At 40.6% G+C, this 72,089-nt stretch overlaps 1 protein-coding gene and 2 pseudogenes across 1 annotated transcript; 2 read left to right on the forward strand and 1 right to left on the reverse strand.

Moving 5' to 3' along the window:
- Positions 1–24,124: 24,124 nt before the first annotated feature.
- LOC123831326 (ubiquitin-conjugating enzyme E2 C-like) lies at positions 24,125–24,448 on the forward strand. The gene has a single exon (XM_045858178.1). It carries the CDS (start codon positions 24,125–24,127, stop codon positions 24,446–24,448), a length of 324 nt encoding a protein of 107 aa, XP_045714134.1.
- A 2,315-nt stretch (positions 24,449–26,763) lies between these two features.
- LOC123831334 lies at positions 26,764–27,882 on the reverse strand (annotated as a pseudogene).
- A 27,464-nt stretch (positions 27,883–55,346) lies between these two features.
- Positions 55,347–56,057, forward strand: LOC123831072 (annotated as a pseudogene).
- The last annotated feature ends 16,032 nt before the right edge of the window (positions 56,058–72,089 follow it).

Below are 72,089 nucleotides of genomic sequence, written 5' to 3' on the forward strand. Positions count from 1 at the left end.
TAGCACATGGTAAAGGCAAGTCAATAGACTCAATTTCCCAGGGTCTCAGAGAAGCCATGCTTCATTTTTGAATTTCACCTCAAAAGCCATAACTGGCGAATACAGGATACATTGTGTCCTGCACATTAAGGTTCAGTGGGAAAGAGAAATTGAAAAAGGAGGGTTTCAGGGCCAAAAAGCCACAGAAAATAACTCAATAATGAAGAATCCAGAATAGTCTCAAAAGAAAATGCTTCACACACACTTTTGGTTTAATATTAATTAAAGAAACATTTCATCTGAGCCCACACTTGCACCCTGACACATTGCTGTGTGCTTTGGGGAGGGCCTTTCCCTGCTCGAGAGTGGTGGAGAGAATCGTGGCTTGGAGAATAAATGCTGCTTATTAGGAAAAGTCATAATATTAACAGTTTCCATTTGTGGTCATTTTGGGGTCAAATGGGTCTTTCAGTGCAGTTATAATATTGTCAATAATGAACAGAAAATGTTCACATACGTATGACACCAGGTACAAATCAAAACACAAAGCTACTGGAGGCAAATATATATATGTGTGTGTGTGTATATATACTAAGTGTTCAATTAATGTTTGCTATTATTATTGCTATTACTATCATTCCTAATATTAGACTTAACTCAGTATGATAAAGGGAGTGCACCAACAGTGATTAAATGGTCTTTACTGGAAGAGGTAATGAGAAGTAAGTTCCCATTTCTGATGTAACAATCTTGAGATGGATGACTCTGGGAGAACAGCTCTCCTCTGAATCAGAACTAAAAGATGTGAGTGGGAGGGAGGAGGCCTGGAAACATGAAGAAAATGGCATCCCAGACAAGGAGTCAAGCCACTCTCATGAGTATCTTGAATGCTCAAATGAAGTTCTGAAACCCAACTGGACCCCCAGAATTTTTCTTGTAAGACCAACCAAAGGATCCCAAAGCATGAACACCCAGAACAGACGTGCCATGACCCCAGGGCATGGCCTTTCCACGCCCTCAGCCTGGTCCATCCTGGGGAAGAATGCCCAGGTCACAGGGGCAGGAAGGGGTGGGACATGGGGTGAGCCAGGATCTGTCCTCTTGTTATCGTGTAAATAGGCTTCATTTCTTTTTGAAAAATCTGAAGTTCAGCATGCTTAATTAGATTGAAAAAATAACCTTCAATGATTCAGACTAGTTCAGGAGCTATTATGTAACAAAAATCACTTATTTTGGTATATGGTACACACACACCCAGGACCGCATCTTTTCAGCCATCAATTACAGCCAATGAAACCTAAAAATTCAGAATGAGTCCTTGACACAAGCTGAGTAATTTCAAAGCAGTTTAGAGATGTAATGTACAGTTTGATTATTTATTAATCAAACTTCTACTTATTCTTTTAAAAAAGAAAAAAAAAAGCTCCTATATGGCAGCACTCTCCTTAGAAGCTCCTACACTTTAGATTTTTTCGAAGTCTCCAGATACATCCTTGAGACTACCAGGGGCCGAGGGCCTACTTAAATCAAGTGGTAAGTGCTAGAAGAGGTTTATACTAACTACTTATTAACTAAATTGTTAATGGTATAAGATCTCATTTAGAGAGGTAGTACTTTTACTATTTGAGTACAAACAAGGAAATACTGTCATACCTTCATCATATTCTCAATCTGGGAAAACAAGTGAATATGAGTTTACTGATAGATTTAAGTTCTCTGAGCAATGGCAGAGTTTTATTTTTAAAACGTATTCAACTTGTTCAGTCTCAGAGAGAACTTCTAATAACACAGGTTTTGCCGTTTGCTTTGTATTTGGTATGTAAATACTGTAATGGGTTTTCTTTGACTAAACTTTTTCAGAAGAGTTCAGTGTACATACACTGTTCATTAACAAGAGCAGAATACCCTTGAGGTAAAATCTGAATCTCTGAAATGTGATTTTTATTACATTTGGAGCCAAAGCACAGTAGGAATACATATCAGATTATGGTAGAGAGATATGATTTGAAATTCAATTATGTCAAGTACTTGAATTTCAACAGTTCATGGGTAATACACTCTTCAAGAGTATATCAAATGAATAAAATGATGGCAACTCGGAATCATGTTACTATCAGAATAAGATATCTGAGGAACATGTCACTCTAATTAAAAGATTATAGGGAAGATTATTTGGATATACATAATTCTACAGATAATTTTTAAAGAAAGCATGAACCTATAATGAAGGATAGCTTGTAGTTTTCGTCCACTGTTGATATTTATCAAAGATCCCTTTACACAACAATGTACCAGGCACTGAAGAAATGTGGCTGGGAAGTTTTCTCCAGGAGCCTGTGTTTCGTGATGGAAAAAAGACAGACAGACATGATAGATGTATAATGACTCAGAGATGAATGATCGCCACTGGTCACACATAGAGCCCGCCACTGCCTTGAGCACAGTGAGGGTTGCCAGAATCACAACGATGCTCCAGAAACTTATACTATTGCTCAAAAAACAAAACCAGCACATGAGATAACCACCTTTATTATAGCTAAATAACAATGTATCAGTATCTCAGCACCTTGCAGGCAGAGAGGAAATTAGAAATGAAGACTAATATCAAAAGATATTTACTTAAACAGCATTGAAAAGGGGAAGGTCAGAGACAGAAAATTGAGAAGCACAAAGAGAAGGAAGGTACAATTTTACTGGTAACAGGATGCAGAAAAGATGCAAATACACACAAATGAGAAGGCAAACTGTCTTGAAAGGCTGAAAAGCAGACGTACTATAACAAAATTAAATATAATGATCAGATATGTAAGGCCTTTTATTTGAAAACAAAACAAGGAAAGGAGCCCTGACCAGTGTGTCCAAGTTGGTTGAGCCTCACCCCCACAGAGTGAAAGGTCACTAGTTTGATTCCAGGTCAGGGCACATGCTGAGGATGCGGGTTCAACCCTCATCAGGGTGTGTGAATGAGAGGCAACCAACCCATCACTGTTTCTCTCCTGCCTTGCTGTTTCTCTCCCTCTCTTTCTCCCTCCCTTCCTCTCTCTCTCTCTCTCTCTGAAAAGAAGGGGAAGGGGGAGGGAAAGAGGTAGGGATGAAAGTTGACAAGCACAGTCAGAGCACCATTGGGTGCTGTACTCAGTTGAAAAGTATGGGCACTTATAGAAGTGCCAAGGCCAGGGACCAAGCAGGGGCCCGAATCCAGCCCTGCTTTGCTTGCCAAGCTGGGACTACTGCCTGCAACAACCCAGGGAGCTGCCTTATTCCCAAGAGCCCACTCAGAGAGGGTGACTTTTTCTAATTCACATGCCAACAGCATACAAGCTAGCTTTGGCCTAGCACAGACATCAAATGAAAATAAGTAAATAAAAATAGACATATTTGCCTTTATTGACAGTAAACTCTCCGATTTCCAGGGTGATGTCACTGACCTAAAAAGTAAAACAATCTTGGGCTATGATGAGAGATATTTAAAATCTAGAATAATGGAGGTGGGCACCCCACTCTGTCACTATAGTACCTGCAGTACTTGGTTCCTTTCAAAAGCATGTGCACCAAATGGAAATAGCTTACCTGAAAGCACTCAACAAAGATTCAAACGTGACATCTGAGAAGGGTTGAAGCTTCTGAGAAGCGATGTGAGCCCTGGAAAAGAGAAGTTGTGTGCGTGTGTGCAAGACCATGACAACTATCTTTGAATTAATCTCCAGTAAAAGGAACTTGTTTTTTGTGGCCTGTGAAGGCTTTAGAAAAATAGATTTGCACTCAAAGGAAGGAATTATTTAACACAGAGACAGAGGTGGAATGGGGTTCTTGGGAGAGGACTAAGATCTCCTAATTGGAGGAATTCAAACCAAAACAGTATCATGATCAAAATATTTTTTATGCTTTGTTTTGTTTTATTGCCTTGCCCTTATTATTTCCAAGGTCAACTCCAACAGGCATACTTCCTCCATGCTAGTTTGCCTACCCAACTTTATTCATTCTTCAGCCCAAATGTCTTTTTTATCATTATATCTTCATTCTCCAGGGGAAGAGATGGGCATTCCCCACTTTGTGCATCCTATTTGTTTATCAGTTTTATACCATCCTCCCCCTTGATATGTTTCCCCAACTGTCCATTTTTCTTTTTATGCAGTACTTGTATATGCAGATGTATACATACAAATATTACTATATGCAAATGTACTTATCTGAAGTTTCACCTCAACAATTAGGTAATATATCCTGTATATGTGACTAGCAGGTTCTCCTATGGAGATAGTTAGGAATGGAGGGAACTGGTGGTTAGGAATAGAACAGACAAAGCAAATGAAATCTTACTAGGGATCAGAAGGCAGAGATAAGCACACTCTAACCTCAGAAGCACTTTGATGACTCTAGGAGACTGGAGGAAGTGAAAACGCACAGAGAGAGCAGACGGTTTGTGTCTGGTATGGTGGCTATTTGTGAAAGGATTCATTTTTTTTTCAAATATTTTGATATATTTTCTATTTCTATTCTTGGAAAACAAGAATTTTAAAATATCAGTTACAAAAGTTATTGAACACTTGATGGCAGACCAAACCCAAGAAGACATTCCCTTCAGTATCTCCATCTTCAAAGCAAAATAAATTATAAGCTGACCATTTTCTAGTATATGAGGAAAGAAGAAAGGAAAATAATAGAACAGTGCAGATTATAATTTTTTTAAATTTTTTCTGTTTACTTTTTATCTTAAATTAAAAATGTTTAGCCCTGGCTTATGTGGCTCAGTGGATTGAGTGCCAGCCTACAAACCAATGGGTCATGGGTTCAATTCCCAGTCAGGTCACATGCCTGGGTTTTGGGCCAGGTCCCCAGTAGGGAGCACACGAGAGGCAACCACACACTGATGTTTCTCTCACTCTCTTTCTCCCTCCCTACCCCTCTCTCTAAAATAAATAAAATCTTTAAAAAGAATTTTGATAAATTTGGTTTCATGATATTTTATTTCAGATCATTGCATTCATGGTCATAATTGACAATGCCTTATAGTTTTTCTTTGTTTTACCTTACTGCTTCAACTTTATTATCAAGGTTACACATAAAAAATCATCTGGGGAGTTTCCTTTTTCTATTTTTAAAAAAAGCTTATACAAGGAGTGCTTATCTGTTCTTTGAAGAGTTTGTAGTCTTGGCCGTCTCTGGCTCATTTTCTGGAAAGAGGAGGAGACCAGGGAAAAGCTGTCGATTATTAACTGGATTCACTTCTTATATGGTTGTAGGTATAGTCAGTCTTTGTGTCTCCCTATATTTTTTTTTTTGCAATTGACATTTTTCTAGGAAACTGTGCAAATTCTTCAAGTTTCCAAACATTGTCAGGAACTTATCTATAACATACCAACAGGTTTTTCAATCTCCATCTGCAGTTACAACCTTTCTTCTTCCATGCCTTCCCCCCTGCAGTCCTGGGTCCGTCTTTCCACACACTGCTTTATCACTGTTTTTCAAGGAACTGGCTTTCAGTTTGGTTGATTTTCTGTATTCTTACTTTGTTTCTTAGCTCATTAATTGCTGTCCTTATCTTTATGATTTCCTTCCTTCTGCTTTTTTTCTGCTTGCTCTGTGGTTGTTTTTATTGTATTGTGTTGAGGGCTTAGCTCATGAGTTTTTCTCATTTCCTACATACACAGTTACAAATATAAATGTTCTTTTTATGTGTCATCTCAGCAACAGGGTTTTTTTCCTGTTTCATTTTAATTATTTCAAAATATATATCATTCTTTCTCGTTCTTATAGTTTTTCATTGTTTTATGGAGAATTTTGAACATATGCAAAAGCAAACAATACTTGGCATTTAATCCTTCTGGGATGTTCCTAGTGCAACATGCAAATGGTCTTTCCAATATATGCTTTTGGGTGATAATGCTTCCTGGTTATTCTTATTCCAGAAATCCTTGTGTATTTCTTATCTTTGAAGGCAAAACGTATACCTTAAATAACCTTGTTTCATACACAGTGAGTGCTCAACAAAACCTGGCTGGATGAATTTTTTTTAATTCCGTATGACCATATTAAAAGCAGCTTATTTTGCTAAAATGCAACTTGTAGCTCCATAGGCAGTTAAAAACAACTTTAAAATGCAATTAACATTTTTATCACTACAGTTCCCATATTTGAACTTGCACAACAGTTCAGGATAGTTGAACAAACACCATTTGGGGAGCTATAAATAAAGCGTTTCCTATGGGAAGCCAGTCCTGCTTTGCCCTCCTTGCCTGCGACTGCCTCCTGTCTCCTGCTTCTTTCCAAAGGGTCCAGTGCGTGAGCTCCCCGGGGAGCATAAGCCACCCAAGAAAAGCACCTCTAAGCTTCCACAGGAAAAATAAGTTGTTGCCACACGAAGGAAAAGACTCTATCGCTTTCTGACTCCACTACCACTGGCCCAACTGTTTCTAAGAATAGCTGAACTGTGGGGAAAAAAAAATACTGGCACCAGACACTGGTCTTTAATTGTCTCCAGGCTCTAAAATAGAAACAAGCTGTAGCGGAAGTGCCCCTGGAAACCCTCACCAGGCCTTACTGGCTGTGGCCCTGGAGACGCAGGCTCTGAAGGCAAACCTTGCACGATGGCGTCACCACGCAGCCTGTGTTTCCAGAGCAAGATGAACACCCTCAAAGCCCAGGCCCAGAGCCCTGCGGCAGGTCTCCAGGGCCTAGGCTGCGCCCTCAGGATTTTCAGAGACTCGCTGGACCTTTTAGAGGGAGAGCTCTGGGTATGTGAGGGATTTCCCTTCCCCAAGGTTAAAGTGGTTGGCCAAATGTTTTTCTTTCCATTCATTTTCATAATCTTAAATTTAGCTTATTGGTTCCTAAATCAGATTTTGCACGTAGTTCCCACTCCTCAAAAAACCACGTCAGCTGTCTAGCAGGGAGGCATCTCAGCCTAGAGGTGCGGGTGCAGTGGGAGCCTCCCATTCACCGGTGGAGAAGCCCTCCATACTCGTACAGGATGAAGAAAATCACTCCTGGTCCCAGCAGGCACACGCCCTTGGGGTTTTTATAATGAGACTGCAATGTTAGTGCGCATGCTATGTTTCCTACCCGCAACAAATTCCCAGACTTTGAAGATTACTTCTGAATAATAGGTCAAGTGTAAAGTGCGCATGACAAAGACAACGGAGGGTGGAGGGGGGGAGGAAGAATGAATGTGAGAGGTAGGGGGTGAGTAAGGCAGGGGAGAGTAATGGGGGGAGGGGAATGGGGACAACTGTAACTGAACAACAATAAAAATTTTAAAATAAAAAAATAAATTTAAGATTCCAAAAAAGTTTGCATAAAATTTCAAAGAATCCAATTCTAGCTAGTCCCCACCATCCAAATATCTCTTGCTTATGAGCTAACCATTTCGTGAAAATGAGTTTTTTCCCCTGCAAAATCTCCAGTATTTATGAAATTACTCTTAATTGAAAGCATAAAATATACCAACAGTCAAGCTTCTCTCAATTCAGTTCCTAGTTAAACACACTATATATAAAAGGTTATTGAACCTGGAGCTCTCAGAAACCCAATGTCAATTCTTGATGGGATTATTTCAGTGCTACTCCTTCTAAAGCAGTTCATTGTTGACTCAGTGTTTTAAAAAAAAGAAAGGAAACTGTCTTCTTTTCTTCCATATATATAATATTCTGTGCAGTCTGGTGGGAGGTGAGGGGATATCCAATCAAAATAATGGAACTTAATGATATGATTGCCAAGGCCCATGTGGCCCCAAACTATAACAGCACATTTCTTCCAACCCCAACTCTAGTTTAATACCTCTGTTGAGTATAGGCAAATTGAGATAATTCTGTTTTATAAACACATAGAACCAAAGAAACCTAGCACCAGAGGGAGATGAACATGAAGGGTGATAGCCCACCCAGATGAAGTGTTTAAATTGTGTGTCTCCCAGAGACCCTGTCTTTGGTTACAATCAGCAGCACATGCAGAAATTTACCACCACCTACCCCACCCCCAACACAGTTCTCACTGTGAGCCTTATCTGCCCAAACCAGGTTACTAAAGCCAGAGCAGAGATTGATTGTTCTTACCCAAGGTCAGCAGTCAAACATAAATCACACTGGCTGCATGCTCAGTTGTTCCAAACTCAAAAATCTTAGAACATTTAGTTGCATGTAGTGGTGGACTCTGTAAATGTTTGTTGAATTGAATGGAATCACTATTCTCAGCTTATCTCCACAGCTCACTTGTTTCCTAATATCCAATTGACTCCTAATATCAACCACCACCCATCACTTGAAACTTCTCTTGCCCATGTTTGCCATCAAGGCTTAAATCTCAGGACACCAGCTCAACTCACCTTACAGATCCTAAACTTGCCTATGTTCTCCACTCCAACACCTCTGAAAGGTGAGCTTTGACCCAAGACTCACCTATCTCCACCAAATGGCCTGTCTTGATCTCACCGCAGCTACAAATACCCAGCTGTGACACTTAGAAATGAGATCAAGGAGGGAAAGGATGATGAAGCAAGAGGAAGGAACTAAGACTTGCTTTTCTCCCTGCTGTGTGCCTAGCTCTGTGCCTAGGCCTTACACATGTTGCCTCTTTTAATTATGTTTCTAAAGAATACCAAAGAAGAAAGAGATGATACTTCCACTCCCTAAGACTTTGAGTTAGGAAGTAACTCACACCACAAGATCCCAAGTGTTTTCACAAATGGAAACACTGAACTATTTTCTTAAATTACTGTTTTTTAATTGCAGGTCTGAGAATTGATAAATATCCATAATGAAATTTTTACCTATCCACAATAAAATGAGAAAAATAAAGACAGTGAAATCTATTTTCATTAGGCTGAAATATTCTATTTAAAGGACTATCTTTTGTCTGAGACCATAGTAGAACCATATCTTATGATGATATAGACTCATTCCTTATAGCAAAAATTCCACATAGTCAAAATTGCCCTTCACAATCCCCTAAAAAATACTAAAATGAAGTCCAATACATTAATTCTTAACAAGGCCAATCACAGCCTATTTAATAGATTGAGAGTTCTGTGACTGAGTATATCTGATGAAATATTTGACTTTCCCTTCAGTACCACATCCTTTTTAAAAAACAAAATCTCTTAAAGACTAGAATGACACTCAGTTGAGAAATACAGGACTGGAGACAGGGCAGCAGAAGACTCACTGCACACTAAGCCGCACTAAGAGCAGGGAAGTTTCACACCTCCCAGCCCCTTTTTACTGCAGGAGACACACTCTGTAAAAGGAACCGTGCAGCCCTGACAGATTGCTTCACAGTATTAAAGTGTTTACTGTTGAATGTATAGGGTTGAAGTGAAGTCGCAAAAGTTGAATGAATGTATGACACTTTGTTCCTTTTTATTCTTCCTCCTTTTGTTTTTGGTGGAAAAAAAAAAATAAATCCTTCCTGGACTTCTAGTCATGATGGAGATGTAGGCAAATACCCTTCGTCTCCTTGCGCAACCACAGAAAGAATTACAACTAGACCTCAAAATAAATAACAGCCAGAACTGTCAGAAAATCAAGTTGTAAGGAAGTCCAACAACCAAGGATTTAAAGAAGCCACATTCATCCAGATGGGTAGGAGACGCAGAGGTGCACAGATGGGCAGAGAGGCACGAAGATGTGGTGTGGCACAGAGAGGCAGTGGCGGTAGAACAAGTGGTCCCACATTCATGAGTGGTGGATAAAAATCAGGAGGGATACTTTGGGAGTGAGTGATACCATCCCCATGCCAGACCACACAGCACAGGGTTTCAGCACCGGAAAAATAAATCCCCATAACTTTTGGCTGTAAATAGCAGTGGGGGTTGGGGTATCAGAAGAAACTGCAGGATTCTCAGGAGACTTCACTTAAAGGCGTACACAAACTTAAAACATACACAGACCCACTCCCTCTGGGATATAGCACCAGGGCAACAGCTAGAAGAGCACCAGTCACATGCGGGGAGTAAATAAAGTGACTGGAAACAGGGCGAGTGCCAGGCAAACCTCCTGAAGCCAGGCAGCAACACTGTCCCCTCTCAGAGCCCTCCTTCCAACACAGAGCCATAAAGCAGTGAAGCAAGTCGCCCCAGCCTGGCAATTACCTAAGGCTCCACCCTGCACAATTTACAGGTCCCTTTTCTACCATAGGCCACACTGCTAAGACAGGGAGTTAAAGCAAGTCTACTTAACACAGAAACAAACATAGGGAGGTTGCCAAATTGAAACAAAGAAATATGGCTAATGGCCCAAACAAAAGAACAGAACAAAACCCTAGAAAAAAGAACTAAATGAGCCCTGGCTGGTGTGGCTTAGTGGATTGAGTACCAGCCTGCGAACCAAAGGATCGTTAGTTTGATTCCTTGTCAGCGCACATGCCTGGGTTGCAGGCCAGTCTCCCTGGTGCAAGGTGTGCGAGAGGCAACCACACATTGAAGTTTCTCTCCCTCCCTTCCTCTCTGTCTAAAAATTAATAAATAAAATATTTTTAAAAAAGAACCAAATGAAGCAGAGATAACCAACCTATTGGATGCAGAGTTCAAAACAAAACAGAGATAACCAACCTATTGGATACAGAGTTCAAAACACTAGTAATATGGATTCTCAAAGAACTCACTGAGTATGGCAACAACATAAAAAAGACCCAGGAAGAAATAAAGGCTACAGTAAGTGAAATAAAGAAAAATTTACAGGGAACCAAGAGTGGAGGAGATAAAGCTGAGATTCAAATCAACAATTTGAAATATAAGGAAAAAATAAGCATTCAACAAGAACAGCAATTAGAAAAAAGAATTCAAAAAAGACAAGGATAATATAAGGAGCTTCTAGAACATCTCCAAATGTACCAACATCTGAATCAGAGGGATGCCAGAAGGAGAAAAGGAAGAGCAAGAAATTGAAAACTTATTTGAAAAAAATAATGAAAGAAAACTTCCCTCATTTAGTGAAGGAAATAAACATAAAAGTCAAGGAAACACAGAGAGTCCCAAACAAGGTGGACCCAAAGAAGACCACACCAAGACACATCATAATTAAAATGCCAAAGGTTAAAGATACAGAAAGAATCTTAAAAGCAGAAAGAGAAAAGCAGAGAGTTATCTACAAAGGAGTTCCCACAAGACTGTCAGCTGATTTCTCAAAATCAGCCAAGAAGAGACTGGCAAGAAGTATTCAAAATGATGAAAAGCAAGGACCTACAACCTAGATTACTCTATACAGCAAAGCTATCATTTACAATTGAAGGGCAGATAAAGTGCTTCCCAGGCAAGTTAAAGCTAAAGAAGTTCACCATCACCAAGCCCTTATTATATGAAATGTTAAAGGGACTTATTTAAGAAAAAGAAGAAGATCAAAACTATGAATATTAAAATGGCAACAAATTCACAACTATAAACAAGTGAATCTAAAAAAACAAACTAAGCAAACAATCAGAACAGGAACAGAGTCATAGATATGAAGATCATTTGGAGGGTTATCAGCAGGGAGCAGGGAGGTGGGAAAGGTGCAGGAATTAAGAAGCATAATTGGTAGGTAGAAAATAGACAGGAGGATGTTAAGAATAGTATAAGCAATGGAGAAGCCAAAGAACTTACATGCATGACCCATGGACATGAACTAAGGAGGGGAATTGCTGGAGGGAATGGGGGTACTGGGTAGAGGAGGGAAAAGGGGGAAAATCGGGACAGTGTAATAGCATAATCAATAAAATGTATTTAAAAATATAAAATAGATTCTTCCTTTCATAAAATGATGGTAAGGGCACATAAAATTTTTAGTGACAATAGTTGAGAAAATGAAAAGTTGACAATCTTACGTCAATCTCCAAACTCTTAAAGGATACTTGCTTATGAAAATCTGAAATGACAATTATAAATTTCATATTAGAAGAGTAAGCAGGTACCATGTGAAACAGGAAAAAAGTTTCAGCCAGTGACCCCAAGGTCAAATCCAGATTTCAAAAGAAACCATCTAAAAACTGGCTTACATCCCTGGCTGGGTATCTCATTTGGTTGGAGCTCTGTCCAATATGCCAGTGTTGCCAGGTTGATCTCTGGCCAGGGCACACGCAGGGGTCAACTAGTGACTGCATGGAGGGGTGGGGCAGCAAGTCAATCTCTCTCTCTCTCTCTCTCTCTCTCTCTCTCTCTCTCTCTCTCTCTCAAATCAGTAAATTTTTAAAAAATAAAATTAAAGTAAATAGAAAATAAAAACTGATTTACAAATGTGTTAAATTTAAATACCATCACTTTAACCTTTTTAACCCCAACTTTCCTGGTTCTTTTTTGCAGCATAGTTGAAAATTTAGCAAAAGGATACATTTATTATATCAAAATCTAGTTCCCACCCAACTCTGATAAACCCACCCCTCTTCTCCACCTAAGTCTGTGGAAATTCCACTTTTAGTCACTCAGGCCAAAGCTTCTGAGGTATTCTTGTTTCTTTTTGTCTTTCACCCATTTCTAATCTAATAGCAAATACTGTCAGTTCTCTCTTTAAACCACATCCAGATTCCAACTATTGCTCACCTCCTGCAAGTTACTGTTGACGTTGCAGATTATTACAACAACTTCCTAATTGGTCTTCCTACTTCAACCCTTGTCCTCCTTATATTCTATTTTCATCACAACAGCCTGAGTACTCTTATTCAGGCTTCAGTTAAATTGTCATGTACCTGCTCAAAATCTATACCTGAGAAGTGATTCCACATCTCACTAGAATCAAAAATTCTTATTCTGGCCAACAAGCACACCTGGTGACTTGACCTACTCACGATCTTACCTTAACTGACTTCTCTGACTTTATCTGTTGCTGTCACTGTTTAATGAATTTGGAACAGTGTCTGGCAAAAAAACAACTGTTAGGTATTGGTATTTATGGTCATGGCTGTTATTATTATTCCTATGGCTGCTACTGCTACTACTACCCCTGTTATTCAGTCCTTTCCTCGCTCCCCTCCAGTCATACGTTCTCTCCTGCTGTCCCCAAGCACGTGAAGTAGAGTTCTACCTTCGAGCTTTGTGTTTACTCTAAGCTTGACTACAGCACCCTTTTCGCAGACATCTACCACGTTTTTTCCAGATATTTGCCAGACTTCTTTATTCATCAACTTCATTTCTTTGCTCAAATATCATCCACTCAGTAAGTCCTTCTCTAACCATTCTATTTAAAATTGCAACCTCTTCCTCTAGCCATTGAACTCCACCCTTTCCTTTGCTTTGTTTTCATTATAGCACTTGCTACCTTCTAGTATAATGCATTGTGTTTATAGTTTGTCTCTATACACTATAACATAAGCTCCAAGAGGGAAGTAATTTTTATATCCTTTGCTTACTGCCATATACTCAATAAATATTAGTTGAATAAATAACATTCATTCAAATTATCATATTCAGGTCATCAAAAACACTAAAATTTACTGAATTTAATATCCATTTATATTTTTAAAAACTCTTAGCAAACTGGGAATATTAGGGAACTCTCTCAATCAGACAAAAGGTGTCTACAAAAAGAAATTCTAGAGTTGACACAACACTTTATAGTGAAATGTTGAACTCTTTCCTCCTTGGGTTGGGAATATGATGAGGATGTCCACCTTACCATTTCTGTTGAACATTGCAGTGGAGGTCCTAACCAGTGAAAAAAAGGCAAATAAAGAAAGAAGGCATAAATATTAGCAAAGACAAAATTAAGCTGTTTTCATTTAAAAATGACGATTGTGTATGTAGAAAGTCCAATGAATCTTCAAACTACTATGCATGATGAGTGATTTTAGCAAGGTCACAGGATATACAGTGGCATCCAAAAATTCATTTTACTTTAAATTACTAACAATAAGCAATTTAAAAATGAAATTTCATCTCTAAATATTAACAATAAATACATTTAAAGTAAAAATTTAAATATAACTTATTTCCAGAAAAGTTAAACACAGAATTATCATATAATCAATTGCACCTCTGGTTATATAAAAACAGTACTGAAAAAACTACTCAAAGTAGTAGTTTTTCAGATATTTGCATACCAATGTTATCAAAAACACTACTCACAGTAGACAAGGAAATAACCATCAATAGATGAGTGGATAAACAAAACGTGGTATACACATACCATGAAATATTATTCAGCCTTAAAAGGCAATGAAATTATAATACATGCTACAAAATGGTTGAACATTGAACATATTGTGCTAAGTGAAATAAGCCAGACACTAAAGAACAAATATTGCATGATTCCACTTACATGAGGTTCCTAGAGCAGTGAAATTCATAGAAACAGAGAGCAAAATTGTGTTTTCCAGAGGCCGGAGGATAAGAATTAGAAGTTATTGTTTAATGGGTACAGACTTTCTATTTAGGTTCATGAAAGTTTTGGAGATAGAGAGTGATAGTTGTAGTATATAATGATATAAATGTACTTAATGCCACTGAACTGTACATTTAAAAATGGCTCAAATGGTAAATTTTGTTATGTATATATTATCAAAATAAAAATGTCATTTACAATATCCCCAAATATCTAGGAATAAAATTAATGAAAGATGTGCAAATCCTCTACAACACATTGCTCAGAGAATTTAAAAAAAAAAAACACCACAAAACATTGTGAAGAGAATTTCAAAAACACCTAAATAAATGGCGAGAATTAGCACATTTGTGAACAGAAAGACCCAATATTATTAAGGTATCAAGTCTGCCAAGCTGATCTGTAGATTCAATGCAATCTGTTATAACCCTGCAGAATTTTTTAAAATAAACAAGCTGATTATAAAACTTACATGAAATGTAAAAAATCTATGGAATCAAAATAGTCTTAAAGAAGAAGGAAAAGGAGGAAGAAGAAGAAGATGAATATGAGAAAGAGAAAAAGCAAGGGGATTTACATTACTATGTTTCCACACATACTATAAAGCTGTAGTAATTTAAAATGCATGCCACTGGACTAAGAATAGACAAGTAGATTAATCAGGCAGAATCAAAAGTCCAAAAATAGACCCATGCACATATGATCACTTGATTTTTCAATAAAGGCACCAGTAAAATTCAGTAAAGGGAAGAAAATTATTTTCTATACAGTGTAGAGCAACCAGGTTTTTTTTTACCCCACTCTACGCACACACACACACGCAAAAATAATTTTGATGGACATGGATCAAATACTGAAGTATGAGTGCTAACACTGTAAAGGTTTGGGAGGAAATCATAGAATAATGCCTTTGGTAGCTGTGGGAGAGATATCTTGGCTAAGATACAAAAAATTCTGATTATGTAAAAAATGTGATAAAATAAGACATCAAAATTTAAAACTTCTGTTCATTAAAAACATCATTTGGAAACTGAACACATCATATACAGACTGGGAGAAAATATTCACAGTACATATATTTAACAAAAAGGATTTGTATGAAAAATATATAAGTAATTCTTAGAATCAACAATAAATACATGATCATCAAAATACATAAGAATGGTCAATAAATACATTAAAAAGTATGAGACATGATGAGTCATCAGGAAATTTAAAGTAAACCGCAATGGATATCGAGAGACCCCCACCAGAATGGCAGAATTAAAAAGACTAGCGACACCAAGGGTTGGTAAGAATGTAGAGGGGCTGGAACTTCTGTGTACCACTGGTGAGAGTGTAAAATAGTACAATCAGTTTGGAAAACTGGTTGGCAGTTGCTAATAAAGTGAAACTTACATTATGATTTAGCAATTTCATTCTTAGGTACAGCCTGAAGAGAAATCAGTCAATATGCCCACAAAAACCTTGTTCAGAAATGTGTGTAACAGCTGTTATTCATAAAGACAAAGCCTGGTAAGCATGTAAAAGAGTGTAGACAGCAGAATAAACAACTGGGATATGGTCACATGTAGGAATACTGCTGAGCGATAAGAGAAACAAACTACTGCTGCACGCGGAAAAAAAAATCTCAGATGCATTGTGCTAAGTGAAAAAAACCAGCATCGAAGGTAACGTGTGTGTGATTCATGTGACACTTTGGGAAAAGGCAAGGCCACAGGGGTAAAGAAGAGAGCAGTGGTTGATCTGGGGGATTGGGTTACAGGAGGAACATTTGACTCCAAAGTGAAATTTGGGGACCAACAGAACTCTTCTGCATCCTGATTGTGGAGGTGGTTAGAGGAATCTATGTAAGTGTTCAAATTCACAGGATGTATACAAAGAAAACATGAATTCGACTCTATGTAACTTTAAATCCACTTACATGGAATAAAAGCCAGACGCACAGCAGAAAGCAAAACTGAAAAACAGACCAAGCTAATCTATGGTGAAAGAAATCGAAATAGTGGTTGAATTAGAGTGGTGAAAAAGGGCACTTTCCAGGGTGACAGACAAGTTCTTAATCTTGATGTGTGTGGCAGTCACATGGCTGTTTATACAGAGTATGACGTCATTGAGCTTTATATTTTATTTTATTTTTTATAATTTTTATTAAATTTATTGGGGTGAAATTGGTTAATAGGATCATATAAGTTTCAAGTGTGTATTTTTATGATAAAAATCTATATATCACATTGTGTGCCCACCACCCAAAGTCAAACTCTCTTCTGTCATATATTAGGCACCCTCCACCCCCTACCACCCCCAACGCATGAGCTCTATGTTTTAGATTGATTCACTTTGTTATATTTAATTTTACCTTAGTCACATGTTGTAAAAAATGTTTTATACTGATGATCACATGATTGTGAAGAGAATTCTCAAACCTTCTTTCTTGTTCTCCCACAACTGCATTATAATCAAAGCATTTAAATCCCCAAATTTTTTAGTTTTAAGCTTCCCCCTGGTAGGAAATTAGGTACCTAAGAAGCTTTTTAATTCTGTCAAATATTAAGGACAAAAGCCAACGCCACTGACTGGTGCTAACTAACCTGTTCACTTATTACTAAAAACAGCCTTGGGCTGGGCTCTCACTGACCTCCTCACAGAGCTGTTGTTCATTGTAGTTAAATAATAACTCAGCAGCGGTATGTGACTCAGCCAAAGCATTGGTAATCCAGTAAGTGTATGTTTGCTTCTTGGGTTAGAAGCACAAGAAAAATGCTGCATTCATTTAAAAAAAAACAACCCTCAAATCTTCTTTAAAAGATACATTACTTTTCTAGTTCTAGAAAACAAAAAATTGTTTTAAATATCCTTGATTAAAAAGAAATCAAAGAAATACTGCATTATTAGCATGAAAATCTCAAAAATGATACAGTAAGAAAGCATATTAGCTATCAAATTAGCTATTAAATAGGTAACTTCCTTTCACCCTGTGAATTCATAACCCTCACGGGAGAGAGTTTATTAACTTACAATGCTAAATTCACATTAATTAAGCTTACCTGCCCTTGACCAGTTAAACAGCTAACTTGTAAAGATGTAGCTGCTTCAATAGATAAGTATACCTATCTATTGAAAATCTATTTACTCTAGGTATATATATAAAATATCATCAGTTTTTTTTTCTTTATTTTAATATTACCATTGCTCCCACCAGACTGCATTACAAACATATGTCATTAGTGGGTAAACAGCTGATGGTACAGCCTTTCCAGTCACATGTTGCAGTCGGTCCCACATTGAAGAAAATGGAAATAAAACTGCAGCATCAGCCTTGTACGTTTGAACACTCCTCTTGAGCAGTGGACATTTTTCACACATGAAGCTGAGTCTCTGGGATGCCTAACCTCAAACTGTTAAGTAAGGTCAAGTTGAGTATCCATGTCCACACCAACAAAGCAAGAGCCTGACACAAAGAAATATCAACTGTTTAATCATTGTTTCGTGTCCAGTTGGACCTCCCATTTGCTTCATTGTTCCTCCTCTAGCCACCTCGAGCCCACACTGCGATCACATCACTCTGGCAACTTGTGAATAGCCTCTACCCAAATGAGACACCGTTTCTTCCCTGTGCTTTCTTTTCTTGGCTGTTTTATAAACAGCAGGGTGGCTGGGAATGAGCTTGGGAGGAGCTGGGCTGGCCTGCAGTGCATTTGCACACCTCAGAGGGGTCTCTGGATCCCTACAGAGCTCCTGAATAGGTTGCTAGGAACTTGACACTGTTCTGTGCAGCCACTGTTCTGCGGCAGCCAGTCTGCATCCCAGAGGAAATGAAGTGCTAGCAGTCTGAGTCACAGTGAAGCCAAGACGGCTTCACTTACTAATTTCAGACCACTCAGTCTGGGCTTAAACTCCCACTGTCCTGCGACAATGTCCCAAAATTTCAAAGGTAAGTCGCAAGTGCCGTCAGAACACATTTCCTTGTATGTGGGGATGTGAAGCTATTCTCCCTCTTGTATAGTAACTCTTAACCAGCTTTCTCATTCATGACTTCTGGCCTTTCAGGTTCTTAAACGAGAGAATGAAAGATTTTTTTTTAAGTTAAAAGGGAGGGAAAGAGAGGAGAAAGCACTCCATATCAGCGTACGTGGCCTAGAACAGCAAGTGCAAAGTTGAGGGAAGTCTGCAGTCCCAGAGCCCTGGGAAGAGGGGCCGTCGGCAGTACCCCTAGTGCCCCAGGTGGGAGAAGAGGGGATTGTGAGTTTCCAGGGATCCACACCCACTCACTTCGCTACCTGCAGAGAGTGGTTGGGAGACATTGCTTTTCTACGGTTCCTAACTGGACACAAGCACTATGATAGATGCCCTGATGACAAAGTCCTGGACAGGGTACCACTGGGGTCCAGACTGAGTACCCATTTCACTTCCATTTTCTACAGAAAACTGACCTTTAAAGAAACAAAGGAGCTTCGGTTGTATTTACCTCCACTGATCATGCTTCTTTCCCTCCAAGATGGCTGACCCACAGCATCAACACATCCTCGTTTTGTGCCTCCCACAGACTGTGCCACTGCCTGGCAGAGAAAACAGGATTTGGACAACATCCGGTCGTTGTCTCTGCCCGGCCTATACAAGCAAGTCAATGCATTTTCCTAGAGTCAGTGATGTGGATACTGAATCTGGAAGCTAAAGGGGACACTCTGCTCAGGGCCTGTCTGGCCTCAACAGGAGTCAGCTTGCTTACATGACAAGGACAGAAATCATAAGTGCACCCTCCTCAAGGGACCGGGTGGGCTCTCCTTAGTGTCCACCCAGCCCCTGTAAGGACAGGCTTTATTTACTGTGGTGGCGTTTGTGTAAGCCATAACTTGTCTTCCCTAAGCCTCCAGGCTTTGGACCTGGCTCCCATGTGAAACTCACCAGTTACCTTCCTAGGAAAGCAGAAAAAAAAGCATTTGGGTGCAAATTCTCAGAGGAACACACACCACAGTCACAAATAATTTACCCAAAATGTGAAAGGGCACATCTGTTCTCAATTAAAAATATATCTGGAAGCCAGAGATCTTGATTTCAAACACATACAGAAGTACAAAAGGAGCTTTTAGCAAATAAGATCTGGTACATAATAAGGGATATAAGGCTTTGTTAGAATGCATATACACATATGTAATATATACAGTTTGTATATTATATATACTATGTAATGCACTAGAAACTCTTTTACTTGATAAAAGTACATCATGCATCATGCAAATACACAGAAGCATGTAATAAGTACTTACTGTCATTCTGTGTGAATAATAAAATTCTAGGCTTACCTGAAAGTGAAAAAAAGGTCGTAACTACATATAAGTCAAACTTTACATTTATCCAGTTTAACCACAAAAGCATACACATTTGTATTACACATTCATTTCCTTGAAAGATCTTCAAAACTATCATTATAAAAATGACAGTAAATCAACATCACTGTTTGGCTCTACAGGGAACAGTATGGCAAATTGTTACAACAAATACAGAGGGTTTGCGGTAGTATCATCTACCAAAACCAAAGGAAATATTGATGGGAGAGCAATACAGAAAGTTCCTACAATATTATCTATTCTTTCTACAGGTTTCTTCCAAATTCTCTTCTGGCTTGTTCATCTGGACTATCTTATGTTAAGATAGTAAATATGCATTCTTTCATAACACAAAATAGGGACAATTTTTATGTTTTTCCTTGCCTACATTATGTGGATTAGTTTCCATGACAATACCAGCTGCTTAGTCACATCATGCCTCCCCCCCAGTGTTGTGACCCACAGTGAAGCCTCATTCAGTTTCTAAATAGATGACCATTTATAAATAAATCTTTGTGGGGACTATTCTGCTGTTTAGTTGTGTCTAGTATTTAAATATCTGGAGAAGTGGGTTTCTTCTGTATTTAGTAGTGCAGTGGAAGACGGTGATGGGGTTTGGGCCTCGGAAGTCATTCCTAGCATCTTGGCATCATTGATTCAGTAGGCTCCCTGGAGGCCATTCCAACCACAGTGTGACTCTCCCAGCCCCCAGCATCCTCAGGTCCACACAGACTTAGACACATTCATCACAGGGAGAACATTCTTGAGGCTGTGTGGCAGCTAAAGCTTTATTTGTTAAAGGTTAATCCAAGGCTGCAGCAAAAATACTCAATAAGGGGTTATTAAATTTTCTTATTAAGTGTAATCAGGGACCTTTGTTGTCTGGTTGTCAGGTTAAATCCATGACTGGGAAAATTCCTCTGAAGACAAAAAAGCACAGTGTTATGACTATAACCATATATCAACATACTCTGTCACTTGCACTTGAGAGTTCTTTAATCTTAATGAAAAGTATCAAGTGTTGAGTGTGCACTTTATAACTTATTCAGAGCCATAAGCCCAGGGAGCTTGTTCACTATTTCAGAAATGCCCTTCATTGATGTCATTGACTGGAAGCTAGGGTTTGACAGGAGGGTGACAGGCCATTATCTGCACATCAGGCAAGGCTCCTACTAGGGTCCCTTCCCCACCAGTTCTGAGTTCTTTAGCTAGAGGATGTGCCACATACTCAGAAATATTTAGAATAAATTCACAGTAATCACAGACAATCAACGGCCTCACAGATCATATGTCCAGACCATTTATTTGTATAAGTAAGGGACCTGACACCCAGAAAAGTGAGAAATTCTGAAAATAAGGCTGAGCCCAAATCAGAAACTAGGTTCCAAAACGTTGGCCTACTGCAGGAAATAGGAAGGCACATGGGCACCAAAGCAGGTTAGAATTTCATTATATGATTTTGAGGGAGTTACAAACATTCAGTCCATAACAAACCTGAAGTCACTCAGACAAATTTTGATTAAAAATCTTATTCATATCTATGCTCGTTACCAAATGGCATTCAGATTTATTGTAATGTGATATTTTTAAGGGGCAGGTATATGTAATATACAGCTCTCCTGGAGGGCAATCTTTCAGTGCTTATTGGCACCAGCAGGATGTTTTGAGCTGTAAGTAACAGGAAACTCAACTAAAAGTAGCTTTAACAATAAGAAAATGTATAATCTCTCATGACAAGAAGCCCAAAGATGGGGCATGCTCTAGGGGAGGTATGTCAGGGCTCAGGGTCCACTTCTCTGCGTTCTCTCTGTTTGGACCTCCTCTGTGTATCGGCATTGACCTCCCAGTGGGTAGAAGATTACTGAGTCTGTGTCAGGCCTCATGACCCAAAGCATGAGAAAGAAGACAAATAATCTACTTCTGAAATGGTTTTCAAGGAATTCGGAATGTTTCCATGAAGTGTCCCTGAAGCCAGCTCCCAACCTGTGTATTTGACTTCCTCTCCTATTTGTTGGCTAAGGTTAGGTCACTTGCCTATTCCTAAACCAGTCACTGGAAGCACTTGTGCCATTGCTATTGTTGGCAAAGACTAATCATTTGGACTACAATGGATATTAGGGCATTTACCACATTAGCCATCACAATATCAAAAATGTTGACCTAAAAATTTTCCCCTCTGCAAATGTATCTGAAGGAAAGAATTTAAAATTTTCCCAAAATGTCCATAGAGCTCTAAAGTAATATTAAACTTGTCCTCGTCATAATACTACCCTTGGCAAAGGCCCCAAAGAGTTCTCTGTCTTCTTGGAAACTCTCTCTTCCCCAACAAGCACTGTTTCATTACCACAATCTAAGGTACCAGTCCCAGAAATGTACTCCAGTTGGAACTGAATATCAAGCTTATCCTTAAGAAACATCAAAACTAATCCCATCATGCCTTACAACACTGTTTTTATTGGTGACCACAGCACTCAAGATCACTCCTCATGCCCCAGACTCTTGTCCCCATGCACATCTTGTCCCCGTGCACATCTCCTACTTTGACGCAATATCACACCCACCCCAGACCCCACAAATAGTTCCCCTTTGCCTGCTGAAACTTCTGGTCAAGTGATAGTAATGTCCTGTATCACCTACCTCTTCTCTAAATGTTGCCCTCATCATGCTCAAACCCAAGCCAGCCTGGTCATTTTTTCTCTCACACCCTTGCCCCACTGGGCTGAGAGCTGGGCAAAGTCTCTTTCTTCCTTCTCGGTGCTGCTTCCAGAGCACTGTGACCCCTTCTCCATGAAAGCGCTCTGCTCCTGTGAAGAACTCGGCATCAGGCCAGCACTGCGGAGTGCATCAGATGTGCTGTCCTCCCTGCTGCAGTCCTCTGCAGCCCTTCATTCATTCCCTCTCACTCCTTGGAGATTTAAGCTCCTGAATCAGTCTGTCTCTTCATCATTTCTCCTGTCATAATTCATGGGGACCCCCACATCTAGGGAATCATTTCCACCAATATTTTGTCTTCTCACCTCCTTAACTGTCTCACTGCTGATGGCACTTGTCTTCCAACCCACCTCAGCTATCCACTCCCAGGATCATACACCACTGAATGACAGTATAAGTAACTGTATTCCTTCCATAAATCTTAATTTCAAGCATCTCACTTTCTAAATAGCATTTCCTATGTTTCCAAATCACCTCCCCTCATACTCCATTCCAATAACTCTTCTGCCTTACTGAAGTCATCATTTCATCATCTGTAGCTCCCTTCATATCCTCACATCTCTCCTACAGCTTAGACTCTATGGTCCACTATATTACATATCCTTTAGCACGTACTCTCATCTTCTTATTCCCTTTTTCTCCTCATCACACTTACCTAGAAAAAACTCAACCCTGGTTAAATTCAACCCTCTGCCTCCTCTATACTTATGCCCAAAGAAGTGAAACATATGGAGAGGAACCAGGCAACCATGCTCACTAGTCTCACCTAAATCCATGAGCACACACCTCAAATGAGTCCTTCAAGCTGCCCACCCATCCTGCCATATTTCTTATCTCTACGGAGTGACTGTTTCAAATATTCCCTCTTTCCAGACCCCCAGTTTCTCCTGCCCTCTGCTCACTTGCAACTAATGGCCTTGCTGTAGAGAACTTTGGGCTCTCCCATCACCACTTTAACTGCTTTGAGTAGTCACCAGTCCTGGCTGCCTTCCTTCCTTTTCAGCAGGGGAGCTGCCCTTTCTCCTCTCAGAGGCCCCTCCTCTTGTGCTCAGGATCTCTACAACTGTCTCCTAGTTCTCCTTCATTCATCATTTCCCATCTTGACTGGATCATGACCATCAACATACAAATGTGCTGCAGTTTTTGCCATCTTAAAAAAAGCTCCCTTAATCTCAAACCCTTTACAAGTGTCTCCTCATATTTCTTCAAACAAAACTTTTCTAAAGAATCATCTATATTCTTTTTTCTCATGAATCTACTCTAATTAGACTTTCATCCCCACCACTCCATGGCAACTGCCCTTGTCAAGGTCAACAGTGACCTCTACACTGACAAAATGAATGTTCACTATTTTCATCTCATTTGCTGTATCAGCAGTGCTTGGCACAGTTACACAATCCACCTTTCCTGAACACTTTCTGCATTGACTTCTGAGACACCACTCTCCTTTATTTCTACTCATAGCTCTCAGTCTCCATTGAGGGCTCCCCTTCCTCTTCCTGAATCCTGGTAGAGTGGTTTTCCACCTCACCTGCACACTACAGCCATATGGCAAAATGTCTACAAAATTGTGATGCTTAGGATCTATAGCAGAGATCTGAGCCAGGAGCCCTGAGGAATAGGCCCAGATGCCACTGTGTGTTTTTAAATCTTGAAAGTGATTCTACCACACAGCCAGGGAGAAGACCACTGCTCTACACATGGGCATGTACTCTCCTAAGAATGTCAGACTCCTCTTATCTTCTGCTCTTACAGACCCTCCCAAGAAGGTGTAGGGATGCAGCCAGGATTCTCCCCCAGTTACAGCAGAAGCTGGTGACTCTTATGATGTCTGGTGACAAAGGAATTTCTGTCTTCCCTGGATCAGACAACCTTTTCAAATGTGTGGAGGCCATCCACACAGAAGCTGGCACAGTACTCACAGACCTGAAGTTCCCCAGTGGCCACCCTTACAATGCACCCACAGTGAAGTTCCTCACGCCCTGCTACCATCCCAATGTGAACACCCAAGGTGACATCTGCCTGGACATCCTGAAGGACAAGTGGTCTGCCCTGTATGACGTCAGGACCATCCTGCTCTCCATCCAGAGCCTGCTAGGAGAACCCAACATCAATAGCCCATTGAACACACACACTGCTGAGCTCTGAAGAAAACCCACAGCCTTTAAAAAGTAACTCTAAGACACCCACGCAGAGCAGGTTTCCTGCCAAGAGCCTTGACCCAGGCTTTCCAGCCTCTTTCTTTGGGCTGTCTTTTATTTTTTCCTTAGTCTGCCCTTGTCTTGATTTCTTTACAGGACTCTGTATCTTCAGCTATGGTGCCATATTTGTTATGCTTCTGTTTTTTAAATTAAGTCTCTGATTGAGCCACTGTGATGAATATATTAAATACATTTTATTATTTATTTTTAAAAGCTTGCATTCCTTAAATCTTCTGTAAAAGGGTAATATGTCTGCACTGCCAACTTTCTAGGGTTTTGTATGGGTAAAAAAACTAAGTATTTTGGGTAATAGTTTTCTGAAGATCATTAAAAATGACATAGTTACAATTACTGTAGAACTCAGGGCTGGCTATATTTAATAATCAATTATGAAAATAGTGTTATGTTAACAACTTATCAGAAAACATATAAAAAGAAACCTTAAAATTTATATTGTCCAATATTTTCGAGTTCCAATTTTTCCCATAATATCACAAGAATGACTTTGTAATAAGCCTATGTCCAAGATCATAAGACTACCAAGAAATTCCTTAAAGTTGGTCATTTCAAATTCATTTTAAGGTTTTGGAAAGTTTTAAAGTTTACTTTACATTTTGTGCCAACATGTTACATCAGCATTATTGTTGTTCTTGTTGTTGTTGTTGTTTTAATTCTATAGATTCTTTGAAAGAAAAGTCCATTTGGGCTAAGTTTTTCCTGCCTTACTCTCACCAAATTATTACAAAATTGCTCACCAACTTTTTAGCAAATTAAGGCTTTTATTAATTTTTTAAATAATCTTTAAGAAGCACTTTTACTTCAAGGTATAGCAAAATACCCCAACAGCACTCACCTTTGGACTACTTCTAAGTCAAGCATGACCTGAATCCAGTCAGATTCCATGGAAACTCCCACTTTCAGGTTACATATCCTGTGACTGACTTTATGCTCTATTTCTGGGCCACATCCTTCCTCTGAAAACTAACTGTCCAACATTGCTCTGTAATCAGCAGTGGCATCGATGGGAAACGTGTGTTTAAGAAACACCTGGATTTTTTAATGGAGAAACGAAGACATGTCTCTAAAAGTTTCTTGGAAACTCAAAATCTGTTCATTCATACCTCCAAATATCCCTCCCTTTTAACGTTGTTTCACAGTTCAAGTCAGTATTAGCCAGAATAATGAACCTATGACTTCAACTATGTCCCAAGTCTCCTCATAAACTCAAGTTAGAATTCCGCCATGGAGCCACTGAATGCTTCTGTCTGATCTCTCTCCATCACAATTCCACAGGGAGCCCCCCATATTTCAAATAAGTCCGGCTTAATGAGTTCTGTTCTTACTATGATGCAGTCTGTTTTGATGTCAGACTCACTCCCGCTAGGAAAGCTTTGTTGTTCTCTTTTCAGGCCTCAGAGGCTTTCAGTTTCTGGAGTGTTCACTGAAGATACAAAATAATGGGTCTGAGCAGATGCACACCACCATGATGGTATTAACCAGATTAAACATTAAAAACCACTCCTTTCTCCTTCTGATCATTGAAGCAATGGCAGCATAATAATTTGAAAAATATTTTTATTCTCCTCAGGTCAATTTAAAACAAATAGGCACCATCTCGAGAACAGGCCTCCCCAGAACTTTCCAGGTCAAGGGCAGCCAAGGCCTCATCATTTGGATTTAGTGTTGAGGTCATTGCTTGGTGCCATGTTTCTGCAATTCATCAAGAAATTAATCAGCTGGGAAATAGTTTCCCCAGGGGAGTTCTCAATGGTCTTCTCAGAATCTGAAAATCTTAAGAATTCTTCAAGGGCAATATCAGTTATGTCATTTTATCACAAGAAAAGGGTAAGCTGACTTCTAGGTAAGATGCTGTCATGCACACATACACAGCAATTTTTCTCCTTTTTTTTTTAAAGTAAAACATGTGAGCACTTTTTTATTTGTTAGAATTCATAAATGCACACAATAGCTTCATTAGAGATTTCAATTTCCCTCCTGAGTTTGAATGTGGAGTATTAGGGGAGCCCTTTGCATATCAAGGTAGAGGAAGCAGAGATCACCCTTGCTCTGCTACCTATATTGTCCTGCTAACAATTACTTTCATGGAAATGATTATCATGTATATTTTCTTCTCCTTTTGAATGTATGCAATGTAAGGAGAGTGACAGGCCTGAAATTACAATCACCAAACACAAGATAGCTGTTGTCCACTTTCGTTGACAAATACAGCACAGAGGACGTTGTCTGAGAATTGGGGTGTCATCAAAGAGGAGGTGGTGGAGGCTCAATTCCTTTACTGCTCCCTTTTAAATTTAGGTTTTCTAAAGCAACAGCTAAAGGCAGAATATCTACACAGCCTATAGGACCAAAATCTGCTATCCCCTCTCCCTCCCCACTCATTCCCATCTCAGGAGGAGCTCTGTCCAAGCACTGAAGAGGACAGAAGGAGCTCTTGCACAAACAGGCAGTGGTCTGTGCGCTCATTTTCCATGGACTGGTGCTCTGTTTCAGACATTCTAGGATCATTCAATCTTGTTAAAAGAAATTGGGAACTCTGGACAGTTGGCTCAATGCTCTCTGTGTTGGCTGTGTTGGTTGCTGTTGCAACTTGTGTGACTGTAGTGGTGGTGCTCTGTTCACGCGTGGCTTGTGTTGAGGGTGCTCTCCAGTTGCTGCGGGTTCGAGCTGCAGCTCACCTACAGTTGTTGTAACTGAGAAGTGCAAGGACCAGAAGAATTAAGTTGTCCTCCTGCAGAACGTCTCACTCCTGATAACTGAGATAAAAGCTCAGCTGTTGGACCCATGGCTTCCCTCTTGTTTGGAGAATATGAACTCTGAGGAGAAGAAAGTCCACCAGTAGAACTGCTGGTAAAGTGCATGTTTGATACATGAGCAGCAGGACATCCTAATCCTCGGCCAGGGTGAAACATCATAGGTACACGTCCAATACCACCCAATTCATCTGATCTCTAGGGACTCTGTGTCCAAGTGTGAGATGAGCTGCAAAGTCATCTGCAGCATGATTAGGTACACCTCCAGGTAATGCTGCACAAACAGGATGAATCACTTCTATCGACGTTTCTGTATGCTCAGAAGTAACCTCTTCTTGAAGAGATGTCTCTGTGTAGCCCATTTTCCCACAATAGGGACAAGTAAAAGACTGTGGTTGCTCTGCAGAGAAAGCTTCCCCACCACAGCACAAATCAAAATCTACTCTCGTCAATATGCACTGCGCTGAGTGGTTCTATATGCCCTGTTATTGCACTGCTTCCATAGCAAGATGCACAAAGACCATAATCATAGCAAATTAAACATATATCTGAGACCTGGAAAATTTTCTTTGAAACATGCGTCACAGCTGATACCTTCATGTTGGGACATCCTAATTTAGCAGGTGGCCATGGCACTGCAGGCGGCAGTGTCCCCTGTGGATCCCAATACTGCCCACGTGGTACAGCCCACAGGGACTCCCACTCTTCCACTTCACTCCCTGACTCAGCTACAGGGTCGAGGTGGGCGGGGGGCACTCCTGTGGCAGCAGCCTTAATTTCCATTTCTTGATTCATATTTCTAAAATCTACATCCAGCATTTTGGAAACTAGGAAAGAATTGCATTGCCACAAAACACTCCCTCCCATAGTGGGGCATGCAATTTGTATGGATAGGCTGGCTCTGCTGGAATCTGATGCTTGAAGGGAGTGACATTCTAGGGGCTTTTGGCAGGGGAGGACCTTAGAAATAAAATGGAACCCCTGTGATTCCCCTGAGACAGGAATGAGAAGGGGCACCTTTGTTGTCTCGTAGACTCACTTTTTTGTTTCTCTACTTTGCATAGTCTATCAATGCCTACGAGGTTGACTCCAACATGCCCCCGTTCTGTGAAGGCAGGAGGACAGCGATGTGAGGAGACAACCATGTGGAGACATAATCTGAAAATGAAATGTTATATTGTGAGCCAGATTACTCAATTTTGTGTTCATCTTTAGATCTGTAGTTGTTCTATTGCCGCTGGCACTTGTTGAATTTCCTGGCAAGTATTTAAGGCTCAGTGGTGCCAAATTCAAAAAGCAAGCCTACAAGTTCAGTCATTTTGCCCTCAGAAGGAACCTCCCTGTTCAGAAAGTCTGGAACATATCAGCTTCATATTACTAACAGTTTAGTGGGCAGTGCTCTCACTCTTGATAGGGGCAACAGGGGAGATATACAGGTAAAGAGCACACTACTTGGATTCAGTTTTCAGTTTAACCCCTGCTGCTGAGTAATAGTTGTGAACAGTATTACAGGAAACCTCAAGTTCTGCAGGGAAGCTCCTCCAGAGAGAAAGCCAGGTAGAGGTGGGGAAGGCTTATACCTCAAAGGAGCTTGGCAACAGGCAGAGGGAAAGGAAGAAGCCCTGGGATGGCAGACATGCCAAGCTGAAAAGCAGGTACAAGAAAGGCGACCGAAGTCTGACAGAGTCACAGACACAAAGATGTGTCACAAAAGGCACAGCCTCATTGCTGAGGCTGGAAACGACCTGGGCCCTCTAGAGAGCAGGCAGAGGTAACAGTGCACTTTCCCATCAAGTGCTACAGGATAAAAGGCCATTGTTCTGATGAAAGAGACTCTTCAGCATTCTGAAAGTTTGAGCCTTTTGTATACAAACATACATTACAGTTGACCCTTGAGCAACACAGGTTTGAACTACACAGGTCCAGCTATATGTGGATTTTTTCCCAATAAATATATACTGTACTATAAATGTATTTTCTTTTCCTTATGATTTTCTTAATAAGCTTTTCTCTTCTCTAGGTTATCTTATGTAAGAATATGGTATGCAATAAATATAACATACAAATTATGTATCAAGCAACTTTATGTTATCGGTAAGGCTTCCTGTCAACAGTAGTTAAATTTTGGGGAAATCAAAAGTTATACATGGATTTTTAACTGCACAGGGGGTCAGCACCTTTAACCCCCTGCTTTGTTCAAAGGTCAACTGTAACTTTGAAATTAAAACTTTGTTCAAAGGTCAACTATAACTTTGAAATTAAAACATATGCACACACATAATCAGGAGTAAGGAAGGAAAGAGGGAGGGAAGAAAGGCAAGAGGGAGGGAGGGGAGGAGGAATTGTACGTGCTCACTTCAGTTTCCTAACAAGGCATGAAAGCTCCCCGTATACCCCTCCTCCTTTGCCCTTCCTGGTGTCCCAAGGGCATATCAGGGATAAGGTTCTCTTGGGGCAGCTGCAAAGCTATGGTGGCCAGGTGGACAGTCATCAGAAGCACTTGGGAAAGACAGAACAACATCCTTTCACTCTCTTACGGACGCAAGACCGCCGGCCCATGAGGACAGTGAAGGCTGATGGCTTTGCCTGGTGGAGGCAGGCTTGTCTAATCTCTTCCCAGAAGCAGGACAGATGTTTGGGTTTTGATGTAAGAAGGTGGCTTCATCATTATCACCCAACCTTACCTCCCCACCCCTTATCGGAGGAAAATACTTTTTCTAACTCTGCAAAGATAAATTTTATTTCCATTCAATGTAGCTAAGGAAAAAAAGTAAAATAAAACCCACCAAATTGTTTGTAACTCACCCCACAATGGTTTTGAAAGCAACTGTGAGAATTTTTCATTTCCTTTTAACAATCCCCTTCCCCCCAGGTGTGCATTTAGTAAATCATTTTTCAATTTACTAAGTACCCACTAGACACAGAGTCTGGTGCTAGAAACACCAAAATGAAGAGTTACATCTCTTCTAACCAGGAGTTTATAAGCACATACATGAACTGAAATTTTTATACTTGCTTACATGGAGTACGGTACAAAATGTGTACCATATGAATATGCAACGTGGCACACAAGGAAAATGGTACCTAAGTCTGCCTGAGAATTCAGGAAGTCTCTCTACACTGAGACTCATTCTCCATCCCATTATTTATGAGCAGAAATTGCTTTTTTAGCTTAGGTCCAACCTCTGTTGCTATCACACGTCCTGCTCATTATCTAAATATGGCCACTGTGAAAAATAAACTGCCTTGAAAGTACAGACTCGTTGAAACAAAAAAAAACATTCCATCCAAACTCCCTTTCTCTCACTCTTCTTGCCTTCTCCCACCCCCCAACGCCCTTCGATAAAATGATTGTGAGCAGGGTCCATCCCACACAAAAAAGAAAACTAAAACCAGAGAACAAGTGTGTTGTCTCAGTTGTCTTGTTTTGATTTATTCAAAGTTTAATTCCAAGTAGGTGACCAACCATCCCAATTTTCCCAGGACTGAGGGGTTTTCCAAGGCTCAAGACATGCAGTTTAAAACCACAACAATCCCAGGCACACTCGGACCGTTGGTCACCACAAGTCAGTGGGACAGGAGTGGGTTCTGGCCATGTAGAGGCTCAGGCCAGATTTCTTTAAGCAAGCTCATTTGAGGTCCTGATTTCAGAAGCAATCATCTTAAATCAGTGCTTTATCACGTCAGGTTCTTGGCAACAAGAACACAAATAGCATCTTGCCTGCACTCCCTGACCCCCTCTACCATTTTTAATTCTAGCCAAAATTAAAATAATACAGTTTCTCCAAACCAGATCCAAAAGTAATTCTAAATCTAACCAGACCTGATTAAACCTCTCAAAGTCAGCAATTAAAAAGGGGAAATGGACAAACCTTTAGGCTGGGGATTGAAGACAAAAGGAGGAAACATTCCCGGTTATTGCTGGAACAATCTCTACCCAAAAGGGGCCTTAGGATGCACTGTGGCCAGCATCTTAAGACTGGACTGGAAACCACTGCCTTTATGCTAAGGCCTTCGGGATTGTCTCCTATTTTAAATTAAATAGAGGATTACTCTTATATTGATAGGTCCTACTGTTTTCATACCTTAAAAGTCAACAACTAGCCCTGGCTGGTAGGGCTCAGTGGCTGGAGCACCAGCCTGCATGTGAACTGACACATGGGCAGTTCGATTCCCTGTCAGGGCACATGCCTGGGTTGTGGACCAGGTCTCCAGTTGGGGGCGTGCGAGAGGCAATGGACTGATGTATCTCTCGCACATCAATATTCCTCTCTTTCTCTTTCTTTTTCCTTTCTCCTCTCTGGAAATTTAATTAATTCATTAAAAAGTCAACCATTAGAACTTATTGATCTGCCTGTGGGAGAGTGAAAGTTCCCTTTGACCAGAGGAAAATGCTTCAGTGCTCACAAATGGCAAAGATGTGACTCGTTTTTAGCCATTGCAACCCTTGCTGGAGCGGGGCTATATTGTCCAGTCAGTGGTCCCAAGGAGGAAGTTTAAGGTCTCTGTGTTTCTCTTAGGTACTGAAAAAAATCCAAGTACAGAGCCCTCACCAAATCTTCAGAATATTCCACCATTTCAGATTCTCCGATGTCAAAACCCCCAAGAAGAGAGAAGAAGCTATGAAAGCGAAGGAAGGAGTAGAAGGCCCTGAAGCCCCACCTCCGAATGGACGGGTTTTACCTCACGGCAGTGCCACTCCTTTTCAGCTTCCTGCAGCCGGGCGGTTATTGTTGGTGGCTAGTCCGGGCGGCTGGAAACCCTGAAGCTCACTATGAGGAACACGGAAAATTCTGAACTCCAGAAAAACACTAAATAGGGTTTGTCTCAGCATGGAGAAAAAACAGGAGGAGACTCGAGGCTTAGTGAGGCCTACGTGCCCTCCGTCATTACGACAAAAGAGTGGACTAAGGCAGAAAAGAGGCTGAGTTGGAGAGGGATCAGAGATTGAAAGCAGTTCCCCTGGCTCCACAGCGACTGCGTTGTGCATGTTTCGCTCAGAAACATCTAAATACCTATTATAGAAAAATATAGATGCATTGTTGAATAAGGGGAAAAGGTCACAGCTTGGTGGTCTTGGTTTTTATACTTTCCAATTTTTCTGAATTGGAATTTTTTCCATTTTTATCATTTTATACTTCCCCCAAAATGATAGCCGCTCTTGGGGCATGAGTATAAACGAGTGCTCTGTCCCAGGCTGCTTGCCACAGGGGAAGGGGGCGTTTGCCCAGATGAGGCCTTGCCTGGTGTGGGGGCTCCTCAGAGCACAAGCTCCTCAGCGTTTCTATTGTATGGGTTGGCCTGTGGATGGATTTTCCATTTGCTCTTTAATTTTTTTCTCTTCCCATTTTCCACACTGCTCTAAAATTACTCCCCAGAAAAGCATTTATCTTTCTTATTGCCATTTTGCAGCCTGTCCCCACTAGCAGATTTTCAGGAAGTACCAGCTGGTACCTTTGTAAAAATGCCCACTGACTTTTACAAGCGGAACATCACAAGACAATCCTATTTTCTTTCCTCCTCCTATCCCTTGCCTACTACCCACTCCACTCGTAAACTGAGTAAAAGGGTTTCAACATTTCCCATCCTTTTCCTCATCTTTTTCTTCTACTTTTTTGTTTATTTGTTTTGGGAAATTTTTATTTCAAGAAGCAGCTTGATTTCCAGTACCTATGACTGACTTTCAGAAACAGATGAGAAAAATTACCGTGAGAAACCCCAGTCTGTCCTGTGTTACAATACCTGTGTGTGTGTGTGTTTGTCAAAGAACTATTTCCAACCACATTTTTAAACTTTTTTATGATACAAAATAAATTTATGATGGAATATTTGGAAATACCAAGACAGAAGAATGAAAAACTTTCACCAAGCTAAAAGCCAGAAGTCCCCAGTATTAATATCTTATGATATTTTTCCATTATTTTACTTCCTTGTCTTTATACCTTGTTTTAGATTTCTGTAGAAGTTCAGCAACTCACTTCAGATGCCCGGGAAACCTCTCCTGAGCCTCTCTGGCCGGGGCATGGCTGCCCCTCCGCAGGCATCTCAAATAGCAAATATTTTCTGTGCACACATTGGGTTGCTTACCGGACTAAGGGCTCCTGTCTGGCAGGGACTTTCTTTGGTTCATCTGAGTTACTCCAGGACCTAGCACCCAGCAGTAAATGCAACAATCAAATCAAATGTTTATTTGCAGAATCCCCCTGCCAGGGGCAGTTACGGAACATAAATCGGTGAACCGAGCAGACATTACAGGTTGTGTGTGAGGAAGAGGGTGCGGCCGTGGCGAGAGAAGGAGGACTGGAGGAGAGGCAAGGGCCAGGCCAAATAGGGCCGGCTGAGCTATACAATGGGGAGCCAGTGAAGATTTTATGCAGCATCGCACTTTTTCTGGATGCTGTAGAGGAATAGATTAGATCAGAGCTGCCTTCTCCACGTGGAAGCAGGGGACAGCGTTCAAGGTTGAAGGTGGCTTGGACTGTAGGCATAGAGGTGGCACCAAGTGGACAAATACAAGTTTTGGAGGTGAACTAGACAGAAATTTCTGACAAATTGACTCTGAAGGTAGGCAAAAGAAAAAAGAGAGAGAGAGAGGGTGAGTGAAGGTATGATCTAATGAGATAAGGAAGATACAAGCATGGAGATATGTATCGAAGTGGCAGGATGCCGAGTCCATTCTGGGACATGTCAAATTCGAGAGACTTGGGAAATAGCTATGTGATAATGTGGAGTAGAAAGCTGCATACACAGTCTGGAGTTCAGAGAAGCAGTCTGAACTGAAGCTCTAAATTCAGGAATCACCAGCAAATAAATGTCACTTAAAGCTCTGGGTCAAACTGAGACCACCCCCAGGGAGTGTGGCAAGAGAAGAAAAGAGTGCAGGGTGCCGGGTTAGTGGGTGAGGAGCCAGTGATGGGGACTAGGAAAGAGAAGGAAGCCCAGGCCAGGTGGTGACTGCTGCAAGGGAGGCACCTCATCAGGGCAGAACACTGAGTCCCGAGTGTGCAAAGTGGAGGTTACTGCTTACTGGAGACACGGCTGCTGCTGACGAAGCCTGGCCGGTGTGTGGAGAAGAGGTGGGGCAGGAAGACAGCATGGCCAGACAACCCGTCCAAGAATTTTAGGCATAAAAATCAGAGTAATGGAACGGCAGCTGGTGATCCTCTAAAGAATCAAGAAAACTTTAATAATGTTTGCATGCTGATGGGAATGGTCCAGGAGAAAGGGGGCATTGACAAGTTTGGAGATGGAGTGGAGAATAAAAGTAGGATCCTTGAGAAAGTGAGGGGATAACATCCAGAGCAGAGGTGCCCACGTTTAGTGGGAAAGGACACTGATAATTTTAACTGGAGGAAAGGAAACAACATGGCTGGACTATGGATCTGGAAGGGAGGTGAGAGAGTTCCCACTCCTCAGAGAAGCGTGAGGCAAGGCTGTGAGCTGTAAGTGAAGAGGCAGGAGGGGCTAGCAGCACAGGGAGCTCTGAGGAGCAGCCTGGCCCAGCCATGGGCATGCAGGAAGGAGGAATGGAATTTGGCTCAGGAGAGCAGGGCAGAGAAAGAGGCAGGTGTGACCATCTGAGACAAGCCCAGGACTGGGAGGGTAGGGACTGAGAGCGGTTAAGGTGGCCTGAGTGTTGATTAGGATGGTAGTGAACCACATGTCTGGAGAGGTAGGTCAGGGCTTTGCATGCCCTGGGAAGGACTTTTGGCTTTACCCTGAAGGCAATGGGGAATTCTGGAGGGTGTTAAGCAAGAAAGCGGCATGATTAAACTGGAGTTCTAGAGATAATTCCAGGTCGGTGCGGATAGTAGATTGCAGGAGGAGAGAGACCTGGGGGAAAGACTAGCCAGAGGCTCAGGCGATGATCCCCATGGGAGGTAACACAGGCCTGCAGGAGAGCGGTGGTGGTGACAGGGCCAGGCGGCCCAGGAGACCTGAGAAATACTGAGGAGGAGAAGCCAACAGAATGTGAATCAGAAACATACCTGCATATAATTTTCTTAAACAAACATTACAATGTCTGCTTTAAAATGTCAGGAGGTTGTATTATCAAATGTATTAAACTTTGTGTTCTCTCTTATGTCTGAGAGTAAAAGCGGCATTGCTTTATAAACAGCTTGCTTGTGCTATGTCGTGTTCCCCTCACTATCCAGTACAGTGCTGGGCACACAGCCTTGATTAAATGGTGTCTTCTAAGCAACCGGGGGAAGACTGCACCTTGTTTCAATCCCGCCCTACTCCTCCCCCCACCCCACACCGCAGGAGGCAGTGACCAAGACAGTCACAGTTCCTGGTAACCTCGTCACTGGGACGCACCCACTAGTAAAACCTCAGAGGGACCCTGTGTTGTGTGTGTGTACAAGACCACACTTCAAAACAGACTACCATTTTGTACCATGTGATCCTCTCCACCCTGAGAGGTGGGCAGAACAAGATTGATTATTTCATAAATTTAAAAACCAGGATTATTTTCAGTGTCATAAACACACTGAAAGCTTAGAGAGGCCGAGTTCCCCAAATTCCCAAAGTAAAGAAGTAGCAAGGGATTTGAAGTCGAGCTCAGGATCTTTTTCACTGGGGTCCTTTGGTGCAGTCCTTTTTCTGCCTCATACATTGCAAGAAGCAAGTGTCTTCATGTTAGAGCCGTGCCGTTTACCATCTTCCCCTACAATGAAAATATCTGATGCTGGATTCTCAGCACATGTGTTCCCACTTAAGAACTCTCCAACCGCATAGCTGGAAAGGCCTGCAGACCTCAGTGGCTCCTGGCCCGAACCCACACCGTCAGAAAGCATTGATTCAGTGTCTTCAGTTCAAGGGATGGATGGATCATTTTCCTCTGCCTTGCCGCTAGATTGGGTAGGTAGGTAAATCAGGTGATTATTCTACAATTTTCATAGAATAAGTATCAACCATGGCCTTCAAATCCCACATCACTCATGCAAATCGCTCAACCAAGAAGAAATAACAAATCCTGCACTCCTGCCTCCAATTAACATTAGGTTAATGGGCCCATGCAAACCCCAGGCCTCAAAGCTCTTTTCTCTTATCTGGACAGTCACTCCTGCTTTCATTGGAAAATAATCATTGGCTTCTCCTTCTCCTTCTTTTTTTTTTTATTTTGTTTTGTTTCTCCTTTCCACTTCCCTTCTAAGATTTGGTAAGGAAGGGATATGGGGAGTCAGGACTGGGAAGACAGGGAGTCAAAGAAGGGAAAGGAAGCAACAGGAGGACCAGAACATAGGGGCTGAGAATAGGGGAATTTAACCAATTGTGTCAGCTGTTACACCATTAAAACTTAGGAAAAATAGTTCCATAGACAAGAGTTCTTAAAATTAGAATTATCTTTAAATAGATTAAAGAAGATTCATTTTTTAAAAATGACAATATTTTGCTGAGGGGGAGGGCTTAACAAGATGAAAATCACCGCAAGGGAGGTTCAAGGATGGAGGAAGGACCTGTTCTAGAGAGTCCTGCGGGGCAGAGCCAGGAGGGCGGTAAGGAAGGAGAAGGGAAGCCCCCACAGATTGTGGGTCAGAGAGCACAGAGCCGGCCAGCCTGGACAGCCAGGGCAGGAGAGCAGCCACGAAGAGCAGGGTAGGGCAGAGACTGGAGTGGAGCTGCTGCCCTAAGGCCAGGCCGGTGAAGCTTGGCCTGACTCTCATGCACAGTCCAGAAGGGGCAGGCACCAAAACTAGGTTTCACTGACTTTACCCCATGTTCCAGTTGGCTGAAGTGCCTCCCTGTTACCTGGGTATGCAGCAGTGAGGGTCTTGTAACTTCTTTCCCAGAGAGGTGTTTTTTAAATAAACCGTAGATAGGCACTATATATGCCTGTGCTGAACACATATGGAAGAAAGTAAGACCAATGTCCCAAATATTCTATTTAAATTTCTAGCCTGCCTTTTATTCTCAGTGTCTGTTCTTTCTACATGTTTGGAGTTAAAATGCCCCCTTTTTCCTCTGGCAGTAGTGGTGGGAGTTTTCCCACCTGCCCAAGTCTCAGTGAACATTGTTCATCATCTCTTTCCATTGTTCAAGTCATTTTAAATGTGTCTCTTCATTCTGCTTAAGTAGACTTTCCCATACTCACCTCATTATTGTGTGATTGCCTCCTGTTCATTCATGTTTTCTTACTCCAGAAAAGTTTCAGCTTTGTGAAAACAAGACCACAACTACAAGTGGTGTAACTGATAAGGAAGTGTCTCAACCCATGTAAAACGCTGTCCCATTGCAGAGCATCTCCAGAGGTGGTTCATTCGAGGCACAGTGGCCTCAAGGACATGACTCCTTCCCACTTCCTGCTCTGCCATCCACAGCAGGTTGGATTCCTTCAGCCCAGCTCCCATCCTTGTTCAGGATGGCAGCCACAAAGGCCCTGGTGTCTCCTGCTGATATGACAACCCCCAGTCCAACAGTGCCTGGGATTTCCTGCATGTCTCTTTTTAAGCCTCATTTCCAAAAGTCCCCGATATCTGCTAGAGTTCAGGCAGAAAAGAGCTGGCACACTCACAAAATCTAATTGAAGTGATTTTGATGAAAGAATTATTTAAGACCATGGACAGAACTTAGGGGACAGACTGATAAAAGATGGTGAAGTGCCATGAATTAGTCATAGCAAGCAGCCATTACCACTCTGATCCTGCAGAGACAAGAAGACAAATGAAGCTCCCACCCCATAAAGAGGCCTGTCCCTGAGGAAGAGAGGGCCTGCTCCTCGGAGCAGTGAAGTTTCTGGCAAGATTGGAACCAACAGGAGGGGAGTAGAGGTGGGAGAGTAATAAATACTCTTCGCTCCTAGCAGTGCCTCCATTGGCCAAACAAGTGGAAAACCAGTCCACAAGGAAAATTTCCTGAAGCAATCCTTAGAGGCCAGCCTCTTAGGGCATAGAAAGACAAAAGAAAAGACAGAGAATGTTCCGGATGGAGAGAAACAAATGAAAATGGCAGCATATCTTCCAACAGACCTCCCTGAGCACTGTTCAGAATAGGATGGTGTGCCTGTGTTTAAACCAATCAGTGTCAAGGATGCTGACTTGGAGCCTTAGACTCGTCAAGATTTAACCTTGATTCACATGGAGAGGAGGAGTAAGCCCTCAAACACAATTGGAGTTTTGTCAGCAAAGAAGGGAATAATATCTGCCATAAGAAATATTCCTACACAAAATATAGTTTTGACAATCTTTTTTTTTTTAACTGTTCTTACCTGGCCAAAAAAAAATTTTTTTTTTTCAGAAAACCTTAAACAAGTGTTCAAAATATTTTTTGGAACTTATTGGTCTGTGAAATCTAAAATTTGGAACAGCTTTTATACACTTAACAAAAACAAAAGACTATTTAGTCACATTAGGATTTGGGGGTTGAGATTTAAAAGTGATCTGGAGCCAAAGGGCTGCAAAATACAGACCCACGTTTCCCTCTAAACAGCAAAGAAGCACATGCCAATTAAAACAGTTCTCTGTGGAATGTTCTCTGGTGCTTTGTCTACTAGAGTTTTAAGTGGCTCATAGAGTGATGGTTTTCAGAAGACAAAATCATGTCCTCTCCTGCTCTGAAATCAGTCACAACACGCAAATCCAATTTAATCCTTGCCCAGTGCAGCAATTATTACAATAGACAAAAAGGCAAAGAGGACAGTTGAGTGCTTAGGCTAAAAGCACTCTGATTGTGACTTCTTTATTGAAAGAAGGGCAAAGGAAGAAAGAAAACATGTGCATTGCAGTCATATGAAGCCAGCTTTAGAATCATCATCACTTAACGGTCTTATGAATAACCAATCATTTCATCTAATTGTCATCGACACATTTAACACTTTTTCCTTCTATCCCTAAGAAGACGTTCAGGCTATGAGTAAGAAATGAGGATCCACAATTCCTTCATTACTGCTCATCTGCCAGTTGACTTGCAGGCAATTCTGGGGTGAAGACTGAGAATGTTTCATAAAACAAAAGTTAAAAATTTCAAGTGTCTTAGTCCATTCAAGCAGCTACAATGAAAACATTATAAACTGGCTGGCTTATAAACAATATAAATTTATTTCTCACAACTCTGGAAGCTGAGAAGTCTAGGATTTAAGGTGCTGGCAGAGTCTGTAAAGACCGTCTTCCTGGTTCACAGATGACCATCTTCTCACCATGTCTTCCCATGAGGGAAGGGGTGGGGGGTCTCTCTGGGGCCTCTCTAATAGAGGGCAGTGATCCCATTCATGAACGCTCCACCCTCCTGACCTAATCACCTCCCCAAGGCCACACATCCCAATACCATCACAATGGGGACTAGATTTCAATAGGAATTGTGGGGGGAACACAAATACTCAGTCTGTAGCACACAGTACCAGGAACTAGGAACAAAAAGGCAACAATACCAGAGGTATCCTGACTTAGCAGGAAGATAAGTAAGCAAGTATATGCAAATGAAAGCTTCAGAGGTTTCCTTGTGCACATTCTCACAGATGTGTTCTAACCACAGGAGAGACTGCAGCTAACACTTCAGTGCAGAAGTATTAGCCAGTCTTTGCCTCAGCACTTCATTTACATATAGTAGAGTTCTTTATTAATTTACATAAAGCCCCTAGTTCTGATAGCAAACAACTATATAATACTCACAAAGAAGCCAAATTATTCCCTCAGTCTACAAACAAAAGTTAGTGACTTTCAAATATATTCTCATTTATTCACACACACACACATTTGATGGTAATGAAGGCAGGGTATTTGGGCTGTAGGTACATAAAACAATAACAACAAAACAGCTGAACTTGAATTTGCCAGTTGCTTCTCTCAAATACCAGTACTATGCTCCCACCAAGTATCATTACTCTTGCACAAACAAGCTCATGATTACAGAAGCATTAAGTTGATGACTAAAGAAGAAGAAATGTTTTGGAGGCAGTCAGAACAGACCTTCAGGAGGAAAGAGGTCGTAAGAAGGAATCTGAAGGTTGAAAGAGGGCTGGAAAACAACCTGGTAGATTCCGCACTAGGAGAAAGAGAGTGGAGGCTGATGGCTTAGCTGGAGTGTAAAGCCTAAGAAAATTCATTAATAACTGAAAAGGAAAAATCTTCTGGTCCTAAGTACTTTGGGAGCCACGGGCTTCGGTGCAGATATGGCCAAGTCCAAGAACCACACCACACACAACCAGTCCCTCAAATGGCACAAAAACATCATTGAGGAACACTGATCACAAAAATACAAACCTCTGAAGGGGGTGGGCCCCAAGTTTCTGAGAAACATGCGCTTTGTCAAGAAAGACAAAAAGGGCCTGAAGAAGCTGTAGGCCAACAATGTCAAGGCCATGAGTGCACATGCTGAGGCTATGAGGCCCTTGTAAAGCCCAAGAATGTCAAATCCAAGATCCCAAAGGGCAGCAGCCACATGTAAGCTCAGTTGACTTACATTGCTCACTGCAAGCTTGGAAAATGTGCTCGTGCCCACATCCCCAAGGGTGTCATGCTTCGCCCGCCAAAGGCCAAGGCCAAGCTTCAAAGTAAGCCCCAGGCTGCAGTCACAGGCTCCAAAGGTGCTCAGGCCCCCCCCAAATGCTCCACACTAGAGGCCTCTGTCTGCTGATATGAGGACAGAAGGACTGGTGTGGCCCCTGGGCTGTTGCCTACATGAGGCTGGTGTCCACTTGTGCTATTACTACAAATAAACCTGAGACAGGATCTGTCCAAGGAAGGAAGGAAGGAAGGAAGGAAAAGAAAAGGGAAGAGACTGATTAGTAAAGGTACAATAAGTTCTAAAGCCCTCATGTTATGTTCTAAATGTTGTGTTCCCTGCAGATTCAAACATTGAAATCCTACTGCCCAATGATAGCATTTGGAGGCGGGGCTTGAAATCCTACTTCCCATTGATAGCATTTGGAGGTGGGGCTTGAAATTCTACTGCCCAATGGTAGCATTTGGAGGCAGGGCTTTGGGAAGTAATTAGGCCTTGCGGGTAGAGCTCTCATAAATGGGATTAGTGCTCTTAGCAAAAAGACCCAGCAGAGCTCCCTAGCCCTTCCTCCTTGTAAAGACACGACAGGCAGTGTCGGATCCAGATGCAGAAGAGGGCCATCGCCTGACCATGCTGGCACCCTAATCACACACTTCCAGTCTTCAGAACTGTAAGAAATAAATCTGTGTTGTTTTAAATCACCCAGTCTTTGGTATTTTATTATAGCAGCCCAATCAGACTAAGACACCATGACCTGAGGCTTTAAAAGGAAAAAGAAAAGTATGAAGTGAAGCCAATTAAAGGATCTGAGACAGATCTGAGGTAAACAATTATTTTTTTTTGTATAAAAGTTATTTTGGAAAACTGATTTCTTTAGTAAGTGAATGAAAAAACAGAAAAAATTGCCCACTTCCACTGGTGTCTGAAGCATTGTAAGGAGCCACGTAACTTCTGGGGACCTAAGAGATTGAGTGATTGTCAGGATCTTAAATATAGAAAGCAGTGGCAGCCACTTTTAATGCCATGTCTGAACTGATATTAAAGATCACGGTGTCACAAATAGTACTAGGAAGTCAGAAAGGCAATAAAGGGTTGAAATATAAGGCAAGGAGTTTATCTGCCACCATCTTTAATTTGGGGTGACTATCAAGCATTCCGGAGGAAGTGGCTCAGCCACAGAAGGTGTTTAATCTAAATCTGAGACCAGTCAGGTTTTCCTGCCCCTGAATTTAGCTGCTTCCAAAACATAAAAAGCAAATTCCATAACAAGCAAGAAAAGTGTGTTTGCAATTCACAGAACAGCAACCTAAGTCTGGATAAAGAAAGCGGGCTAGATGCTTACATTTAAAACAAAAATTTTGCGTCTGTAATTAGCTTAGATTTATCTTCAATTTAGTTTTCCTGTTCAACTTCCAGAATATTTTAACTGTAAAAGTTCTTGAATATAAAAACGCTATAATAAGAAAATCTGGTACTACTTTGTGAATCAACTTTTTAAATGGGCATAACTATTTCCATGTGTTAGCATGCCTCTGATAGCCACTTACTGCATACTACTGCCTTTATCTGTGGCTAACAGACTACAGCCAGCTGATTAGAGCATTGTGTCGGTGGGTTCCTGAGGAAAGCAGACAGTGAGGTTGAGCCAGAACGACAAGAGACTGAGGAATGGGGGATCATGTTTGTGAAAAACACGTAAGGCAGAATGATGATGGTCCGTGGTTCAGACCATGGTTCCAATCTGACACCTGTAAAAGGAAAGGGGGTAGTAAACAGGATGGACAAGGCAGTGCTTCTGATCACTGTAGGCCTGACAAAGATTTGGCCAATCTGATAGATTGCTCCAGAGCAAAGATTACCTACCTACCTATTAGAGGACTCCCACATTGGAGAGACATAGCCATAGAACTGCCACTGAGCTCAGTTGCTGGCTGGGAAGTCCCAAGAGTCCCCTGAGTCCTTCCCCTGAAGGACACATATTCCTTTATGTTTCTGGTTGGTATCAGCAGCCTTACCGCTTTCCTTTGACCAGGTTCAATTATCCCTGCCAAGATGGTAAGTCCTTTCCTTGTCTAAGCAGCAGCCATAACTTGTAGTTCAATAACAAAATTGCTGTGCCCCCTAGCAAGGGACCTCCTACTCTGAAGAGTCCAGATTTCTGGAGATAAGAAACACAAAATATCTCAATGGGTCACTGTGAATGATGACAAGTGAGGCCACACCTGCTACCACCCCTTAGTTTGGGATCTCGTGTCTTCTTCCTATTGGAGACACATGCCCAATAGAGGTTGTTAATATGGCAGACATCAGCACTGTCTGCAAGGAATATACTCCATCTTCCCAGAACATGGCCTCCAAGCTGGAGCTCCTGTCAGCAGCTTCTAGATGGCACAGCAGGTGCTAAGACCTATGAATCCCATCGCAGCCCACTCTTGCACTTCCTTTGCTGAGAATGTGCTCCCTGATGGATGTCATATTGCATGGGATTCAATGCCTATGGATCAGCCATCTCATAAGCCACAAGACAGTGGTGCAGGCATAAACTTCATGAACAGGAAAATCAACCTCATATCCCAAATATGTGTCCATTCTTGGGATAATAAATCATTGGCCCTTCCAGGAGCAAAGGAGGTTAACATAGCCAACTTGTCACCAAGTGGCTGGTTGGTCTTCTCAAGAAATTGTGCTGTCCTGGGGGCTTAGCATTGATTTCTGTTGCTGGCAAGAGCTAGATCAGTCTTGGTAAGTGGGAGTCCATGACAGTGAGCCTGTGCCCACCTTTCATCTCTGCCACCATGCTCGCTCCAGCATGTGCCCATTGCACCAGTTCTACGGTGGCTGATTACAAAGGCAGGCTACTGTCAACTGCCCATGTCACTCTGTCTACTTGGTTGTTCGGCATCCCTTCCAAGTGAACAGACTTAAAGGAAATGAGTTTGCCAAATACATGTGGGAGACAGGTGGAAGAATTCCAGGCAAAAGAAACATCTAAACAAAAGGCCCATAGGCAGGAGGGAGCCTGCTGTGTTAAGAATCAGCACAGAGTTGGGAGGACAGAATGTGGGAAAGGGCAGGGGAGGGAATCACAATGTCTGGTGTGAGTGAAATGGAAGCCACTACAAGGGTTTTGATAGAGAGGGGTGACATGATTTAACTTGAACTTGAAAGTCCCTGGATTGCCATGCTAAAAATGGGCTGAGGGATGCAGACACCTGGATAATAGCAGTGGAAGGCAAAGAAGTGGTCACTTTTGAGATATATTTTTAAACCACTTAAACCAGTTGATTTCCTGGTCAATTAAATGTAAAATGTAATTGCAAAGTGAAATCAAGGATGCCTCCAAAAGTTTTCCTTGAGCAGCTGGGAGATTGGGGCGGAGAAGCATCATTCCTTCTCTGTGCTTCCAGAGCACATACCTCTAAAACATGTCTCTCTCCTTCAATATCCATCTCTTCCCAGAGAACAACACATTTATTTTGTCCATGAACTGTGTCTCAAGAGTCTTTTCTTTAGCGACTTACAAATAATTATCAAATGAATGACTGTATTAGTTTGCTAGGGCTGCCATAACAAAGTACCACAGACTGAGCCCAGTAAAGGAAACCAAGATAGACAATTAAGAAATAAAAATAGAATCAGGAGAAAACAATGTCACAAAAATGAAAAGAGAAGAAAGATTGAAGAAGGAGAAAATGACAACCAGTGTATAGCACTGCAGAGAATTCAGGGGGGATGAAGTGTGTGTGCTTTCGCCAGGGAAGATGCCATTCCTGTAACTGGGACACGACCTTTGCATCAGTGAGCTGTGTGATCGAGAGATGTCCTCTTCTGTGTATACTAGGTGGGATGTGTGTGTGCAGTCTGAAATCATAAGCACAGAAGGAGAATACCTCAGTCACTATAGAGATTTGAAAATGTCTAAGAGATTTTACTGAATACAGACAAGCAAATCCCCTGCTTTCTGAATCAGTGTTGTAAATCCAAAAGTCTTCACTCATTTATTTTGAGGTTGAGAGTTTACTCAAGGAGTGAAATACAGGGGTGGGCGAAAGAAGGTTTACAGTTGTTCACATGGAAAATAATACAATAATTAGTCAATAATAATACCAGGATAAACTCTGTGTTTTTTGTACTCACAACTGTAAACCAACTTTTGCCAACCCCTGTATGTCAGGTCAGATTTTGGCCCAGGATATGAAAAGATCTCTGGAGAAATGTTCTATTTTTTAAAACATTAACTACAGTTAGACATAGTGCCCTATTCAAAAGAAGTGTGTTTTAAGAGGCCACAAGACTAACTTTGTATCCATCCAAATACATTACAAATTTGTAGGGTTTGGGTTTTGGGTTTTGTTGTTGTTGTTGTTGTTTAGTGAATTACATTCATTCCAAAGGAAATGCAAAAATAGGATCATTTTGTTAGGGTTAGGGATAGAAAGAAATAAATAAAATGAAATCATTTTCCCTTACCCTGATGGGAAGTGTGTGAATTGTCAGATGTTCCAATATTGTTTTTGCAAATCAATATATAAGCATTATTGAAAACCTCAATATTCCTGAGTTTTATAGCTGCCAGGCACTTTTAGGAATCTATTTGCATTAGAAAATAGTTTTATCTAACCCTTTAAGTTCTCACAAGTTTTGATAACATTGATTGAATGTAATGCTAAAGTATAGTTTGCAAGTTAGAAGTATTGCTATTGATCCTTTTCTGATATATCCTTTTTCTCAATAATTCATTGATTTATGACAAAACTCATAAAAGCTAATGTTTGCTGAAAGATCGGGGCATTGCAGATGCTGGCTAAATGCTTTATATTTGTATTCATGCCCCTCCTCCCTGTCTCCAATCACTGCACCCTCCCTCCCAGGTGTCCATGACCAGCAGGCTCTGCACATCCCACATTTTGAGACTTTCTCCCATCTGTTCCCAACTCCTGAAATCTTTCCACTGCATGACCTAAAATTCATCTTCCATTAATGGCAAAATTCCCTATATCTCCAATCTAATCTCCACATACTTTTTGCTCTTCATTCTGACAAGAACTCATGCTTTGTCTCCACTCTCACACAATGGCGGTTTTCCATTCACACACCGGAGGTGGAGGCGAGAGCAGGACCCTGCTCCATCCTCTGGGCCACTTCCACGTCTTCCCCCTTTAAGTCTGCTTAAACCTCATGTATTTTATATCATGTCATTTGTACCACCTCCTGCAGATGTTAGGACATAGTAGAGGAAGAAGACAAATGCCTGTAAATACTAAGTGGAAATTTGCTGTAACTGAGGCACAAGCAAATGTAACAGGAAAACCAAGGGCGAGTGGTATACTCTTCAGGGGACTAAGTCAGCATCATGACTGCAAAACTGCAAATAAAAGAATGGCCCTTTCTTTCCTGTCATGTAGCAACTTCAGGCAAAAAAAAAAGTGTTCTGCCATACCTAGAGAAACAAAATCTACACAATGAAAGGTACTGAGCAGACAACTCTGAGAATTCTGAGTGATTCTGCTGGAGTTCTGGTGAGTAAAGCAGAGCATGATTAAATGATAGAATTAGCCAGATGGTTCATTTCATTATAATAAAATCCCATCTACTACTTAAAAACTCTGGGAGCAGTTAGGGAGAACTCCCCAACAAAAAAGGGACTGCCTGGGAATTAGCAGAGTTCCAAAGTCCAGCTGTACCTTCAAAACTGGACAGGGTCTGCCTCTGCGCCCCGTGGAGGATGGGGCCTTGCATCGCTTATCAGAGCCTCAGGCTGATAGAGAATGATTTTTCTTCTAAGTACATGACGCTGACTCTTGTAATTAGCAGTTGATATGGAGGGGACAATAGTTATTAAAATAAAAAACCAAACACTGAAGCCAACCATTAGCAATGATGTATTTATATGATGTCTAGAATAGTTAGTCGCTGGCCTTGTAATGCAGATCAAATTCCTCCCTACTCTAACATAGGAACAATCCATCCTAGAAATGCACCTATTATGTTACCAAGGCTAAAGGTTGTTTTTTTTTTAATAGGAAAGCAATATCAGTGTGATTTTTAAAGTTTTGTCTAATATCATCCCCAATAGTGCTAAACACTGTATCGTGTTTTCTAATAATTAGATTCATGTACATACAGGAAGTTTAGCATATACAGTTAATTAGAAACCAGATATTTCTACTTCATGATGACACATGCAATACCTAATGGGCTAATGAAACTCATGCTATTTTAGAATATTTAGATATTAGGCAACACACAGCACAGTTACTGTCTTCACACAATAGTGTCTTTTCATAGCAATCGACTATACCATACGCTTAGGTGGGGTCAGGGGAGGGCCTCCCACCCCTTGTGATACAGGGTAAGTGGTAAATGGAGGTAACGTGAAAGTCTTGTAATTCCTCCTAAGCTTTTAAGAAATAGCCTTCCATTACTATCAGTAGCTCGTTTTCTTTAAGGCTTTTATCCAAAGGAATGTATTAATAGCAATTTTGACAAAAGATGTTTTAGTTTATACACAGCCGTCTCAAGATTGTACGTATATTTGCTTTGACTAACCTCAGAAATTCAAGCACAGCAAAGTTACAGTAGGTATATAAACAAGCAGGTCACGGGGTTAATGTTTGGCTCAAACATAATGACTTTCTTCTACCACTCACGAGCACGCGGAGGCAGGAGGCTGTACTACTCAGAAACAACAAAAGATAAAACACTTAACCCACCCACAGTCAACCAGCTTGGAGCTTCCAAGTGATGAAAAAAGTATGTGATCACCAAAGCGAAAAACAGACACAAAGTAAAGATGGTAAATAACCCTCATTTCGACCCAATGAACTCCGCCCGGGGCCCACCAGAGGATGCCAGAGGCACTGACTCTTTTTCATTTTTGACTGCACAAATTATATCACTTTAAAACTCTTTTACGAAATAAAAATGATCTCTCAAGACATCTATAAAAGTATATTGAACACTTATCAGAAGATGGTATTTCTCAAATCCATTTATTATTAGGAATACATCCCACAGGCACACATTATGGAAGATTTTTTTAAAAGTATCTAACCTTTGAAGGGAAGGAACACATCTCCAAAGGCAAACTCTGGACAGGGCTTACGTGCCTGTCTCATCTCTCCCACCTCAACATGGAGCTTGTCAGAGGGCCTGGCCCTCTCTTGGAAACCTCAAGGCACACAGCAGCACAAGAAGGGCCCCGAGAGTCTGACATCAGATTTGAGCTAAATAAGCAAGTAAAAGTCGAATTTGACTCTTAGCAGCAATACTTGTGAGTTCTCTTCCCATGGTTTCTCTTCACCTCTTAAACCTCCCATTGAGAGGACAGGAAAAGTAATGTTCCCCCGCAGGGCCATGGCTACACAGCATGCCACACGCCCAAGGAAAATACAAATCCATCTCAGCCCAGAGATACTGGCGATACTTTGAGTCAAGGGTGCAGGAGGCAGGCCAACTCCCCGATCCCTTCACTCAGGAAGAGAAAATGAATGTGCACAATAAACACGCTTGCAGGGACAAGGCCCTACAGACTGATAGAGAAGCCCAGATTTGGTGGACATGGTTTACAAGGGCCCCAACTTCCGGCAGTAAGTCATCCCACAGTTCTCTGAGCAGCTCTGCTCACAGATAAGTGCAGCCCTTATCAGGAAGCCGCGCATGTGCCCAGCACTGTTTATTTTGGCAGTGGCTCAGTTTCTGCCTCTATAATTAAATGAGGCTGATGAGATGACAGCAGCGCTGAGACAGATCAGAGGAAACTGCATGATCTCCCTGAGGTTTCTTCTCTCTGCTCTCCGCTGCTTGGCCTCCCTTCACATTTTTTTTCTTTATCACAAGGGAGTGAATTTAACCCACATCCTAGCCCAACAGGGGAGCTCAAGAACAGCATTAAATTCCAAATCAGCATTTTTATTATTGTTGCCCCTCTGCCAGCCAAGAGCATCTTTACTTCCCATCAGACACTAGCAAGAGCTTCTCACTACCCCCACACAGGATGGGAGACGCCCGTCTCTCCCCCATGCTGTCCCAGAATAGACTCAGCCCAGTGCTCTAACACCGGCATCCAGAACATCCAGCTAAACACCTGCTGATGGTCCATCTCACACCCATCCAGTGAGTCCACAGTGTACCTGTGAAAGCAAAGGGAACCGATAAGCCCACAGTTGATCACTTATTTTCTAAATTAACAAATCTACTTGTTGAATTATTGACCAAAGGACCCATGTATCATGTAACGCTATTTCCCTAATGGGATGATAACTCAGCAAGGAATGTCTGTATATCTGTGGCTGTGTCGACGACAATACAAAAGTTGGTGCCTTCCTACCACCCAGTTCTTGCTTCACATCTACTAAGTCAAGAAACAACTTTTATACTCTTCTTAATTTTAGTACTATACTCAGCTAAAGGCACACTGCAAGAAACCCAAATGTTATAGCACAAAAAGAGATTCCCACCAAACATTGTTTGTTGTAATTAACATATAATATGTTAGTTTCAAGTGTGCACCATAATAATTCAATATGTGTACATATTGCAAAATAATCACCATAATAAGTCTAGTTAACATCCATCCCCACACATAGTTAAATTTTTTTTCTTGTGATGAAAACTAATTGTTAAGATCTACTCGCTTGGCAACTTTTAAATATACAATATGGTATTTTTAACTATAGTCACACTACTCTAAGTCTGGATGGTAGTTCAATATTCCAGCTTCTTTTTTTGGATATTCTTATGCCACCCAAACAACACCAAGATCTGGGAGTCAAGGCTCCCTATGGTTTCCCAGTACTAGGATAAGAAGTTACAAGCTCAGAGGGATCCATCTCAGCAAGAGACATCGTCATCACTACAGCAACCAGGCTCCTGGAAACTGAAACACCTGTTACTTTTGCTACTAAACTTGGAGCTTCTAATACAATAATATTAAGTAAAAAGTTCAATCAGTAATTCCAATAATCATAATGAATACTTTGATTAAACAATTGGTTTATTTCAGGGTCAGTATCTGAATTTCTCAGTTTCATTCAATATCATTCTTATGGTATATTTTTTTTTGTTAATCTATACATAACATGCTTTCCTTCTACCAAATTCCTGTTATGACCCACTTATCTGACTGGCGTTTTCCAACCTAGCCCCCAACACTTACATATGTAGTTTAGTAAGTGTGTAGGTTTTTTTAAATGTATTTTACATGTTCTGTCTCTTCCCCCTAGGTGGTTAACAACTAATGGAGTGGTGTGTCTTTATTTATTTTGTATCCTCTCACAACATCCAATGCAGAGCTCTGTGTAAAATAAATATTTGAGAAAGGCTATGTAATTAGGTTATTTTACAGAACGTCTTAGAACCTAAACGAAGTAAGGACGAGCCTTGTATAAGCTGAAGAACAGAACAAAGATGTTCCCTCTCTACAGATTGGGCTCTGGGTGAATAAACAGCCATCCAAAAGCTAATATTGTTTTAAGTTTTCATTTTTTTAAAGATTCCATTTATTTATTTTTTAGAGGGGGGGAGGGAGAGGGAAAGAGAGGGAGAGAAACATCAATGTGTGGTTGCTTCTCACGTGCCCCCACAGTGGGGACCTGGGCCACAACCCAGGCATGTGCCCTGACTGAGAATCAAACTGGTGACTCTTTGGTTCACAGGCCAGCACTCAACCACCGAGTCACACCAGCCAGGGCTAAATTTTCATTTTTTGAGAGCATAGAGATAAAGTATGTAGATGCTTTTTGATTTGCTTTGGGGTTACATCCTGATGGCACTATTATAAGTTATAAATATCATAGGTCAAAAATGCATTGAATACACCTAACCTACCAAACACCATAGCTTATCTTAGCCTCCCTTAAACATACTCAAAACACTTGTAGTTGCCTACAGTTGGGCAAAATCATCTAACACAAACACAAAGACTATTTTATAATGAAGTGTTGAATACTCATGTACTCTATAATGCATATTGCTTTCTCACCATTATAAACTCCAAAAATTGTAGGTTGAACCATCGTAAGTCAGAGACCGTCTGCACAAAGAACAGCTCTCTTATAAATGGCCAACAGACTGCACCAGTGAAGATTTACCAAGAACAACTTACAAGAAATTGAGACTTTATTCACTATGTTCTGAATAGCTCCAGGATGCAGGGTGAGCAGGTAAAAATGTGTCATTGGATGATACCACCAGTTCTTATATGCAAACGCTAATCCCACTCAAGCCAGTTCCAGAACTGCCTTGACAGCCATTGAAATTTAGGTTCCCATTTCCACAGCGCTTCCCTTCTGGGCTCCGTTTTCTCCTTAGCAGGACTGATGCTTGAGCCTGGATCAGTCCAGTGTCACGGACCCAGACATTTTTTCCCATAAACTACACGCATCAGGAAGGCAATGAACACAGAAGTCTAAATTTTAACCATGGCTATATTAACTGGAGATTAAAATATTCAATTTGCTCTACCAACTCTCTTTCCACACTGAGATGATCTGTGTCCTTTTCCTACAGGAATGTTATCATCCTTTCGTGCCACAGCCCAAATCTGGAAAGAACAGAAGCTCAGCAATTAAATTTTCACTTTAACTATCTACCATTTGCTTAGTTTTGCCATGTGGGATACAGATGGCATCACATGGCCATGAAGGATTATTCACTAGATTAAATATAACATATAGTAAATAAACACTCAATGCCTTTAATAATAGGAACGAGAAATTCATTTTAATCCCATTGTGACCAGTAGCTTCCTAATTGTCTTCTATATTTATTCAAGTGGTCAACAAGGCTCAGCTTTGAATAACCCACAGCAAGTCAGCAGCAGGGTCTGGAACCTGAACTTGGGATTCTTCCAAGTATCCCCGCCTTTACTCTGTGGGAGGACAAAGGTTCAGGAAACAGCAGACATCTTGATGCTCGCTTAGTCTTGTGCCATGAAGACAGCGAAAGTCCACTTCTTCCTCTTATTCCTTAGCCATTTTTTCTTAATTTTATTCCAGCCTATCTGCTAACCAACAATTGATTTTAGAACATTTCATGATCTTGGCTGTGAACACTCTGGAGTGTTAAAGGATTGCTTATGGTTTGATAATTGTTTTTATGGCATGTTTAGGCATACCACATAATTTACTTCATAAACATCCCAATGTAAACTTAATTAAGTTCTGGTGAGAACTAACAACACTCAAGAAATAGATTCTGAAGGCAACTGCAACCAACTTAGTTCTTGGCACTTGCAATTTAGATTTAGATTGCTACAAATGCACTCAATTGTGCATACTGCCAAATACTGTATTTCAGTGTTTGTTCATAAAATATAATTTGAAATGCATGTAGGATGATACAGCCTTTTTGTAAAAGGAAGTTATTATCTGTCATAAAAGCAGTTGTTGACATTAGAAATGCAGATGCAAGAATCCAGACGGGAAATTTAATAAAAAGAAAACAAATGTAGCAGGGAAAAGGGGGGTTAACAATATGGGAAAGCGAAGCCAGATGTGGCTACAAATTTCTGCCTACAGGCAAAACCTGGACTCCCAGCTTTCAGATGGGCCATCCATGGCCACTAGTGCGAAACATGGCTCTCAGTCTAGAAAACTAAAGTGCACTGCTCCATTCATGGTGGCCTGCTGTGCAGGCCCCCTGTGAGTATGGCTGTGCCCTCATTCATTCCTGAGCACTGCTTCTTTCCGTGCCTAAGGTGCATTGCCTGTGGATTTGCACAGTGCCAGCCTTCTCATACCCATCCCTTCCTCATCAGATGTCCCCCAGCAAGCCCCACACAGTAGTCTAATGAACTGGCTTTAATTATATTCCCCACAGAGCTGCAAAGATAAGAGACAACACTGCAGGAAATACACTTCAATGTGTTTTACTAGGCTCAGAGAATTTGTTAAGTCCTCGATTCTTTAAACAAAATCCACTGGAAAGTTCACCCCTCTCCACGTCTGTACAGTTTTCCTCCTGGAAATTAGTATCATGGATCACCACCAGGATCCTGTGAGACTCATGGTGTACCTTCCTGGTGCTCACCAGAGCAAGTTATTATGGGGTACTCAGCCGCTGGTCTTGGTGCCATTTGGGGCTAATGCTCTTAATATTTCCGGTATGGTAAATGTGTTTTTCAGCTTGTGTTTTAACCCCAGGCTGCCTATGGCAGTTCTTTGTTCTTAATGTCCAGAATAATGTCCATGCCTATATGCAAATCACAGAAAGTTCATAAATCTTCCCAAGGGGGGTTGTTAGGTACCAATTTAAATGTATCACTGAACTCCAAGAATTTACTTGAGTTCAGCTTTTGAGTTGTGGATTCATTCTAAGACCCAGGGAGGATATATTAAAAGCATCAAAGGAAGTCAAGTTTTCTGAGGTATTTTTAGTACAAGTGCAACCCTTTCAAGACGGAAGCTTTTGATAGTTCTCCAACCTTTAGCATAATTTAGCAAACCATGCAACAATAACGCCCATTCAGGATCGTAAATTCCTATCACTCAAGACAACCTATAATCTTGAGTATCACAGAGTCCTGTCTTTTCCTTCTTCTCTTCCTAAGTAAGCTGATGGGAGATTCAAATTATGGTGGAACTAATGAGCATGAAACCCGTGGGTGGTGTGGAAATATTTGGTCCAGCCTCAAACCCACAAAAAATTTCAGAAGGAAAGCGGCACCCAAGGGTGTGCACAGGACTGAACTTGAGATTCAGAGTGACTTGCTAAATTTCCTAGATCTGTGTGCCCAATAGCACAGAAATATTTCTAATAACATGATTCTCAACAAGAGTCAAACATTTCTTCAAGTTTTGCCATGAACATATTTGAAAACAACAATAGCCACAATAATAGAAATCACACCTGGAAAGATCTGCTCAAATTGTTTTAAGGATATCCGGGCTGGGGAGTTTAAGGAAGTTTAGACCCTTAAACAAAGTTTTCTAATCAATATTAGGTAGTACCCAATTATTAATTGAGACCCAGGCCCTGCAGGGGTCCTAGGGAAAGCCAGCTCTAGCTTGGGGGCTGTGATCACCTCCCAACCCGCCTGTGCTCGGGAGGCTGGCAGCCCACAGCAGCAGGCACACAGGGGCCAGCGAGTGCCACTGTGGCCAGATGGTAACCTTAAAGTGGGTTCTTTCAGGGCCTGAGTGTGAACACATAATCATTTCTTTCAAAGGGTTTCAAACCTGCAGGATATTAACTAAACAAGTATTTAAGAAGATTGGGAAGAAGCAGATCTTAATGTCAACATCAACTTCAAAGACATTCGATAAATTTATATGTGATGATGTACTAGCTGTGATGGTTATATATAGATACTAATTTTTAGTTAGTTGGATCTTCTCTTATAACAACAGGAATACAGGAACATAATATAAAATCTTAGGAAAAATATATATGCAAAAGGGAGAAAATTGTCATCCCTAATCTAGCACACGAAGGAGGTAACCAATCGTAGAGTTCTGGTGTATGTCACTTATTCCTTTATTCTTGTATTATTTGTTTATTTATTTAGCACCTGTTGTGGGCCAGGGACTGTGTATGTCCTTTCTGTCCTCACTTTGTACATAAATACACATATTTTTAAAGCATAGAATCATTTTACATATAGGACTTGAGTCTGAAATTTTTTTTCAGTGAATCTGAGTTTTACTAATAAGAATGTTTTCATTATCTAATTTTAACATTAATGAATGTTTTCATTATGTTTTGTTATTTTATAACATTTGAATAGTTATATATGATTTCATTGTATGTATGGATGTAACAGATTATTTTTTAAAAAATCATTGTCAAGCATATGTTTTCATGTGATTATATAAAGTACTGTGCTACATGGAAATTTCCACACACACGTATGACAGTTTTATAGGTTCTTATATGTAGACCTCCTACATCAACAAATTTAGAACTTTTCAAGCATTGCCAAATCAGCCACCACTTACATTTTACGTTCCCACCAACAATATGTGATTTCTCATACTCTTCCAAGATCGATACTTTTTTAAATGTTGTCAATTTCTAGGTACCTGTGACAGATTGTTTTGACTCATAGTGTTTTAACTACTAGGGAAATGGAAATTTTTCTCATTTGGCCAGCTTGCTGCTTCAATCAACAATAAAAAGATATTTATTGAGTGCCTACTGTGTTACAGACCAGTGCTAGACACTGTGAGAGACGAGTGGCTTGCCAATCGCATGCAGAAGAATGAAATACCTGGAGACGTCAGGTGAAGGAAACAAGGCTCACAGGGGCAGACGGGCATTTCAGGAGCTTTAATGCGAAAAAGAAGTTAGACTGGATGCATTTTTTTTCTTTCTTGTAATCTTCTTTTTAACTTTTTGTTTTGTGTATATACTATATATCAAAAATACATATAACATATATGTATTTTTAACATCTTAAAGAATTATAATTTTGAAATAAATGAAACAAATGTCCATGTATTCATCAACCGGCTTAAGAAACAAATATGACTGATTATTCCCCTGAATCCCCATGATTGCCCCCACCACACACATTCTGTTTCTTCCTTCTAGAAGGTAACTGCTGGGTTTTGGTCTCTGAGAATGTGAGTCAGCTGGTCTGCTGCTCTGTGCGTCTCACCCTTCCCCACGCAGGGGAGATCTCAGCTTTCAGTCATGGTCTCCAGAAACGTTCACACCGGAAAGCCAGCCCCGGACTTCCAGGCCACCGCCATGGTGGATAGTGCCTTCAAGGAGGTGAAGCTTTCAGACTACAGAGGGAAATACACGGTCCTCTTTTCCTACCCTTTGCACTTCACTTTCATGTGCCCACAGAGATCATCGCTTTCAGCGAGCATGCCAAGGACTTCTGCAAGCTGGGCTGTGAGGTGCTGGGGGTCTCCGTAGACCTGCAGTTCACCCACCTGGCCTGGATTAACACCCCCCAGAAGGAGGGAAGCTGGAGCCCTCTGAACATCCCCCTGCTGGCTGATGTAACCAGAAACTTGTCCCATGATTATGGCGTGCTGAAGAAAGATGAGGGGATTGCCTACAGGGGCCTCTTTATCATCCATGGCAAGGGTGTCCTTCACCCGCTCACCGTCAATGATTTGCCTCTGGGGCTCTCCGTGGATGAGGCTCCAGCTGGTCCAGGCCTTTCAGTACACAGATGAGCAGGGAGCAGTGTGTCCGACTGGCTGGAAGCCAGGCAGTAACACGATCAAGCCCAACATGAATGACAGCAAGGAATACTTCTCCAAACACAACTATGCTGACAAACAGGTGCCAAGCCTGGGCTCTTGGCCCCTACCTGGATGCCCCGGGCTGGCCCAGGAAAGGCCAGATCTGCCCCTTCATATTCCACAGTCTGTGGCCCTAAAGAACTAGTCTCAGGCCTTTTCATAACCCTAGCTGAGTGGTGAATGGTGACCCATCCCTGGAGCCACCCAACCAGGCACAGGCCTAGAGGTGACCAATGAAGTATTAGGGACAAGAAAAAAAATAAAGTAAAATAAAAAGTAACTGCTGAATTTTACATAAATCGCTCAATTTTCTTTATAAATTTTACCAGATGTGAAGGTATCCCTGAGTAACATACTGTTGAGTTTGCCTGTCTGGAGTCACATATATTCCACAATTTAGATTTGTTTGTTTTGTTCTATTTCAGTTTTGCAAACACTACGTTTTTTACCTGACCTGTGTCGAGTACAGGTTCTTTATTTCCACTGATACAGTCTTCCATTGCTTAATATTCCCCAATATACTTACCCGTCATGCTGTCAGTGGATGTTTATTTTTAGGTTTAAGTTGTTTTCTTTTTAGAGTTATCATAATGTTGCTATGAATAATGTTATACTTGTCTCCCAATCAAAAAGTGCAAAAGTTTCTTTAAGATATATATTAGGTTGAACCGCATGAAACTGTCAGTTTCCTAAGTCAAAAAGTAGTCAGATCACTGGCCTGTAGGATGTGTGTGTGTGCAGTCTAATTCCTAATAAGCAGTTTTCCAAAACAGCTATTTTCACCAACTTGCACAGATGCAGCACTATTTGGAGCTTCCTTTTGTTCCACACTAATGCCAACACTTAGCATTAAGACAATTTCATTTTGGCCATTCTTGAAGATATGTGATGACATCTCATTGTGGATGGTCCTGATGAGTAATGAGGTTGAGCATTTTTTCATGTGTTTATTAGTCTCTTATGACTTATTTTATATCTTGCCCATTCCTATTTTCTGCTCCTTTTTAACTGGGGTGTTTACCATCTCCTTATTAATTTATAATTGTTTGTATGTATCTTCAGAATACTAATTCTTTTCAATTATGTGTTGCAGTGTCCCAGATTATGGCTAGCCATTTTACTCTCTCATTGGTGTCTTTTGAAGAACAGAAAGTCTTAATTTCATTGTGGATGAATGTATCAGTCTTTTCCTCTCTGGTCCATGCACTTTGTGCTTGTTTAAGAAATCCTGTTCTATCACCAGAATCTAAAGATATTTTCTTCTGCATATTTAAAATCCTGCCTTTCAGATTTTGGGTTTTAATCTACTTTGACCTCTGGCTTTAGTATTGTCATTTGAATAGAAACTATAAGGCAGTTTTCATAATTTTTCCATGTGCGTAACCAATCCAGCCACCCCTTGTTGAATAATTGCACGTCAGATGACAGATGACTGACCTGCAATTGTCAGTTCTGTCATCTGTCAGATTTCTATGTTTGACAAGTCTCTTTCTAGGCTCTCTATTCTACTCTTTTGGTCTCACTGTGCTAGCAGACGTTGTCTTATCACAAAAACTTTATGAGACTTAATATCTTGTAGATCTGTACATTCTGTCTTGGTTATTCTTATCAATTTTCCCTTTCATTTATATTTTAAAATGTTTTCATTGAGTTCTGCAAATCATTCTGTTGAAGTTTTTATTACAATTGCATTAAATCTCCAATCACTTGGGGACGAATTGACATTTTTATGATAAATCCTTCTACTGTGAATATGGTTATCTCCCTTCATTTAGTTTCCTTTATTATACTTGGGTACAATTGTAAGTTTCTACATAAAGGACTTGTACAGTGTTTGTTAGATGTGTGCTAGGAACTCTCCCTTGCCCTCAAGAGCACCCTCAGCATTCCCATTGTGCCCCATGCTCAGGACCAAACTCTGGTGTTAGTTACTGGGACGTTTCACCGGGCCCACATCTGTCCAACCATTTAACTCTGCATTGAGGATGCCAACTGTTTTCTGTAGAGACCCCAACTCATACAATATTGCATGTGTGAGAGAGAGCTTTCTCATAACTTGTATATTCTTTTGTGTTTTCTACATGGAAAACCATATCATCTGCAAATAGTGATATTTGAAGTTCTTTCCTTCCTGATCCTTATACTTTTCCTGCTTGTTTTACTACACTGACTTGTTCTCCAGAGCAATGTCTATTACAGCAGACATCCTTTCATACTTAATTGTAAAGAAATTGCTTTTCATAATTTTCTACTAGTAAGATGTTTATTCTAAATAAAGGAAGTTCCATCCTAAACCTAGCTTGAAGTTCTATCATAACTAGTTGATGAATGTCACCAAATGCTTATCTGAATCAATTGTGATCACAAGATTTTTCTCCTTTCAACTAAAAATTTGATGATTTACATAACATATTTTATGATGTTAGGTCAATCATTCCAGAAATAAATGCTATTTAATCATTGCTGCCTCCAGTGTGCTGATACTTTCTATTCAGGATTCCTTCCTTTAGGTTCACGGGCCAGACTGGTCTGTAACTTTCCCTCCTACTAAACACAATCCTTGTCACCTTTGTAATCAAGATTCTATTAGTCTTACAACATGAGTGGAAAGTGTTCTTTCTTTTTCCACTCTTTGAGAGAGTTTGTGTAAGCCTGAAATTATCTGTTCTTTAAATATATAGTTGAAACTACCTGTAAAAACATCTGGGACTAGTGTTTATTTTGTGGAAAGAATTTTAGCTCCTAACTCAAATCCTTAAAAATCGTAGTATCCTTCAGGTGTTTATTACTTCTTAAATCAGCTCAAATAATTTATATTTTTCTAGAATTTTTTTAGTTTCACCTAAGTTTTTAAGTATTTGACATCAACTTGATTAGAATATTCCCTCAAAATTTCAGCTCTGCTGCACCTGTACTTATGACTTGTATTCATCTTGATAGTATTTGTGGCTTCTCTTCTTTTTCTTAATCTATCTTGATAGAAGTTTGTCATCTTAAGCAGCTTTGGTTTTGATAATTTGTGGTTTTGTTTTCTACTGCATTTATTTCTGCTCTTATTTTTTTCTTTCCTTTTACTATTTTTGGACTTACTCAGTCATTTCTTGTTTTCTATCTTCTTAAAATGGATACATAGCTAAATTCTTGTTAGCCTTTCTTCTTTTCTAATGTAAGTATTTAAGACTAGAAATTTCACTTTTAAGATGCTCCTTTAGGTATGTCTGCCAAGTTTTAACATACAGTGTCCCTGGGTGTGTTATCATTCAGCTTTAACTATTTTTAATTTACATAATAATTTCTTCTTTGAGCCATAGATCCTTTTGTTTTGTTTTTTTAATATATATTTTTTAAGATTTTATTTATTTATTTTTAGAGAGAGAAGGAAGGGAGATAGAGAGAGAGAGAGAAATATCAATGTGCGGTTGCTGGGGGTCATGGCCTGCAACCCATGCATGTACCCTGACTGGGAATCGAACCTGCGACACTTTGGTTCGCAGCCCGTGCTCAATCCACTGAACTACCCCAGCCAGGGCGTAGATCCTTTTGTTTTAATTTCCAAGTATGTGAGGTTTACTTTAAGTTTATATTTTTGCTGTTAGTTTCTAGCTTGTTTGTATTGTGGCTAGAGACTCTGAAATTTGTAAGCTTGTTTTGTGAACTATTAAGTAATCAACTGTTGAATTAGCCCACATGTGCTTAAGAAGAATATGTATTTTCCTAGCTGGGCACAGTGTATACATACACACACATGTGAACACATACATACATATAAACATACGTGTATGTATATTTCTTAGTAGACAAATATTATAATTGTGCTGTTCAAATCATCTATGTCCTTGATAGTATTTTTACTGGATCTATAAATTACTGAGCAAGATGTGTTTTAAAACATAATATCTTTAAAGCAGTCCATTTTGGCTTTATATGTGATTAGGTGCCTACAAATTTAGAACCATAACTTCCTGTTTAATTGAAACTTCTACCAACATGTTGAAATTATTTAACAAATTATTTTTGCACTTAAATCTAGCTTGTCTTGATATGATCACATCCACCCAGTCCACTGAGCTGGTTAAGTAGTAGAATGACCTCAAAGCCATTGTCAGGAGACATAGTCTGTAGCTTGACTACAGCTTATCCATCAACATTGAAGGGTGAAATGCCACTTTTTTTCCAGCTTTCCCCTTAGCTCCATGCTCTGTAATTTGTTTCTGTTTTTTAATTCTCTGTCCATTACTTAAGTGCCTCTTAGGCTAACACATTCAGGCACAGGCTAATCACCGGTCAGCTTGAGACCCAAGATGAGCTTCTCAGGCCCATGTGTAGTTCTCTGATCTTAGTTAAAACTTACCCAGAAGCCTTTTCACTCAGCATGTTTCGGGGCCAATAAAGAAACAGAAATGTAAAAACCCCCAAATGGCAAAAGGACAGGTCATGTGGGGGTTTTTTCTATTCCATAATCTTAAAAATCACATCAGTCTGACCTGGAGAGGAAAACTTGTTTCAGTGGACATATAAGCCCACGGCAATTTCTTCTTCAAAGTACATATTTTGAAGCCCTCAGGCTCCTGGGAAGAAACAACAAGACAACTGATCTCCAAACAGAAACTTACTTTCTGGCCACGTGTGGCACAACAGAAATCTGGTTTTGGGGGCCGAGTCGAGGATTACTGTTAGCTTGTGTCACCCCTCCTAAGAGACCCAAGTCACCCAGCTCAGGCCAATAGCCTCCTCGGACCAGCCTGTGTGGCCACACCGAGGCCTCACCACAATCTTCTTTCCCAGCCTCTCTGGGCTCCAGTTCTCCAGCTTCCATCTGAACCTCCAGTTTCAAAGGGAGCCTTTCCTATACAGACAGTTTCCAAAAAAGAATCCTGTTAAAATTTAGCCAAGCCAGTGCCATCATTTGAGGATCACAGGATCATAGTAGGAGACCTTGACAGCAATTCTCTTAGCTCAAAATAGGAAAAAATAAGACAGATTAGTTGGCTACTACAGCATTTTCTTCACTTTTTTCCACTTCTTGCCTTTCCTCCCCATTCTCCTAGAGTCCAAAGGATTTTAAAAAGAAATGCAGGGGCTTATAAGAGAAAATGCAGTTACTAAATTGGCCATCTGACTGACCATGGAAGACATTTCTTAAAGCACTGGGAAAACATGCCTTCTTTTAGAAAGAACTCACTTTTATTTGTACTTCTTTAAGCTTTCATTTTACTTATCCCAAGTTTTAAGGTAGTGTATTAACTTCCACTTCAAAAGACTGACAACGCTCACCTATTTACCTCTCCTCTCTCTGAAATAACAGCAAAATCCAACAACTTTTAAAAACACGCAAGGTTGCAAAAAATCTTATCAGGAACCTGGAGGAGTTTCTGGTAGAGAAAAAGCAGAGGAGATCAGAATGATGGAAAATCGGACCTAAAGTTAAAATTAACACAAGGAGAATGGTCATGAGATGTCCCAACAGAGCTGAGGAAACCCCAGCAGTGGGACAACTGGCCTGGGAACAGAGGACCTGCCACACCCTCTCCTGCACAGGGACCCCGTTCGCTGTGCATGTGCTCTCAGGCCTCGGTCAGCTGGCCTTGCTTTCTCAATCACCTGGAGCATCTAACCCAGCAGTTCTCAAAGTGTGGTCCCACAGCAGCAGGATCAGCATCACTTGGGAACCTGTCAGCAAAACCAAGCCTCAGGCCCCACCCAGACTCATCAAATCAGACACTCTGGGAGAGGGGCCAGCAATCTGTGCTTCAACAAGCCCTCCAGGTGAATCTGATGCACTGGAAAGTCTGAGAACTGCTGATTGACTGGAGGGTCACAGAAGTCAGAGACCCTACCACCCTCAGGCTGCCTGTTAAACGGATTCTGGCATTGAGTTCTTTCAGATTGGCTCAGACTCAAGACTCAGTGTGGGAGACAGAGCACAGTGATTAGTAGGGAAAACATGACACAGAAAGTAAAGGAGAAAGAAGAGGAGGACATTTGGTAAAACGAATTTCAGTGAAATTTATTTTAGTTCCTTTTAGAACAGTTTTTCAAGGACTTCTGGTTTTATCTACCAACTATCCTTCACCCAGATATGTGTGTGTGTGTGACTAGTCACCCTTCTCGTCAGTGCTTTAAGGGTTTGCTTTTTCCTCTGTAAAGAGGCCTCCTCCCACCCTGGCTGGTGTGGCTCAGTTTTTTGGGGTGTCCTCCCATGAACTAAAAGATCACAGGTTCAATTCCTGGTTGGGGCATATGCCTAGCCTGTGGGTTCAATCCCTAGTTAGGGTGTGTATGAGAGGCAACTGATTGATGTTTCTCTCCCTCTCTCTCTCCCTCCCTTCTCCTCTCTCTAAAAACCAATAAAAAAAAAAAAAAACCTCTCCTCCACGCTCCTTCTCCCCACTCTGGATTACATCAACTTCTTTTGTTGTCTTCATAGCACATCTAAAAATATCTTGTTTATTTACTTTTTTATTTCATTATTTGTCTCACTGACAAGATGACACTCCATGAGAATGGGGACCTCTCTATATCCCAGAGTCTGCCCCTCCCCAGTCAATAAATAAATTATTGTTGGATACTGAATGAATAAATGGATGAATATACCCACCTGACTGCCTGAACTGACAGACACCCAGTCAAAATAGCTTCAGGCTGAGGAAAGGAACTATATTCTCACTATTGCAGGGAGCGGGGGTTGTTTCTCTGTTTGTGTTGCTTCCTTTAACCTCAAAAACCACAATGCTGTAACTTAAAGCCAAACCAATAGGCTCTATTTCATCAGTCTATTCCATGAAAAGAGCATCCTCCTCTTTGCTTGAAAGATGATGATTTTAAAGGAGAACTCTTAAAGTTCTGGCTTAAGGAAAGCCTTTCTAGATTGGCTGAAAATTAGACAAAGCTGTCTATGACTCCTCAGGGAAGAAAAGGTTGTATATGCTGACCATGGTTGAAAATCAAAGCAAACTTAGAATATAACATTTTCTTGCTCTGTAAAATGTGTCTGAGAAGATACAGAGGAATAAATTGAAATGACATGGAAACATTTCATTTCTCTTGCATCAGATCAGTTTTTCATCCTCAGATTTCACAGATAAAATAATGCGGGTTTTCAGATCTTGTGTCTTATTGTAACAGGTATACAGGGAAGGGCAAAATGGAAGTAGAGACAGACTGAGGGAGGAGAGAAAGAGAAAAGTAGAGGGAGTCAGAGACACATGGAGGGAAGAAAGGAGGGAGACAGAAAAAGAGCAAAAAGGCTAGAAGCAGATGCTGAGAGATTCCAATGGAGCAAGCACTCTAAAAAAACGTGCTGTCAGTTGGCAAGGGAAGGAAAGGGGAAAGAAACACTATACCTTTGAGGTTTGTTTGTCTCACTCTTTAAGTCTGGGAAGAATAGATAAGGAATTAAGAGGGAGACTAGAAGAGAAGAGGGCAAAGGGAAGTTGTAAAGCATTTTAAATACATTTAGTTCAGAGACGATACCAGCACTATTGCTGAAGTTCCTTTCATTGAGTAAGACCAGCTCCAGCTAAAGGGATGTCAGCACTCTCCACATCCTCTCCTTTCCCCTCTACAACTCCCTATACCTCTGTTGCTACCTCTGTTAGCCCACCTACAAAGAGACACTCACCATACCTCACAGACTCCCATACCTCTGGGACTTCTGCCTGGTTGGTCTTCCTCCTCAACAGTATTAGGAAGCAGGTGAAGATAACCCTGCTTCAAGCACAGAAAAGCATAAGCTGCAAATTCACATGGAGTTGAGAAGGCCCTTTAAGATTTACTAATCATCATAGGCCTCATAACTTCCCACTGTAAAAACCAGTAGGGGTTAGGGTGGTGGAAGAAACTGCAGGATTCTCGGGAGTCTCCTTTTAAAGGGTCTGCATCAGACTTAGACTTATGCAGACTCACTCCCTCTGGGCTCCAGCACTAGGGCAGCAGCTGGAAGAGCACCAGTGGCATAAGGGAAGAAATTAAAGTGTCTGGCATCAAGACGAATGCCAAGGGACAGCTTCCTCCCAGATAAAACTCCAGAGGCCAATCAGCAGCATTGCCCCCTTTCTGAGCCCCCCCACCATAGAGCCACAGAGCAGTGACACCATATTGGAGTGGAGACTCCATCAACCTGGTTCACATGGATTGCCCCTCCCTGATGATTACCTAAGATTCTTCCCCATCCAACCTGCTGGTGCTCTTTTCTACAGTAGGCCATGATACTGAGACAGGGAGTAAAAGCAACTCTACCTAATACATAAAAACAAACACAGAGAGGCTGCCAAAATGAGAAAACAAAGAAACATGGCCCAAATGAAATAATAGAACAAAACTCCAGAAAAAGAACTGAACAAAATTGAAATAAGCAATCTATCAGATGCACAGTTGAAAACACTGGTTATTAGGATTCTCAAGGAACTCACTGGGTACTTCAACAGCACAAAAAAGACCCAGGCATAAATGAAGGTTACATTAAGTGAAATAAAGAAAAATTTACAGGGAACCAACAGTGAAGTGGATGAAGCCAAAAATCAAATCAATGATATGGAACATAAGGAAATAAAAAGCAAGAATATTATATCAGAAGAGCAAGATGAAAAAAGAATCCAAAAAACAAGGATAGGTTAAGGAGCCTCTGGGAGAACCTCAAACATACCAACATCCAAATCATAGGGGTGCTGGAAGGAGAAGAGAAAAAGCAAGAAATTGAAAACTTATTTGAAAAAATAATGAAGGAAAACTTCCCTCATTTAGTGAAGGAAATAAACATAAACGTCGAGGAAGCACAGAGGGTCCCAAACAAGATGAACCCAAAGAAGACCACACCAAGACACATCATAATTAAAATGCCAAAGGTCAAAGATAAAGAGAGAATCTTAAAAGCAGCAAGAGAAAAGCAGATAGTTACCTACAACAAGTTCCCATAAGACTGTCAGCTGATTTCTCAAAAGAAACTTTGCAGGCAAGATGGGACTGGCAAGAAGTATTCAAAGTGGTGAAAAGCAAGGACTTACAACCTAGATTACTCTATCCAGCAAAGTTATCATTTATAATTGAAGGGCAGATAAAGTGCTTCCCCAACAAGATAAAGCTAAAGGAGTTCATCATCACCAAGCCCTTATTATATGAAATGTTAAAGGGACTTATTTAAGAAAAAGAAGATCAAAACTATGAATATTAAAATGGCAATAAATTCATAATTATCAACAATTGAATCTAAAAAACAAACTAAACAAACAAGCAGAACAGAAACAGAACCATAGATATGGAGATCATTTGGAGGGTTATCAGTTGGGAAGGGGAAGGGGGCAGATGGGGAAAGGGTGCAGGGTTAAGAAGTACAATTGGGGATTGGGCAAGACTGTAATCTGGGATGGAAGTCTAGGCCTGATTTTTCTCAAAACTGAAAAGTATTTAAATGGGACACAACCAGGTCTTAGGGGCCTTTTTTTAAGAAAGATTCTACACAGGTTAGAAAAGGTCTAAGGTCCTTTCTAACCTATGAGCTGTCATGATCCACTTTTTCCTGCCTGTCTGTATTTTGCATCTAGTATACATTTACTTGTAGTCTGAGGTCATGCCATACCCGTTTTCAGTTTTTATAATCTGACCATGAGATGGGTTCTTATTTATTATGGCCCATCTACTTCCCATTGGAAAAACCCAATTGCCATTCATTAATTTGATCCCCACTAGTTGTTCAATTAGAAGCTGTGACTTTAAGGTTTATCAGGGGCCAAGGTTGTAAGAACACAATGTTGTAAATTACAATTACCATCTACAAGTCTAGATACCAGGAGGATAGTAAGAGTTTCATAAGTAAATTTCCTGTGCCTCAGCAGCAGTTATGGAGGGTCATGTTTTTATAGCCATTTTAGCTTATACTTGAATTAATATAGTTTGTTGTTCTTGTTGGGTTAGGGTGGGTTAGCACATTCCCATAATTAGGTTCCAGTGTTTACACATAAAATTCCATTCTTGATATTTCTTTTCCACTAACGTTCCACAACTTTCCTGTACTTCTTAGTTTGTCTCTTTTCACTCATTCAGAAATAACTAATTTATTAGGACCAACTACTTTCTTTTAATTTTTCTTAAAAATATACACATTTCTTTCCTTACATTTGTAATAGCATTAAATTTTAAGAGAAACTATTAAAAGAGTATTATTTGATAATACAAAAGTTATACACCTTTAGCAATTATTAACAGTTGGACTATATACACAAGATTTGAGAAAACCCTAAAGAACAAGTATTATTATTATTATTATTATTATTATTATTATTAGCAGACAAGTAAAGATGATCAAACAAACACAGTTTAACATCGATCTGTCGGTGTGCAGGCCTTGTCCTTGTCTTGGGATAGCTGTCTCTCTCTAACATCAGTGTCTTCTCACCCTCGAGAAGTCACTTTGCTCTCTGCCATAGGTGGAAGCAAGTGTCAGAGACAGGGACAGATGCCCATTCATGTTTAGGCACCTGGTAATGTTCCTTCCAACAGTGTTGGAGACAGTCTCTAACTAATGTCTATTCCAGTGAACAAAAATCTCCTGGTTGTAAATTGTGGTCTCTGAAGTCTTTGTTTCCCAGGAGCACACTGTGAAATTAGTATTGCTAATTTATCAGTCCCTATAAACTTGTTAATAATCCCTTGATAACAATACAGAATGTCTCCTTTTAGTAAATTTGATTCCTATGTCCCTGCATCCAGATTCATAGGGCAGCTCACGACTCTTTCATGAGGAGAAAGGCTATGTTTACCAAAAGAAATAGATTTCAGGTTGCGGATCAGTATAGAGAGATCTTCTGGCCAAGGGAAGCTAAAAGATTCTGAAAATTGTTTTATTTGTACCATATGTTTCACCAACACAGAGAACTGGGGGTGATAGGCATAATGAAAATACTGTGGATTAGGCAAAATATTATAAATGAATTACATTATTTGTCCCATAAAATGAGTTCCTCAGTCACTGCAACTCAGAGGGAATTCTCTAATTCAGAATTAATTTTTTTCTAATCACTTACCTACCACTAAATCTACTACTCTCCTGCAAGAATGCCTTAACCCATACAAATCATAACTGACACATATTTGTATTCTTGAAATGGTGGCATTTGGATAAAATCAATTGCATACTTCAAACGGATCTCAGGGAAGTAGGAAATGTCCTTGGGACCCATGGAATGAAGTTCCAGGGTTCTATTTGGACAGATAGAATGTCTGCTACATACTTTCTGAGCTATAGTAGTGGTAACATTGTTTACTCTATGGAATTATGTTTTAGAACTTGAATGTTTTAGCTCATATACCAATGCGCTAAACCCCCTTAGGTAACTAAAGCCCCTTATGTGAGACTGTTTTCTGATTGAGTCCAAGCCATATCTGTTTGCCTGGGACAAAGGTTCCCTTTTTTGTTGCCTATTCTCTCTTCTTCTGCAGCTGTCTGTTAGAACTGTGAAAGAGAGTCTTGTATTGATTTAATAGGCAGCAAGGAGCATTCTCAGGTCTGGATAATTTAGCTCTTTAATGCTGTCTGTCTAGCTGCAGCATCAGCTAAATAATTTTTGTTTCCATGGTGACAGCTTCAGAAAGCTCTGGAATTTTGATAATTGCCAATTTTTTTATTTCTGTATGACATCTAATAATTCTGCAACCTACTTTCCATTCTTCATGGGCTGCCCTCATAGAATTAAGAAGACTTGTTGCTTTAACAATATTCTAAAGTTGTGAACTACACCAAAGGCATAGCTACTATCAGTGTAAATATTGGCTATTTGATCTTTGACCAGTTAACAAGCCTGAGTTAGAACAATTAATTAGGCTTGTTGGGCGGGCCTTATTGAGGTAAATAAAAACCTTCAATTATGTCTGCCATGGAAGTTATTGCATATCCAGCGCAGTAACACCCCTGTTTATCTTTTAAAGATCCATCTGTAAACCAAATTAAGTCAGCATTATCAAAAGGAGTTCTCTATAAACCATTCCTAGGAATAAGAAAGTGGTCAGCAAGCAAAACACAGTTGTGGAAGTCTTCATCCTGCAAAGAAAGTGGCAAAGTTGCTGGGTTAAGACTGTCACATTGAGTTCAAGTCAAGTAATATTAGGGGCAGAAGGCAAGAGCCAGTCAACACCAAGAGTGTTGAATGTGGTGAGAATTCCGTGGAGAGTCAACAGAACGAGGAACATAAGCAAAGGAGAGCCTATTCGTTTCTGTTTGTTTGTGTAGCGTATCTGTAGCAGAGATGGCTGTCAAGGGCAGGGGCCCTTTGGCTGCTGAGCCTGGTTGCCAACTGTAATATCCTACAGGTCTCTGCTAAAGTAGTTCCTTTACTTTCTTGTATTAAAAAAGTAGACATTTTATCATTGAGTTGTCCCACTGTGGAAGTTTTAGATAATTCTTTAGAGATTTTATAACTCATTTCCCCTTCGGGTTCCACTGAATTGGATCAGGTCAATTTGATTGTAATACAACATATAGGAGCTGGGTCATCAATAAAAACTTGCAGTCCAATTGTGACAATATCCAGTCAAACCCAGGAACCATCTAAGCTGGTTTTTGTTGTTTGTTTGTTTTTAGAAAAAGAAAAGACAACATTCCTTTGAGTCTTTCAGGGTTACTCAGTGACCCATCCTTAGATATGAGATGACCAGGGTATTTGACATGAGGTAAGCAAAATTGAAGCCTATCCTTTGAGACTTTGTGCCCTTTATAGCTAGCTGTTGTAATAAGTAAATTGTGCCCTTTTGGAAGACTAATAATGTCCTCTAGCATAAAAGTAAATCATCCACATATTGAATTAGAGTGGATTGTGTAGGAAATGAACATCATTTAAATCAGCTTTTAGTATCTAAAACAGTAGGTGGAACTCTATGTATATCCCCGGGGCATTACGGTCTAGCTAAACTCGTAATCTTCCCAAGTGAGAGCAAAGAGGTATTTCTGTCTTTTCTCCTCCTCCCCCTCACCCTCCCCCTCCTCCTCATCCTCATCCTTCTTCTTTAAAAATACTGAAAAAGGCACTACATAAATCTATCACTGAAAAATATTGGGAGTCCACAGGAATAGCTGATAATAGGTTATTTGGATTTGGAACTACAAGATGTTTGGGAATAACTTTATTTACATGTATGAGATTCTGTACCCATCTGTATCCTTTCCCACTGAGTTTCTTTACTGGAAGGATAGGAGAATTACAGGGGCTTGCACATGAAATTTAAGTCCCTTTTATAAGTAATCCTGTACAGTGGGCTCAGTCTCAGTTTGTGCACAGAGGATACTGGAGACTGGAAAAGGCTTGAAGTTGTATTGGAACATCTTGCAACCAACGTACAGTCTCAAGATTATTTCCCTCTTGTGGAAGTTCTTTAAAAATCATTATTTTCCTAATTAGTTCAGCATCAGATTTACATATTTCCAAATGCATTTCACCCTTCTGGAAAAAGGATATGTGAGCATCTTTGGTTTCAAGAAAAATCTCACCCTATCAGGTGAGTTGGGCAGATTTGAATATATGTACATATAAAATATATATATTATATATAATATGTATATATATAATCTCCCCACAACATTCCCTAGTTGGAAAGGAACAAGTTCTGACTTTAAGACAGTCAGTGGTTAGTTAGATATCCCTAACATTTACTCCAGCTAAGAACAACAGATAAAGTAGCCCCAGTATTTATAAGGACCTTAGTAATTTTCCTTTTTTTTTATGTCCAGTTTACTTTCTGCTAAACTATTAGTAAGGAGAAGGGGAATCACCTTCTCATAGTCCCTGGGGCAGTCCTGTGCTGGCTTCTGTTTCTTTTTCTAAATTCCATTCAGTTTTCCACAATCCTTCTTAAGGTGACTTGGCTTTCTACCACAAAAACAGATTCCCCTACAGGAGTTTTCCAGCAAAACCTATTTAGTAATCCTGTTGCTTTTGCTTCTAGAAACCAGTAAGTATATTAATTGAAATAGGTCAGAGTAGCCAGGATTACATGTTCTAACAGTCAATTTCCCGGAGAATATCAGGGAAATCTTTAAGTAGATTCCTTGATAATGTTCTAGTTCCAGGAACCAGTTGCTCCTTCTCGTTTGCCTGACACCAGCCTTTCTCCAATGAAAGCCGGTATTGGGTTGGCCAAAAAGTTCATTTCATTTTTTTCCACATAATGGCTCTGGTAGTGCTTAGTTGTCTTTAACCTCATTCGAAACAATTTTGCTAGATTGTATCGTGACAGCTGTCACATCAATGTGCATTTTTAAAAAATCTTACCAAAATTGGTGAATTTTTGTGTAGCCATTTTAATTTTGAAGATGGAAGAAAATAAACAACATTTTTGGCATATTATGCTTTATTATTTCAAGAAAGGAAAAAATGCAACTGAAAGGCAAAAAAAGATTTGTGCAGTATGTGGAGAAGTTGCTATGACTGATTGAATGTGTCAAAGGTGGTTTGTGAATTTTCTTGGTACTATGGACATTTTGGCCAAATAATTCTTTGCTGTGCAGCTGCTTTATGCACTGGAAGATGTTTAGCAGCACCCCTGGCCACCACCCACTAGAAGCCAACAGTGGGAGATAGCAAACATACTAAAAATATCCAGATCAATAAAGTTATTGGTGAAAATAAAAAATGTCTTTTATTTTATGGAAAAAACTAAATGAACATTTTGCCCAACCCAATACATTTGCAGCACTGGAAATAAAGGGAGCTAGCCCATACAAAGGGGACACTTGATCCAATAAGGACCCCAAGGTGGATGTAAGTACACTAGGTGTTTTGGCCACACCCACTGGAAGAAGAAAGTCGCCTCTGAGAGCTCATATGACCCTGTAGAAGAACCTCAGTTTCTGACTGCCCAATATTCAGTTCCAGAGCCCTACTTCCAAATATCAGATTCTGCAAGATCAATACATTCCTTTTCCTTTGACTTGAACTAGTTTGCTAAAACAGAGATAAAAAAAAGATGGGACCCCTTGATTGTAAGTTCATCTTATTCCACAGTTCTGTCTTTTATATATTCCATGTACCTACCATGTGTGAATCAGCTCTGAAACAGAATGCAATGTCTTCCAATTGATAGAATGAACAGTAAGTAGACCAAACAGCCTGCATTTATCATAGCTCTTTATGTTGAAAGCAACAGAAATTTAACTCGAGCTAGCTTTAGTGTAGAAGGAAATTTATACCTCACACAGCTGGAAAGTCAGAGAGGTGACTCATTGAGTATGATTGGCTATGAGTTCAAATTTCACCATCAAGTATCTGTCTATGTATTTATCTATGTATCTATCCACTCATCCATTCTGCCATCTACCTGTTTATCTCTTGGCTCTATTTTCCTCTCTGCTGAAGACATTCTTGGGCAGATTCCATCCATATGGTAAGAGAGACGACCCCCAACAGCTCTAGAATTTTATCTCCCTTGCAGAGACCACTCACTCCCTCTCAGCATCCATGTCAGTCAGTCTCTGAAAAAGTTTCTGTCTGGCCTGATGGATCCCATGCCCCTCTGTGGTGGGAGTGGTGTCTCAGGGGCGTAATTAATGGACCACAAGAAAGACGCAGAAGGTGAGAGTAGTCAATCCTGAAAGGGAGGAATAATCTGAGTCAGACAAAAGAGTAAGAGATGTCACTGCACAGGTCTTTATTCTCATAAACGAAAATAAGTTTTCTGTGTGATGTGCAATTGGCATCATGATGTACGTATACACGAATCACCCAAAACTATAACACGTACTTCAGTGTGTTTAAAGGAAGTTCCCCTGTTTCACACACATACATGCACACACATACAGAAACCCTAGCAAAAGTGTTAACTTCAAAATTCACTTGAGAGGGTGCCAGATAACCATTTTCACAGGGATATATTGGATAAATCAAGTGTAATTTTACTGGACATCAGATTAACTAAACCTTCGTTTTTTAAACACTGCCCGTAAAATGTAAGAGAAGTGTTCCTTGGGCTGGTAGAAGAGGTGGAAGATGCGTTCAGTGCTGTCTCACCAAAGGAGTCAGTTTTTAGACACTAAACTCTTTCTTCTGCTTAGGACACAGAAGCAGGGTTTGCATGTCATGAAGGAAACAGAAATGAATTTCCTAAAAAGGGGAAAATAAGAGCCTCCAGATTTTGATATACAGTGTGGAGAGTGCAGGTCAGAAGGAAAAAAGAAGGGTCATTCAAACAAAGTACC

Source organism: Phyllostomus hastatus, unplaced genomic scaffold (assembly GCF_019186645.2).
Source record: "Phyllostomus hastatus isolate PE091 unplaced genomic scaffold, TTU_PhHast_1.1 phas_scaffold_1674, whole genome shotgun sequence".
Taxonomy (NCBI): Eukaryota; Metazoa; Chordata; class Mammalia; order Chiroptera; family Phyllostomidae; genus Phyllostomus; species Phyllostomus hastatus.

Bases quoted from the DNA above. Each gene is read 5' to 3' on its own strand.
- LOC123831326 (XM_045858178.1), top strand. From the start codon at position 24,125: ATGATGTCTGGTGACAAAGGAATTTCTGTCTTCCCTGGATCAGACAAC.